This window comes from Erpetoichthys calabaricus, chromosome 1 (genome assembly GCF_900747795.2).
Source record: "Erpetoichthys calabaricus chromosome 1, fErpCal1.3, whole genome shotgun sequence".
Taxonomy (NCBI): domain Eukaryota; kingdom Metazoa; phylum Chordata; class Cladistia; order Polypteriformes; family Polypteridae; genus Erpetoichthys; species Erpetoichthys calabaricus.
The window spans coordinates 51,873,111-51,945,199 of NC_041394.2; the positions used below are offsets into that span (position 1 = coordinate 51,873,111).

Here is a 72,089-nt window from a genome sequence, read left to right on the forward strand (position 1 = left end):
GCTGCAGGGTTCCTCCTATCACACGTAGCACAAAGGTTGGAAATAGATTCAGCACTTACCCGTGCAGGCTGTCTTCTGTTTTTCTCACCCCTGTTGTACCTTCTCCCGTTCCATGCCACTCTGGTGCTTCTTCCAAACCCTAGCAATACCTTGCCAGTCAGGCTGACCTCCCTGACTGATATGAAATATATATACTTTATGTATCATTAAATGAAAACCTTCTCAAATGGAAGCCCATCTAGATTCAACTTGCAGGTAGTGTAGCTTGGCAGGTAAGGCACTGTATGATCAGTCTATAGAACAGGTGATGTATATAGCAAACTAGTTTATATCTCTTTGGTAGAGGCACATGAATGCCACACTAGCTATTGTAACAGCATAGTAAAACATCATGACCATTTGGACTGTGAAATGCTGAAAGGCAACGGTTACCTATAGGCACCATCCATGATGCAATATACTGTATATCATAAGGTTGCTACCTTTGACTCACTTTTGTGACATTTGCGCCTTAATTGTAAAAAGAATTTAAACAAAGTCTTTGCACTAGACCTCTACACTTGTAAAACACCTTCCGATTGTGCTCAGTCTAGAAATGTACTAATATAAAATATATTGTTTGTTTCTTTTAACAAGCATGTTCTTACCTGGAAATAGACTGACCTTATGATAATTATCAAACCTGCATCACCTCATTTCATATTAGGTGTAAGTGGCTAAAGCCTCTTTGAAGAGTATCATGTTTTCACTACCTGTTTATACCTTGTGGTTACAAAGGAGTCACATTCAAGATTTTGTTGTAAAACTGAACAAGTGTATATTATAATAAGTAGTTGGGTGCAGCTTCAGACAGGTGGTCAATAAGGGAAGTATAATTCCTTTGCTTTCATTTTTGTTAAGCTTCATTGTGTAACCATCAAACTGAGTCCACCGCAAAAAATGAAATCTAAGCCAAATGAAAAGTATTTAAATTGTGACATTAAGTCTAGTTTTCCATATTGTAAGAATTATTGACTTATCCCAAAATGTATATTCATGATTATTTAGCTTAATTTAAGAAATCTTGTCAAGTAAATTTTGCTTACCCCTTAGGCAGATTATTTTGCTATATACCATTTTTTTTTTGTTTTTTAATATGCATTTTTGCAGTATCCTGTATATATAATAAAATAATCAAGCAAACATATATTAACAGAGCAGCATTTGAATCCTACTAAACATCTCAACCTCATTTTGCATCCCTTTCTGATAGTATTATACTCAACTGTAAATGGATTTTAATGAGGAAAATGGACCATGCTACAAAATCAATAAAATTGTGGAATAACTCAATACAAATTGCAGTGACTTCAACTAAATGGAGTAAACTGATTAGATTTATAACCAAGCTGCTCTGAGAACAAATGGGAGGCAACCTTACTGTAAAGTAGATATACAGCACATGTATATACACTCTGTATTTAGGGTGAAAATACTAGTGATGCTATCAAAGAGCTCTAAGGATTACCATATTTGACTTCAGACACCAAAAATACCCAACTGAAAAAGCTTTGATAATGGCACCCTAACCCAACTCAAAAAAGTACAATTGATACATCTATCCATCCTTCTATTCATTTTTGAATCCATTTAATATCATTTAGGGTCATGTGGTTCAGAACCTATCCTGGCAGCATCACAAAACAATCTTGGATGGGCTACTAATCCATTACATGCCACACTCAGTAAAGCACCCAAATGTCTTTTGGGTGTGATAGGAAATTTTCATACAAAGAGGTACATCCTCTCACAGGCTCAAAGAAAATGTACACACCTCACACAGAGAGTAACTAAGTTACAATTCATTTCCAGTATCTGGTGATGAAAGCAGCAATGCTAACTACGCAGTGACCATGCCACCCAAAGAACACTGACAATCTGCTAATTCTGTACGTATGTATTATAGACATAAGGAGTTCTATATATATGGTAATATATTTCAAGTAACAAGTCATAACTGTGACTAAAGGACTGATTGATAGTGACATTATAAAATGTCTCTGTAATTTATATTACTATGACAGTTTGTGAAAAAGTGACCTGGTTTGACCCAGTATAGGCAGAACTTGAACCTAATTGTTCAGTCTATAATGATATGTTTTATAGGTTATTAATATAGAAATGCATTAACTTTTTAGTAGATGCTTTTATTTCTCTTATAATACTACTTTAATACAATTCTCCATTTACTAACCTCTTCAAGTAACCCTCAATGTCCCCCAAAATACCTACCATTCTATTATTCCTTTTCCCCTGCATTCCCTGTCTATTCTTTTATCCTACCTCTGTGAACTATCACGTTTTTAATTTGTTCTCCATTCATAGACAAAACACAGAGATACAGACACTAGAAATAAACACACTATTATCAACAGAAGAAAAGTACTGAAAAAAACTACAAGTTGAAAATGATATATTTTATTAATGGATTTTCTTGACACTTCATGTTGGGAGTTTATTATGTCTACTATAAAAGTTTGCATTTAAGATCTAATCAGTTAAGTATTGATTGTCAGATTTTTTTAATGTTTCCCATTTTACTCCCTTGCTTCCTTTTATGTCCTTTTATGCCTTTCTTAAAATATCCTTAAATATAGGTTTATAGCAAGGGTGTCAAATTCAAGGACCAAGGGCTGGATTCACAGACTGCTTTGCCAGTACTCAAAACATGTTGCATATGGCCTGTGATGACTTCCGCAAAGACCCTATAATAGTATGTATATAATTTAGGTGGATTACATTTACATCTAGCATTAAAATGCATATCCAGTGTCTGCTCGTGTTTATGTGCACAGTACAGTGAACCCCAGCTATATCCTGTAGTTAGAATGGAAATTAGCAGTTTGTAACAACCTAACAAGAAAGTGTTTTAGTATTATGACAAAGATGTGGCAGTTTTATGAAGGAGATGGTAGCTGGACTTCACCCACTTGAGCTCAACCTTTAAAGCTTCATGGATATCAGGACTGGCCACTCTCCACAGGGTACCTATCTGATGGGACCACACAGCATGATTCTTTGACTTTTTGTGCTGTCTTGATTGTTGTATGTGGATAGAAAATGTATTTGAATTCATTAAAATGTAATTGTAATCAGTTTCTAACCAATTCTGAATGTGGACTATGTGCTCCATCACCAGCGCATTTACAACCATTTTCTGTGTGATCAAGTGTGATCCAATTGTGGTGCATGTAAATTCAGGTGTAAGGCTTGGTACTTTGCCTAATGTGAGTGAAAATATATGATTGTGATAAGAAGAGTGGTCTTGTTCGTAAAGATAATGTGTCAGTATACTACAAAAAATGCATATGCCAAACTAGACAAGAAAACCTTTTTAAATGGGAGTTGTTTTGCTCTTGTTTAGCAAAAATAACTGCCAATGGGGTAAGCAAAACTGCGGTGGGTTGGCACCCTGCCCGGGATTGTTTCCTGCCTTGTGCCCTGTGTTGGCTGGGATTGGCTCCAGCAGACCCCCGTTACCCTGTGTTCGGATTCGGCGGGTTGGAAAATGGATGGATGAATGGATGGGGTAAGCAAAATTTACTTGACAAGACTTCTTAATGTAATATAAAGTTTTTTAATAAGTCAATAATTCTTACAACAAGGAAAACAAGATTTAATGGCATGATATAAATATTTTTCACTTACTAGATATCATTTTTTGCAGTGTAGTGGTTTGTTAACATGTTTGGGCCCACATAAAGTTTATAAAATGTTATTTTTGGCCCTCTGTAAAACTGAGTTTGACACCACTTGTTTATATGGTCATTACTGTCACATGTACAGAGTACAGTGAAATTCTAACTTTTTTTTTTTGTTCTTTATTTTGCCTTATACAATTTTTTGTATTAGGAATTTGTTAGTTTTCGCATACCCCTTGGAGTCAGAGTGCTAGGTCAGCCATTGTACAGCACCCCTGGAGCAATTACAGGTTAAGGGTCTTGCTCAAGGGCCCAGCAGAGTAGGATCTCTTTTGGAAGAGACAGGGTTTCGAACTGGCAACCTTCTGGATAACAGCACAGATCCTTAGCCGTAGAGCCACCACTCCGCCCTAAACTTACTCAGCATGCAACATAGTTCCATTCCCCGGCTTCATGATTAGTGAGTATTTATTAACATGTAATATTTTTATTTTTTATAGTTCTATTTCCATTATAATATGCTCTGTAAGAAGTTTCAGAAGGTAACCAAAGAGGCCCACTGATGAAGAGATGTAATGCAGCTCAAAAAACAGGCTCATCTTATTAATAACATTTTGCTGGAAACTGTGGACAGTTGAGCATTACCAGAAGTCATAGCAATAAGAGGCAGGAGTATCCACTCTACAATGTATATATTTGTCTGTTTATGTGAAAGCCATATTTTAAGTAATCAATTTTAGTTGAAAATATTAAGATACGGTATATTACTGTCCAAATAATGCATTTAATTTTGTTTGATAATTCATTTTAATTGGGTTGTCAAATTATATTGTTAAAAAATACGGAACCTCTAATCCTTCTTTTTGTCTTGCTGTTTTGCAATAAAGCTAATTTAATCCTCTGTGTGTGTGTGTTTTCTCCAACAGATGTTAATTGTTATTGAATCTAATAAATGAAATCAGTTAAAATGAGACTCGGGATCATTGTGAAATAATAATTAACTTTAGGTATGACTGACATTTTAAAAGGACATATTCAACAAAATCGGCAACAATTCACTTCAATTTAATTGTCTCAAGAGGGAAGTTTGGTTTGTCAGCATGATTTACAAAGAAACCACAATATAACATTAAAAACACATCAACGAAGAATACAAGCATCAAAGCATAAACTACAACAATGATCATAATCCTTTCAATAAAACATTAGATCAAACAGACATAGAAAATTAAATAAAAATTTAGACTTGACTACAGATCCATGCAAATGCCAACTGTTCATTCTGTGATTTAAGCCTGAGGATGTTTATTAAAATTGAACTTACTTAGAAATATTGAAATAAAAGAGTATTTGAACTGGTTGCTTTTAATCCTCAGAACGTTCAACTGGTAACTGGATGGCAACAACTGAAATTGAGAATGTAGTAGGTTAATCCTGTCTGACAAAATACATTCTGATTTCCATTATACTTGCTTATTAAATAGATCTATAGGATTGGACAGCTGAGACAATTTTTTTTTTGCTCCATTTTACAATTGGTTTATTCTTTTTTTTATTGCTGACATTGAGATTTCCAAATCTTCCACACCAAGCCAGCATAACATAAGAAAAAATTAATCCAACGTTGTAAATCATTCTCTTTTGTTTATATTAAGGGGTGAAATTTAACTGAAGCAAAGTCTAACGTTCTAGCCAAAATCTAAATTACTACGTATTTATTTTTATAAATGAAAAGGAAAATTTGTTTTAAAATTAGATGTTTTAACTTAATTTACCTCCGTCTGGTGGTCAAACTATAGATTCCTTTTAGTTTACTGAGTAATTAAATACCTTAGAAAATAGATTAAAAACTCACAACTCAAAAAAATTCAGTTTACTGCTACTTCAAAACTACCGCAAGTGTGCAGAAAAATGCCCAGTCTCACAAATATGCTCCTCCTTCTTCCATATATTATTTGAAAACCCCTGACCTTACATGTACTGCACTGCTTGTTGCTTTTCACTATCCTAGAACTCAGTGCTTAGTATTACCAAAGATGACACTAAACAGTATTTCCATGCATTTACAAAGATTACTGTATCTATCACAATATTTTCATCAAACGTGAGGAAGAAAAAACGCAGGTGAAGATAGACGTTGAATAGAACAGGAAATTTAAATTCTCTGATACGAAATCGTCACCTTGTTCGGATTACAATAGACTCCTAACAGAAGACTTTCATGTGTTCTTTTAAACGTATCAATTGCACAGAAATTTGTAACCGCTAATGACATGCGGTTAGAGCTTGCATGCGAAAGTTCTACCACGCGCTTTTAGATTTCTTATTTCGCAGAGCGCGGTCAACGTGGTGAATACTACAACACCCAGAATACATTGCGTTCCTGGAAGGCGGGCAGTTAAACAGCCTCATCTGGTCGAAGACTCAGCATATGCAGAACTGCTACTACTGAACGGGCGGCAAGCTTACAGTTTGCAGCCCTAGTAAGCTTTAATGGACTAAGTGAATTCAAAAGACAAAAACTATTACCGAAGAAAACATTTTTATCTAGCAAAACCACTTCAAAATGGGTAAGTTTTTATCATATTTTGTCAAATTGTTTTAATAACGTTTTGTTATCGGTTGATTAGACTCCCGGTTATTAATGTTATTCCTAAAACTGTACTTGAAAATAACTATGAATTTCTGCAAGTGACATGAATGTTAGTTTAGCTCGGTCAGCTTCTTTAGTTATCTGTTCGAGTTTATGTCACATATTATTAAATAATTTTAAAATAAGAGTATTTTGTGTCAAATGTTTTACTCCGCTCTGATTGTAGACTCCAAACAGATTTATTCATAATTCTTTTATACGTTAGCATTTTGTCTTTTAAGTATTTAATGTTTTTATCTAAAACAGTAAAGCCGTAATTTTTCTTTATTGACAAAAAAAGACATTTTTGCACACATCTGTACTATGAGTTGATTGTCAGTTTATGGGGACAGTTGCTCAAACAACTGAGTTTATAAACCAGCACGTGTGCAATGCGAAATCCAGTCAATATATTCACTTAACTGTGCGAGACTTTCATATACATAAAGAAAATATGGTGGCCTTTATATTTAAATAATCACCGAATCATTGGTTTATGTAGCACTTACCTGTATCAAAATAGATGCGTATAGAAAGTTTGAACACAAATGTGCTTTAATCTATTGCTTTATTGTGCGTGTTCATAAAGGGAATTAGGTATACCCCATTTTGGGACACTTTCCTGCTAAATGAGTAATAAAATATTTCAGGAGCAGTTACCCTGTGCTTTAAGTAAATCTTAGCGAAAAGGGAATATCTTTTGAACTAATCAAGTGTGCCACAGTCTCTAGTGATCTTGTCGTTCAAATAAACGATGAACGGAAGCGACAACATTGTGAATTATAACAATATCGTGGTCGCAAAAACCACGCTGTATCATCTATTTTTAAGCAGAAGTCTTTAGTTACCGCTCAGAGTGGAGAACTTCCTTATACAGCGGTTTTAGCTAGAAATGAGGATGTGGTATGTCAAGTACAGTACTTGTTACTGGGTCAGATATTAAAGGGGAAATGCTCTTGTGAGAATATGATTTGTTGTCAGCTTACTGGCCAAAACAAGAGTTTTCTTAGTGCAATATTTACTTCTCTTAGTGTTGTAGATTTGTTTTAGCTGTTTGTGTAACCGTGACTATTTAGTGTTTGTGTTTTGCTTACAAGAGCATGCTCGTTTGATATGTGTTAACTCCATCACTTTGTGACAAAATAGCTTTGTGGGTTATGTGTGTTTATTTACAGATTTAACTGTATAAGAATAATGTGTAAGCGACTGGTGATAGTGCTTATTGTGCAAACTACATATACAAATCAAGAATGAATACTGTCGCTTTGTCCATGTTCCTGTGTTTGCCTATGTGCATATCATTCCCTATTAAGAAAGCAATATTTCTGTCTTTCTTTGAACCTTAATGTTTGAGTATTTTGGATCCTAAAAATTTTACATATACATTTGTTGCAGTTATATGTGACTAAATGTACAATAAATGCACTAGCATATGCAGACATGTCTTACTTGTGTGACCTGATGTGTTAACAAACTTTTCTGTATATCGTATTTATTTTATATGTGCGTATACGTATGTGTATATATGTTACGTTAGAATGTATCATAATAGTATTTTTTTAAAGATTTCACTTCCAGATGCTATTTCATTAATTTAATATCTTGACTTTTTATCCAGAATGTGGTAGAGTGTGTGGAATTCATGATTGTCGTCAGTAATTGTGATTGTGACACACAACTAAACTTATGTATATATCAAACTTTTCTACTCCTTGTCATACATACATAATTTTTTAAATTAAAATTGCTGTGAAGGTGTTATAAGCCAAAAATAATATGATAAGCAGGTAGATTAACACTAGATTAATAAAGTTGTGACAGGAAGAGAACAATCATATACTGTATGTTAAAGTAACTGACAACCCAGAAAGAACAAAGGAGGTAGAGTGCACAGAGAATGCAATAAACATTAGTTTCAGTTGTGGTCTTGTCACATAATACTCGTATATATACAGTACAGTGAAATTTTTAAATTAAAAATATAAATGATGAGATAGTGACATTATGAACAGGCTCAGGGTTAATCCACAATGCCAGTTTTTCCAAACCCTTATCACTAACAAATATGTTTGGACTATTGGGTTTCCAGTAAAGTTTGGTATGAATGATGTTGTGTAAGGGATAAATAGGTCAATGACAGGCAGTAAAAAAGATTACTATAGTGTATTTCAGCAATTATAGATAAATGGGGTACACAATATTTTAAAAAGTCTAACAGATTATTGAAGAGATCAAACAAGTGTCAGGTTTAGGGCGATAGAAAATAATTTATTTTCCAGGGCAGTTTTGCCATTTGTAAGAGAGTGAAACAAAGCACACATTTTTCCACCCTTTAAAATTCATTAGCAGAGGATGTCCTCTCCAGTGCACTCATAGGAGGGGGCACATGCATGCAGCTGCTCACACTGAACATTCCCATCTCACCACATAAAAAAACATGGGGGGGGGGGGGGGGCGGTGAAAGAAGAAAAACAAAAATTATTCTGAGTGTTAAAACCTGAGGGGAAGAGAAACCAAAAAACAAAAAATTAAAACTTGCAAAGAGATTTCACATCTCTGAAACAACACAGGAAATGTGTGATTTCGAAAGAGGAAACGTTTATCAAATTATTTCACTGTAGTAGTGCCTGTTATTGTACACAGGGCTTGAAAAATGCAGTTTAATGGTCAGTAATTTGTAAACAAGTCAGCAGCAAACAAAAGACTCTTGTGATATTGAGATCAAAATGCAAACTAGTTTGAGCTTTCTAAACCTATGTATTTGCTTAACAATATTTCATCCAACCGCATTTTATTTATTTTTGGTAGATGCATTGGATAGCTGTAAAATTAATTACTGCCAAGCACAAACCTAAAACTCAATCACCAATAAATTAAGTTATAGCATTATCATAAGTACAGTATACCACCAAAATGACACTACCGCATATTTTTGTAATAATCATGAATGTCTGTAAAATATAGAAGTTTTTCAGCTTGAAAACGTAATCATTCAAAAAAATAAAAAAAAAACGCAATAGGCAAGAAACAGTTCCTTATTAAAAGGGAGACATTACATAATATAGCTTTAAGGAATGGGGTGAAAATCCATTTCAGTTAGACTACATGGACAACAGGATCTTTTTTCAATAATCTTTTTATATTTCAAGACTAGCAGTTGGCTTAAGGTTGTTCCCTAGTCTGCACTATCTAAATTTGTTAAACCACAAAATTAAATGCCTCCATACATGTTGCATATTGCATGCAGTTCTGAATTTTACGTAGATCTGTAACAGACCTCATTATCTTAAAATGGATAACAGGTTTGAAAATTAATGGATAAACATCTAGAAGTTATTTTTTTAAGTATGACAGAAACAATGTGTCTTGCTGGTCTTAATTTTGTGGGTTATTGATCTCTTTAACATAGGTATCATTTGATGGCAAAGAATTCTGGTGAATATAAAGCATTGGGATTTATGTATGAAAATATTTGCGTCTGTAAATACTAGATAGCTAGAAATGTCCAAAAAGCACAGACTCACAAGGAAAGATGAAGGAGATGATGCTATAAATACTTCAGTGTTTCAGGTATTCTTGCAGGCAATTATAATTTAGTAAAGCATTTCTAGCCTCTGTTTTTAGTTCCTTAAAAAGCAAATGATTACAGTAAAGCTTGTACTATTCATATGACTGAATGACACTATTTAGTAGTACACATCTGAGTCAGGAAGTGGTCATGTTGTAAGCCTGCGGTCTGTTAGGACATCATATTCTTAACAGGGAAGAGGCAAATTCTTAGAAAAATGTAATGCGTTATTATTTTAAGCAGAAGCATTTTTTTTTCTGTAATACTGAATAGTTTCTTTTTTTGGTTTTCAAATTTTTTTGTGTTTTCAGTTCTCATCAAGCACTCTAAATAGATATTTCTGAAATGAAATGAGAAGTACAGTAGCAAATGATAGTAGCTAATGCCAAGTTTTTTTTAATCACCAAAGATTTGCATTGTTTTTAGTTGATCTTTGCTGTTAATGGAGAGAAGGAGTTCTTCTTAAAAAGGACATACAGTATCATTTATTTTCTGTATGCCTGTGTGGTTTCACAATGGATGCAGTTCTGTAATAGTTGTGCTACCTTTGCACGATCCAAAATAATTCCCCCCAAATAAACTTTAAAGGAGGAGACTACTCCCCAGAGAAACTATAGATTGTAGAGTATCTAATTGTATTAATTAAACAATATCCATCCATCCATTATCCAACCCGCTATATCCTAACTACAGGGTCACGTGGGTCTGCTGGAGCCAATCCCAGCCAACACAGGGCGCAAGGCAGGAAACAAACCCCGGGGAGGGCGCCAGCCCATCGCAGGGCACACACACACCCACACACCAAGCACAATTTAGAATCGCCAATGCACCTAACCTGCATGTCTTTGGACTGTGGGAGGAAACCGGAACACCTGGAGGAAACTCCATGCAGGGAGGACCACAGGAAGCGAACCTGGGTCTCCTAACTGCGAGGCAGCAGCGCTACCACTGTGCCACCGTGCTGCCCCTAATTAAACAACATCCATCTCATAATTCTCTGAAATGCCAAGTACTTTCACAAAAATCTTTTGTATTTATTGGATATTCTATTGTGGAGATAGAATGGCACATTTACTGTTGAAAAATGTAGGTATAAAAAGTTTTTTCTGTAAGCGATTATGTGTGCACTGTGTTTCACAAAGAATTGCTTCTTCCACATGTTAACAAGCAGTACTATATATGAACATCTTATTGGTTTTTAAGCAGGTGTGTAATCTAAAAACTTTATTGGAAAGCATAATGTAATATAACTTTATTTTCTTGCAATAACAATGACAAGTGCTTAGAATGAAATTTGAAGGAGATCATGCAATAAATACATAGGTCTACATCATTAATCATTATTTCCCAATAATCCACAAAAAATCTGATAGTGTAGAATATCAACTCTACATGTCTTGAAAGATTTATGTTATATTCCATGCAGCAAATACTACCCTGTGTTGCACACGTCTTGGGGTTCACATAGTACAATGCCCTTTAAAAATGTGCAGATCTAAAACTTTAAATCACTCAGCTACTCATGAGGGTGTAATGGAACTCTTTTATGCTCCCTATCTTTCTTTCTAAGAATTTTCAAGAGTTAATAATTCCCTATTTTAAGAGTTTTTATAAATGTCACTAATCAGTATTAGAAAGGTCACAAAAATGATCACTAAAAATTAAAGTGATTGAAATATGCCCTTGTAATTTGATACATAGAACAATTGTTTATTCAAAATGTTTGTAAATTGTTTAATTTAATTCTGCACCAAAGTGGATTGTGGGTATCTTTGTGTATTGGAAGGTGATGTTTCATTATATTTTGTTTATTTAATTGTTCTTTAAAAGTGTAGGCTATGTATGTTTATTCAAACAGAAAGGAAGATTTTATTTATCTCTATGGAGTAACAGTCTTAATATTATGGCATGAATGCTTCTTATCATTTTGATCCCTGATTAAATAACCAATTTTTAATAATATGGGGTATCAGTATTAGAATATGATAATGAAAAATAATATTAGCAATCGAAATGATAATAATTGTATTCTTAAACATCTTTCATGCCTTATAATGCTTTCAACAAGCCATACATTCTGTCTTATGCACCCTCACTCTACTGTCGAAGAGAGACCTGCCTAGTCTAATACAGAACCACAGGGTTGGCCATAACTTATTGGACAAAGCAAGGAATCTGTTCTTCATGGGACACAAGTCCATCACAGAACTTGCATGTACTGCAGCAGTTAACTTAACAAGTTCATTCTGAGAGATAATTCACTGGAAGTATGTTCAATATTTATATGGATAGTATTCCCATTAGAAATCAAACTAGACTACATAGTGTTGACTTGTCTGAAAAATATTATTCAGAGAAGTTAGTAGTAAATTTATCAGCTTTTAGGCCTAGGCACAGAGCAACCTGAATAGTCAAAACACAAATATCCCTGTTTCCCTAGGCAGGTTAAGAAAGTGGATAGGTGGATTGCTAAAAACAAATGACTGATTCTTATGCAGTTTCAAAAAACAAACAACCCAAGGGCCCAGGTGGAACTGGTGGTGAAAAGAGCACCATATTTTTGTGAATTATGTACCTTATTTTTTGTTTGCAGTTTTGTTACTGAGATTCATAATTCAGAATTCCAGTGTGCTAACACAGTTTGTAGCAGTGTAGCAACACACAAGTCACAGTCTCTTTGCATATTCTCCCTAAAGCCAAATGAGCTTGAAAAACTCAGGTTCTTACCATATCTCAAACATATGCATGTTAGGTCAATTGGTGAATCTGCTAAATGTTAGATTTATAGCATGATGTTAGGATCTGCTTGAGATCCTAAACTCAATGGCCTGCCTGGAGTATGAACTTGGTATCAAGGGAAAGAGAATGACAAATTCTCAAAAAGGGTTTATTCAGTTGAGGAGCTGTTTGGAGTAATCCTGTACCAAAAAAAATGGAGATAAGAAGATGCAACAGTGGAGGTTGAAAAATGTATAGCTAAGAACCTATGGTTAAATCAATTTTCAAATGTAATTTTGCATAGATTTTGAAATCTACACATTAACAGAAGTGCACATTTTGACAAGGAAATATGACAAGAATAGTTTGTTGTAGGAAATAATTTTGAAAGTTCAGTTGCATAAAAAAGAGAAACTGTGGTAAGAGAAAAAATATTTAAAAAAATGTGTCTGTTGTGTTTGGATTAAGCAAAGCAAGCAAAATATGCCTGTACATTGCTTACCCCAAATGTTATCAACATTAACCTGGGAGATGACCTGTGTTTTAGACCAGCAATTCACTGAATTGTGTATTAAACCATGGACATAGAAACAAATTATTGATCTCAAGGCACTGATCAAATAAAACACTTCTAGTAAAATTTTATTTTATCCTTGGCCTATCTAGCTGGCCTAAATTTCCAACAGATCCAGAAATGTAGTTAATTCTTTCTTATGAAGAATGGCTGTCACATAGATAGTGTTCTTTATTGTTAAGAGGTATGTTATGTACAACGTTTCTTTGTATGTGATAGGCTCTGCCCCCTGCAATTCTGAATTTTATTAAGAGTGTCTAATTATGTTGTCATTTTTTTTACATAATGTGATTTGTGGTATTACGTTAATGCTATATAGAGTTTAAAGACTGTTTTCATCTGTATTCAAATGGGTATTAGTGCATTCAATTGCTTCTGCTGCTGAGGACCCTTAACCTCACAAACCACCCCAGCAAGCCATATCCTGTATTTGGAGTGGATGAATAAACATCTTGCTTTCTGCACTCAATCTGCATTTTCTGAGCCACCATCTATGGCCCCATGACAACTATAATATTTTCAATGTACTAATTTTACTGACATTTGTTAAACTTAGTATTTAATCATAACTTCTCTTCTGATATTCTGCAAGAAGGTGACATTTAAAGGAAATTAGTGCATCTTAGTGCATCTTACAGCATTGTAGGCTAAATTTATAAGTTAAATATTTGACCCTGTGTTTGGATTCAGCAGGTTGAAAAATGGATGGATGGATGGATGTTTTTCATCTATTTTTTTTTTTAGAATATCTCAAATCACAATTGCATTCATTCTTTTCCAAATGTTTCTGTTGCAGATTTGTTGGGAGCTCAATCAAATCTATATTTATTTTTCAATAGTGGTGCTTTGAATATACAAAGTTTAATATCTGTATTAAATATGTATCAGTATTTTTTAAAGTACTGTATGCAATATGAACATCAAAACTAAATCTATCATGTTTTATTAGCATCACAGCGTACATTTTGTTAATTTCGATTTTAATAATAATAATTTCAAGAACAACTTTATAGCTTCTAAGTCTATGACCATACTTATTAAAAACTGTGTCAGGAATTTTGAAATTGGTTAAAGGACCCTTCATTTGGGCAGCCAAAATACAGTAGGCAAAGTAAATATTAATTGTTATCAAGTAAACAGACAAGCATCCTAGTTCGCTTTTCAAAAATTACAGGAAATTGCCACCTCCTTTAGTAGACTTATATTAAGTGAAGTACAAGTCAACTAAGCTGTGGAAGTCAGGTAATCTGTGAAACAGCATTGGTATTGTTCTAGTAATAATAGAAGAAATGTAAAGCAGTAAGAATTACACAGTCAATCAAGTGCATTCTTCTGATAGCTAAAAAAATTTTTTTTACAACAACTGGTACCAGGTTGGTTTATCAGTCTCAGCTTTATGGGAGATTGGCAAATAGAAAGCCACTGTTAAAAAAAATATGACATTTTGGCTACAGTTTTCCACAAGGCACATGGGAGATTCTGAAGTCAGCTTGAAGAAGGTTCTATGGTCTGATGAGAACACAATGGAGCTTTTTGGACATCAAGCTAAAAGCCATTTAAGCCAAACACTGCAAATTTTATAAAAACATAGACCCTATTGTAGTGAATAGTGGTGGGATGTTTTGCTTCTCTGCAGCAGGCCCCAGAGGGTAAAATGAATGCAGCAGAATACAGGGAGATTGTACAGGAAAATGTGATGCAGTCTGCAAGCAACCAACTCCTTGGGAGAAAATTTGTTTTTCTGCAGGACAAAGACCTAAATCATAAAACTAAGGCTAAACATGGCTTAAAAACAACAATATTAATGTCCTGAAATGTCTGAATCAGAATCCAGATCTCAATCCAATTGTGGTTGGACTTGAATAAGGTTCTTCAGTCATAACCCCTATGCAATCTGAGAGAGTTTAAGGAGGTTTGGGGAAGAATGGGGAAAAATTGGAGAATCCAAATGTGAAAAGCTGACAGAAAGCTGTGCAAACAGACTCAAGGGTGTCAGTGGTTTCTAATGGTGGTTCTAAATGGTTCACTAAATTCGAACAGTGGGAGCCCATGTTTTGTGTGTAAAAAAATGTCATTTAAGTCATTTAATTAGTCTTAAATCCTTCACAGAAAACCAAAACACATAAGAGCTCACCACTGCCAAGAAAGTGCAATACAGCTAACCTGACCAAACAAAAATGAATTAAAAAATGCCTGCAATAAATATTCAATGCAAGCTCTATTTTGTCCAGATCTCTGATTCCCTTATGCTCCAAAAGAAATGTTTTTATTGTTTTTGTTGTTCCATTTTTGGCAAAGCAGAGTGCTGTAGATTCATCGCAGATTTATAGTTTTGGTGTCTGTGATGTACTAGGAATGATGTGGTCACAGGTCAACCTATACATGTGAACGGAGTGTTGATAATGTCATAAACTTGTTGCATGAAACATTGTAAATGCTAATAAACGACACATAAAAAAGCTGCAGTGAAGGGAACAATTATAAATTCCTGGCCATAGATGAGCATAGGCTTGAGTCCTAGATGGAAGTGACCTATAATGTGTTTTTCACATATTTATTAGAAAATTAATCTTCTTTTCTTTATGTTGGCTTGATAATATTGTGTATTCCCGTTTTAATTTCAGCAGAGATTTGGTCATACATCAATGAATTATGTCATAAATTAACTCAGGGTACACAGGATGGCATCTGATTAGATACAAGGGTAAATCAAAAACTAAAGGCAATACGAAAATTATGCAGTAACCCCAATGAATACAAGCTGACACAATACAACACAATCATGCTGACTTATGGGTAGTTGGAACTCACACAGCGAATCACTCTGCCATTAGTCTATTTGAAGCCAAGGTCAAATGAACATGGACTCTCAGCTGCAGGATTGCACCATTGCTGAACAATGTGGCCTAATAAGTTCAATAGGCAGAGGCAGATAAACCTGCTGAAATATACCCTTGTATATTTCACTCAATGTTCTGATGCAGATTGTGTTTCAAGGATTATAGGAAAAATCTTCAAAGGTCATACTCTTGTTATCATGAAAGCCACAACTTGAAAAGGATTTCTTGCATTAGTATTGCTGGATACACTAGCTGATTATGTGAGGAAGTAACTCTTTTTTGTCAATTGTACTTCATAATAAAACAAGGAACACATGTTAGATACTGTATTATTATTAGTTTTTTCTCCACACTATACAAAAAATAAAGAAAATCAACAGAAACACAAACAGGGCTTGCCTCCCTCTTGGAGATCTTTCTTCATTCACTCTGTGACTATCAGGTTATTGTTTCTTTAACTGGCTTTTGGTAGGCCCTCATTCTATTCCATGTTATCCTAGTTTGATCTTCACCACATTTCCTCACTACCCAAAAACCCATTGATATTATTAAAATAAATACAGTATAACCATAAAACGTGAAAACATTATTATAAAATCTATTAATGTGTACATATCTTCTGTCCCATTATTTTTATTTATCTTTAGTTAAGTGAACATTCAAATAGTGTACCCCTTTAATGGACGATATTATTTCAACAGTTGGTTTCTTTCTTTGTGCTACTTACTGCATGGGATTTGGTTCTCCATAATGTTGTAATACAAATAAATTGAGATTCAGAAATGGCTAGATGCACACATAAAGGTGCTATTAAAATATCATATACCTTCTATATGTTTTATAGTATGTTACACTGAAATTCTGTAGCATAGTTTAGTTTTATTTTGATTAATTTCACCCATTTTTTTCATTACATACCAGAGATAGGATCTGTTACCCGGTGGCCCTATAAAAAAAAAAAAAAGGTTCAGAAAATGCACAAATGAATAGATGATGGGTCATTGATTTTACTTTTCATAAAGTAACTTCTCCAGCAAAATAGCAGACTTCGTTAAACTGTCACTAGAAGCTCTTCTGTAAAATAACACAATTATTATATGATGCTAAACTGGTTATAAAAATGTACACATTTTAATACTACAAACTGAAATTTTCATATAAATCCCTAGTAAATGAGCTTTAAATGCCGCAGAAAAATAGGGAACACTAAATTGTGCTTTTTAGTTGTAGATCACATTTACAAGTATTTCAGATGTTACAGTCAGTTTTAAATTAAATATTTGAGATTAATATAGTAATTTATTAACAGTAACACTGAATGTATATGACTTACCACAATGAAAAGGGCTCTTACAATTTTATAACAAATACAGTCACTAAATCATTTAATTTTTTTTATTCTTCATTCATAGATTATGTAGTAAGATTAGACTGTTTATATGCAAACACAGAAGATTCTATAAATCAATGGATAATAAATGCAATTATTTATATACAGTATATATAGTATAATGCAAAATTGAGTGACACATTTACTCACTTACTCTTTACCCAAAATACTTATTTCTGTTTAGTTACTAAGCTAGGGCAGTAAGCATCCACTGAGAAAGGAAATTTTAGTATATCAATAATTTGGGGTAACCATCTGAAAACAGTTTGCCTCCCCCCACCAATCATAACCACTTATTATGGGAGTACCATTGAATGTCTACTGTCTATGGGAACTGTCATGTATCGGACTGCAACACACTACAGTGGATAATGAAAGCACTTGAGGAGGTTATTAGTGCGCCTTTATCTCCCCTGAAAGACATTTACCAAACCTGCTGCTATAACAGCCAGTAACATTATGAAAGATCACTCCCACCCATTACATGGACAGTACTCTCTTCTACTGTCTTGAAATGGTATCAATGTTTCCACTCTGTTGCTGTAAGACTGAGTAACAGTTTCACACCACAGGCCATCAGAATTCTGAATACACAAAAATGTCTAGTGTCATTCCAGTATATTACCTCATTTTATGCTTTATATACTTACCATATTACACTTTGGACTTTTTCAACAACACCTGCACTTTATCTTCTGTTTACTGTTACAACAGGCACACTTATGTCCTGTTATGTGCTTTGATAACCTTATACTTATCAGTCTCTGAATGTGGCTTAATGCTGCAAATTGCCTCTGTATAATATCTTACTTATAGTACAATATTACATTATTCTGGAATGTATAAATCCCTTTCATACTATACTTAATACCCCAAAATATCTTGTCTGATTTAATTGAAATTTGGTAAGATTATAGAAAAAAGAAAGTTATGCAATATGTGTTTTTTTTATTTGTCATAAATTTTTATTTGTTGATATTTATTAATATCATGCTAACTTACATGCTCTCTGCAGCACTGAAACCATGATTTATGCAAATGAAGGATGCAGCAGAAATGATTCAGGGGCCATGAGAACAGCCAACCAATAGGTTGGACAGGAAAAAAGTGACATGATCACATTGTAAAATGGCAACATAAAGTTCAGCAAGGTTCAAGGAAGAAGCAAAGCTCAATGGTTAGCAAGCACTGTTTTTTTGCTGTTGACTGCTGGCACTCTTAGAAGAGTACCAGCTCTCATCTTGGTTATCTGTTTTCAACCAGCCCCCCAAATGCAGCACTGAAAACCGACACCCCCTCCCACCTCTACTCTTCAATCGCGGCTCTTAAAACATTAAAGGAGATCTGCATTAGATAGTGGTGCTTAAATGTTTAATGGGGAAGCCACAGAATTTCTGTTGCGACATTCAAAGCCTAGGCTGTTTGCACCTCACTCTTTACATTAACACATACAATACAATTTATTTTTGTATAGCCCAAAATCACACAAGAAGTGCTGCAATGGGCTCTGCCTCTTGACAGCCCCCCAGCCTTGACTCTCTAAGAAGACAAGGAAAAACTTCCAAAAAAACCCTTGTAGGGAAAAAATGGAAGAAACCTTGGGAAAGGCAGTTCAAAAAGAGACCCCTTTCCAGGTAGGTTGGGCGTGCAGTGGGTGTCAAAAGGAAGGGGGTCAATACATACACAGAACAGAACAAATCCTCAATACAGTATAAAAATAAAAATGTTACAAGTATGGACCAGAATTTAACAGTAGATGATATCACATAATATGATTTGGATTTGTTTAGAGTCCTGGAGATCTCAGCCATCAAGCTGCCTCTCCCATTTGGCCATTCCATAGCTGAAACAGCGCTGGGCCAGCCAATCCGATGAAACGACCCCTCTACCCCACGATTCCTGTGATCCTCCATCAGGGATGACTTTACCTTAGGCAGGAAAAACAACTTGGCAGGTGGGCCGTAGCACCAAGTGCCACATTTGAGTACCAAGAAGAGAAACAGAATAACTGATGGTTAGTAATAAATTATAACTATCATGTTACTTATGTTTTAGCGTTAATGACTAACAACAGAGATGCAGTCTGCACAGTTAATCAGCAGCTCTAGTCAGGATATGCTAAACTGAAGTAGTGAGTTTTCAGCCTGGATTTAAAAGCTGAGACCGAAGGGGCATCTCTTATAGAAGTAGGCAGGCCATTCCACAGTTTAGGGTCCCAGTAAGTAAAAGCTCGACCTCCCACTGTTATTTTATTAATCCTTGGAATCATAAGCAGACTGGCATCTTGAGATCTTAATGTGTGTTCTGGTTTGTAAGTCATGATAAGTTCAGACAAGTAAGCCGGACCTTGGCCATTTAATGCTTTAAATGTTAAAAGGAGGATTTTGAAATCTGCCCTAAACTTAACCGGGAGCCAGTGTAAGGATTTAAGAACTGGAATTATGTTTCCGTATTTTCGTGTTCTTGTAATAATTCTTGCAGCAGCATTTTGGATTAACTGGAGACTGTATAAAGAACAGTTTGAACATCCAGTGAACACTGCATTGCAGTAGTCAATCCTACTAGAAATAAATGCATGAATTAATTTCTCAGAATCCTGTTTTTTAGAAAGCACCTTAATTTCCCAACATTTTTAAGATGGAAGAAACATGATTTGGACAACTTTGTAATATGTGCCTTAAATGACATACTAGAGTCAAAGATAACTCCTAGATTAGGCTGATTCAATAAAATTAATGGTGATTCCAACTGAGTTAAACGATGACAAAATATTGTTGTGATCAGCGTCATTCCCTCCAACAAGTAACATCTCTGTTTAAAGACAAGTAGTTCTCATCCATCCACTCATTTAATTAATTAATACAACTAATTAAAGACAACATCGGAGAAACTTCATTTGATCTAAATGAAAGGTATAACTGGGTGTCATCTGCATACAAGTGAAAATTAACATTATGTTTCCTAATGATCAGTGTAACACATAGGGTTCTGGCATTTATATACAGCATATCCACTTCAAGCACTGTTTTGCATAAGCATTCAAATCTGCAGACCTTATAGGGGAACTACATACAGGTGACAAAATACATGAAAAGAAATATTACTGTACTTAACTGAACCGCATGAACAAATCATAAACATTTAATGATGATAATAATATATACCGTACTCAAATTTCACATAATTCCTACTGATTACAACTTCAATTCAAATGAGTATACTTTCCTGTAAAACTATGTTTTGCATTGACCATCAACAGAAGCCAAGTCACGAGGAAAAGTGGAAAAAAGCAGAAAATGATCTAATGAAGGAGTGTTTTATTCATTAACAATTGTGTATATATTCAAGAGTAAGCAGTCACAATGACCTAATAATATTATTACTTATTACTTTATCCAAGGCAGCTTCACAACATTTGAGATGCAATTGGTGAAATTTCTTTTTTTTTAACATTGGAGCAAAGGCAGGTTAAGTGTCTTGCTCATGATCCTCATCCTCAGGGTTTGAAGTCCTAGGTTTAAAACCTTAACCACTACAACATACTGCCTGCCAATAATATTAGCCTGTGGTTTAAAAAAAAACACAAAGTACTTGTGATACACCTGATTAACTGATGGCACTACAACTGACACCGACTGTCAAAAAATTTCCCAGGTGAAGCTTATCAACTAAGATTAAAATGCACACCTTTCTTATTTGGAAAAACACAGAGAGGAGAACAACATAAATTGATAGAGAAACATATTCAGAGCATTCAATGCCAGAAAGAAATTCATGTAAAGACTAGTGTACATATTTTTATATTATTTCTTTTTTTGGCATACATGTTTAACTAAGGCACAGTGAGTAAAATACAGGGATTGAACCATTAATCTTATGATTTACATTTCAAATGCTATATCAAGCACACTACACTACCTTCCTTTCATTACACATGGTATTCTAAAGTGTTTTGAGAGACAGTAAGACCCACATTTATTTCTTAATAGTGAAGAAGCCTGTAGTTTTGTACCTGTACTCACCTTTTTTAAATAGTCTCTCTGTAATATTTGTCTTTTCAGTAGCAGTTTTAGTGATAGCTCTAGTATTGGTATTATTCATAAAATATTTCAAGGTTACAAGGTCACAGTAAAGATTAAGCACATAGCAATAAGATTGTGTTGTTCATTTCAGCCTCATAATTATGGCAAACAATTGCAATTAAAGTAAAGGAGTCCATTGTGGCTGGCTCTATAGTATGCTTGCAACTGTCCCTATGGTCTTATAATTCTGTTACTGAGGAAAGATATTTTGTGTAAGATATATCTTCAGCCAGTTGACTTTCTGGTGATATATTCTTCTTAAATCCAGTTTTCAAAGTTAGCAATTGATATTACTGTAATTGCAGAGTGGTACATTACTTAGCACTGCCACTAGAGCTCAAAAGTACTAGGCTCAAATTCCCACACAGGCACTGGATGTTCTGCTTGTGTTGATGTAGGTTTTGTTTTTATTCTGATCTCTTCACACATCCTAGTTAGGTGGATGTTCAACTCTAAATAAACTGGAATTTGTTTAGATTGGATAAACCCAGTATTATAATAATCAGTTTTGAAAAATGTATGATTCTGTTTATTATATTTGTTATTCATATTGATGTGTACAGTAATGTACTGATTCTTTTTCATAATTTACACCTTCATTTCCTTTACCCTTTGCTGTCTTTGGAAACAGCATCCATTCAAAGTTGTCGGTCACGAAGAAAGCCAAGCCAGACAGATTCTAGTGAAGGAGATAGTGCGGCAGAAAATGATGAGACATTACTTCAGGTAAGAAAAATTGCACTTCCACATTATTTTCTGTTTCTGCAATGTTTTCAGGTGCATGATACTTTTTTCTGAGTGTCCTTTTCAAGTCTGCTTGATATGAAAAATCTACTTGTAAATTCAGTGACAGAGACATTAATTTTTAACTTTTGGATTCCCCACAGAATATTTTAACTCAAGATTATCTCTGAATTGCTGATGAAGTAAATAATATATGACCTGATCCCATTCCTCGTACTGTTATATCCACAATGGTTCAGAGTGTAGTCTTGTCTTGATGGTGTAAATCTTACACATCTTACACTTACACATCTTATGTATCTGGTTAGCGTGTTAATGCCTGAAAACAGAATTCAAATCTACCAGTTAAATATAGGGCAGTGCAGCAGTTAGCACTGCCAAGCTTACAATTTGATTCTGCTCACTACCTGTGTATAGTTGCATCTTCTCATTATCCTATACTTGTAGGTTTTGTTTTTTTTTCCACTCAATCTCTGGTATTCCAATTTCAAATTTTCTACCATGTCCAGTGTTAGGTTAGCGCCGAAAAGGATCAATATGAACAATACTTTATGTGTTTGTTTTTCCTGGAATTGAATAGAATATATCCTGCCTTGCACTTCTATAATGTGTGGTCCTGTAATGAAAAAAATATTTTTGGGATATAATTGAATAGATATTTAGTAGGTGCTTTTAACTAAAATAATTTACCAAACATGCAGACTTCACAGCACCATTTCACCCTGCTGTTTAGTCTTAAGTGTTAATTCTATTTTATTTATACTTCAATTGTTATTTTAAAGAGACAACATAGTGGACCATGGTGTATTTTCCTACTTTGGAGTTTGTCTGTGTTTCCAAGTTGGCTTGAGTTTTTTTTCCCATGATGCCTATTTCTAGCTATAGTGCAGATAAATGAAGTTAAGATGATTGGTAAATATAAAATGGTCCAGAATAACTTGACTTCCCATCTAGTGCAATTTCTTCCGATGAGCCTAATGCTGCTTTGGCATCTGTTTCCTATATGGATGTGCTTGGATTACAATGTAAATATTCTTTCATTGGGTTAACAGACTGATAATCTGTGTATCCCAAAAGCATTTACAGCATGTAGCACTTTTTCAGAAAACACCCCCAACACTTTCCGTAGGTATTTTATCACAGACAAGAAATGATGGTATTGTGTTTTCCTCACAGTCCCACTGAAAACCAGGGGAGGCATTTGAACCTGCATCCTTTAAAGTAAATTAGCTAGCCACAAGACTTCATTGCTATACATACACATTTACACCCACACATATAGATAGAGAGATAACTAAAGGATAAAACATTATTTTTGAAAATATTTTTAGAAAGTTGATTCTATATGATTAGTAAAAGGGTTAACGTATGTAAAAAAGAAAAAATACCCGTCTTACATCAAGTCAAAATGTGATGTGGACAATAAGGTGAATTCATTTTCATTTGCAATGTGGCAGCTAAAGGAAAATTAGTGAAATAAGCAGAAAGTGACAGGGGCCCAGTTACAGCTGACTCCTAGCTGAAGAGACTTCTCGTAACTCAAGCTGAGAAAAAAAAATTGATCTGCTAAATTTCCAAGCTCAGGTTGCAAGATGAGAACCTTGTGGTTTCCGTGGTTCAGCTGCCCCACTGATAACATCTACCAAAGGGGCCACTAACAATCATAGCAAAGACACTTATCACTGTTTTGACATCAGCAGAGCCCACGCAGTTTTCCGAATTTTGACTGCCGTGGAAATTAAAATAGGGTGTTTGCTGACAGCTTTTGAAAACAATTACTATTCGTTATTTTGTTGCTGAAAAGCCAAATTACGTAAAGCTGTTCTATTATAACCAGCAGGAAAGAGATTACATCAAACTTCCTAATTATGTGTGCTGATTAGACCAATGTGAATAATCCAGTATTAGGACACTTTTCTTTGTAAGCCAGTATCCTTCTAACCTCAGATAATCTGTTGTAAATGTTCTGTGCATGCCCTACAATTAAAATAATTTATTCATGTATTATGCCCTGTCTCTGTTGGGACTAGCTCTGCTGCCCCATGGACTGAATTATTTGATATATTTACTGGAGGGAGATTGTTGCATGAGCTATTTACATTTGCTAAAGAGGTGTGCCTTGTAGGGGCCAAGGTGATTGAAACTTTTCAATTTTCTCCCAGCAAGAACACTGTTATAGAGCAACATTCTTCACTCAGCTTTTCTTACTGGATTTATGAGGGTAAGCAATAGCAGCCTACATTTCTGTATAAATTATTGCAGGATCACGTATTACTCTATTATCTTTCTTTAGTGATCCAAGTAACTGCTACATGTGAGCAGCTTGAAAAATGTGTCACTGTGTTCTCCTGCCCAGTTATGATAATAAAAATCCTTTTACTTTATATTCAATACCCAGCAGAGTACAATTTAGATCACTGTGAAGGGCATCTAAACAGTTGGCTCATGAGCCATTATTTTATCAAGATTCTTTACATAAGCATTCTCATCTGTTGTCTTTAAAAGGGAACCACATACAAATGCATTCAAACACTAAAAGAAATACTCGAGGAAAAGACAAATTGAAAATCGTAAACATCTAATAATTATAATAATATATACTCACATTTCACTTTTCCTACTGATTATAATTTGAATTCAAAAGAATACACTTTCCTGTAAAGTTGTGTTTTGCAATGACTATCAACAAAAGCCAAATCATTAGGAAAAGATGGAATTGATCTAAGGCAGGAATGTTTTTCACATGGACAATTGTATATAGGATGTTCAGGAGTAAACAGCTCCAGCGCCCTAATAATATTGTTACTACTTATTATTTGATTGACATCTTTATCCAAGGTGACCTACAATATTTGAGGTACAATTGGATGCATTTCTTTTGTTTTTCCAGTTGGAGTACGGGCAGGTGAAGTGACCTTGCTCATTGTCACATGGTGTCAGTACCAGGATTTAAACCCACAACCCCAGCTGTTGAAATCCTAGGGCCACTGCCTGCCAATAATATTAGCACTTAGTAAAAAAAATACAAATATTGTATACAGAAAAGTACTTAGTTGCATAGTACTTTTGATACATTGGATTAACTGACAGCACTGTAACTGAGGACCAATGTCTTACAAAATTTCTAGGGCAAAGCCGGGTGATAAAGCCTGTTTATTTATAAATATTTCTCCATAAAAATATTATGCTTGCAATGCAGAGAGCAGAATCCTTTTAAACAAACTAGAGTATTTTAAAAAACCTGGTGACATTACCTTATGCTTTTATTAAGATGTAGTCAAGTACACTAGAAGTTTTTTTTTCCAAGTAATCTTTAAACTTGTCTGAACCTGGATCCATTCCCACATAGAAGAAAGAGTGTCATGGCAGTGCAATCAGAATGTTACAATGTTCTGTATGTCAACATCAGTTGCAAATAACTCATGGTGCAATTGTTTTTTAAAAGGACCAAAAAAATGAAAGAGACTTAGTGTGAGGTCTGGCCTGTGGTATGGATTAGAGTATAACAACAGCTAATATGTAAAGCACTTTTGTAGGATTTGCAGAGGTGTTTTTGTGACTTGACAGCTGGATAGAGGTGATGAACTCAGCGGGTTTGGGGCCAGAAATTCTTTCACATTATGTACCTCTGTTTTTGACCATATTTTGACACATTCTGCAGTAGATGTTCAGTCATAGTCTGAAACATAACCATACAATTTATATTTTCAACTATGCTTATTCAGACATTTCTTACAAAGATTATGTTTGAAATGAGCTGACTGAAGAGCTTGTGTATGAAAAGTTGCTAATAGCTACAAGGAGGTAATGTCATTGTTTCAGATTTTAATTTTATAATTTTTTAGAGATTTTCTGCCATTCAAAGATTCTCATTTAACTCAACAAGACATTAGTGATTAAGAATTTGTATTTCTTTGTTACATTTAAACACATTAGGATGTCAGTTTTAATGTCAAATGGGGATTTTGTAATAAGATTCATCAGTATGAGTTACGCTGTATTTTGGTCAGTTTCACAGAGTTAAGGATTAGCTTATTTCCTGTTTGCTTACTGCTAAAAAAAATTTAAGACCACAAATGCCCTATTCTCTTTCATTACTGACTAGACTAACAAAGCTGAAAATCTGTAAAGTTCACGTGAGCCATGTTTCACTGATCACAAAATTGTATAATTAATTGAATAACTATAATACTACTGTTTTTCTTTTTAAATTACAAATTTAATTATCTCTGTTAAAGCATATTTTGATAGTGTATATTATATAAAAAATTATGCATGTGTGTATACAGTACAGTATGGTGGTGCAGTACATGGAATTTCTATCTTATGGAATCTGTGCTGTGGACTGGTTCCTGACTGCACAGCTTTCTGCATGCAACTTGAGTATTTTCTAGTATTTTTGTATTCTTTCTCACCTGCTGTCTATGATTTTGTAATGTAGTAGACTAGCCACATTGATTTACCTCTTGAAAAAGGAAATGAATACTGTCATGTACTATAAAAGTTGAAATTCATAGAATGATAGCTTTCATATTGAAAAAGGTTCAGGCACCACATTTAGATATCATTTGATGGTATGAATGTAATATGAATGTAATATAGATACTGAATAATACAAAATAGCATTCAGTAAAATCCGCAAAAAAACATGTACAGTAAGCATACATATATCTACAGATTTTATAAATAAATTTCTAAAACCTTCTGATTGTAACAGTACAGGATAAGTAAGTAGAAATAATAGGTGAAGGTCATTTCCACACTGAAAAGATTAGAAAAGAAAGCAAGAGAAACATCATTTTGGCTGTTTAGCCTTCATCAGTATTGTGTGTGAAAGATGTGAAGGATAAACAGCTAAGTTGTTGTATCTTTAACCTTTTCTAATTTTTGAGCGTAGAAATTTGTTCAGATGCTAGATCTGTCCTTCATTGTTATTACTTCTCCTAAACATACTGAGGTTACTAATAATAATACTTTTTTGAAAACTATGAATGTTACATTAATATTTAAAATGAGAAAAGCACCAAGGGCCTTGTTAGCTTGTTTTTATATTGTTCTCCTGACATGTAAAATGGATAAATAAAACTTGATTCCATGACAGTTGTAGTACTAAATCTATTCCCACCCATCACTTTTAACATGTAAGGCAGGAACTAATCCCTTGACCCTGAACCCCCAAGTTGCACAATGACCCTCCATCCAAAAGTCTTCCAAAGAGTATACTTTGACAATGTATTTCTATGTTCTATAACAGTATATTCGTGTTGTATAAGGAAAATACTGTTTTCAAAACCTACTGTATGTAATATACACCACAATATGCATACTCCACACAGAACTCAGAAACTCAAGAAATGTGTAAATGAAGTGAAAGGTGAAAGGGCCTCTGTGCCACCACCAAAATGCTTTATCCAAGCAAAAAAGGCCATGATTTTTTAGCACTGGCTGCAACATGAATGTGATACATTTTAGTTTTTGTATGGATTGTTTTATGGGTGTATTAGACATGACCAAGTAAACAAGAGATACAATGAATGCACAATTTGCAGCAAAAGGGTGGCCAGTCATGCAGCCTGTCTCTGTCACTGTGACCTCTTACTTAATTTGACAAAGTAGGGTTTACAAGCAACATTGTCTACTACACTTCTTTTTATAAGACAATTGATGAATCACCTAGGATAGGTTAGTTTATAGCTAGTTTAACCTTGGCTTCACTGGTGTTTTATCAGCTTTATGTACAATTTTACCAAAACATTGCAGAAAAATATGGCACATGTTTAAACAAGGCTAGCTTCTTGTCTAGTGTGGCTTCCTCCTCTTGTCCCGATTGTTCAAGGTTTGGGCTACAGGTACAACAAAAAAGATAAGTGAGTTGGAAAATGCATGCATCAGTATTTACAGAAAGTATATAGCAAATAGTAAGTACTGTAAGTAATAAACAATATTAGTGCAGTCAGTATGGCCAGTGACCATAAAGTTGTTGGTTCAGTATTCTATTATGTCTGCCTGAGAAATCCTTCAGCCTCTAAGTGTTCAAGTAAACATAAGTTCTAGACACTGCAGTAAAACAGCAATAAAAAATACAAATTATTACATGCATTTACAGATTGGTTAGAAATTGATTTTTCTGCACGTGGCAAGACACAGCAGTTCAGTGATTAGTGCAGCTGTCTTCCCGCTCCAATAAATATGGTCTTTTTGCTATCTGAACGAAGTTTGCACATTTTCCTGGTGTCTGTTTGGGTCTTTCCTGGACACCACATCCCAAAAATATATCAGGTTAAATAGTAATTTCACTGGGATGTGTGAGTGTGTAAATAATGTCCCTGGATTGGTTTTTCCCTTCTGCCAAATTCTGACAGGATAGACTGCGATTCCCTGCAACTTTAAAACTGGATAAATCGGTACCAGTAAATAATGCATGTGGAAATTTATTTTTGTCCTTCTGACATTTTTCTGTTATACAAACAGAAATACAGTATTTCTAGCGTACAGTAAACTGTTCTAGATGGAGATACAGGCCATTATATTCAAATATTGCATTACAGTAACATCATCACATACAAATCAGCACTGAAAAACAAAAAGAGTACAATGGTAAAAGGGCTGCACAGGAAATGGTTGAAATTTACATGCTGTGCCTGTCTCACTTTGTGGGTAAAACACCATTCGAAAATAGAAAAAAAAAGTTGAAATATGTAGCAGCTGCTATGTTCTGTGGTGACTCACACATGAATCTCTTGAGACCAGCAATGAAATATTCGAGATGATTCATAGAGATGTTCTTCTCGTAACTCATCAAAGAGAGTCTCAGAGGCAGAAGAACACAGAGAGACTGATTCAGTGTGAAACTAGGCTTCTGTGTTGTAGCCCCCTTGCCCACCAAGCCTTTCTGCTAAATTACTGGACAGCTGTCTGCTGTTAACATTTTTCTTATTGGCAGTTATGTTGAAATTGATGTGGAGTACCATATCCAAGTTCTTTTCAGTATGAATAACCACATAATAACAGTTTGCTGTTTTAACTGCATGCATAATACTCACTTCCCTGAGCAATTCTACGCAGTTTTACCACCAAAACACCTGCTAACTCACCTGACAGATGTGAGCTTAAGACTAACATGATGAAAACTGAATACACTGTTAAATTACTACCAATATAGAAATAATGAAAAAATAAATGGTATGTTGAAGTGGGCCTTCAGTATAAAGGATGAAAAAATATTTATTATTAACGGACACCCCCTTTTTCTGTCCATTTTGTGAAGCATAAAGAAAAGCTTTACATAACTCATCTGTTATGTAAATATATAACAATTTAAACAGTTCTGAAAAATAACAACAGCAGGATTGATAGTTTTACAAAAAATACACTGGTCAATCATTAATTAAATAGATGTAACTCAAAGGGCTGTTTAGAAAGTAAAAATTTCAGGTCTTCCTTAGATATACAGCCTGCCAAACAGAGAGTATTAAAGGCACAAAAAAATATTTCAGAATTTTTAAAAGAAGTGAAAAACATTATTTAATCCAGTAAATTCATTTATTTTTAATACTCTATGCTGTATATCTTTAAGCTTATTTTATTTCCAAGATATTAGTTTCACTGCTGGTCAAAGGTAAAAAATGTCTTCTAAGATGGCAGCATGAGTATGATGGTCAAATGCTCTGCTTTCTAGTGCTCATGGGTCTTCTTAGAAGTCACTGTACTGTGCAAGTAAGATTCAGCTTCTTTGTATTATGTAAACTAAGATGGATTAAGGTAATGGGTCACTGAACAGCTCTTGCTGAAATTTTGACACATCATTTACCAGAGTGTGATTTAATAAAGAGCATCATATTGCACTTAATTTAACTCATGAAAAGTTGTTCTTAGTTCTACTGCAAAGAAAATACACTATAGCAATGCTATCACTTCTTGTATTAATAATGAACTCTTTTGGCACTGATATCCTTACCTGTACAGTTTCTTGATTTATATTTCTTACTCTAAATTTTTAGAAACCTAACTAGTTAAATGTAGGTGTCAAAAATGAGTAACATGCTTCTACTGGGTCTCATTTTATTCACACACACAGCTGAACTATTTCCACTCTCTATGCAGCTCTTATAAGTAGAACATATCTGGTAAGACTTAGACATTTAAATCGCACATACTGTACATATCTACAACCCCCTCCCACATATTGACTAAACATCAGGATTTTCCTAGTTTATATTGTTCACGAATAATATTTAACCTATTTGTATTTTAGATTAATTCTAAGAAGCGCAAACCATATTTTCTAATTTGACATGCACTCCAAAATTTTACAGAAGTTCCTGCTACAATGTGCCTCAGGGTTTACATTTTGAACTACTCCCATATCATTACTGTGAAATAGTTTGATATTTTAGTCGCTGTTTTAGCTATAAATTCAGTTATTTTGTTGAGACCTCTTATTTATAGACACATCACCCACTTGCTTTTTTTTTGGTGCACACATATACCCTAGGTTCTTGTCTATAAGCCGGACTCGTGTATAAGCCGGAGACCAAAAATCATACGAATTTTTAAAATAAAATCTTATCATAGATAAGCCGGACTCATGGATAAGCCGAACGTACTATAAACTATAACTAATAGAAGGGAGGGAGGTCAGTGGTCTCACTCGCACCCATTTAATTTCTTTAAGGGGGAAGAGAGTGTGAGATATTGGAGTCTCACTCACTCCCCGCATGGCGCGGTTAGAGCGGCCGGAGCGCGTTCTTTCTGCTCTGGGCGTCGCCGAGTCAACACGCGCGCGTAGCGGTCATTTAAATTGTGATTTTATATGTAAGCATATTTAAATATATATCGCGGATTTTTTGCTGGTTCGCGGATTTCTGCGGACAATGGGTCATTTAATTTCTGGTACATGCTTCCTCAGTTGGTTTGCCCAGTTGATTTCATACAAGGGACGCTATTGGCAGATGGCTGAGAAGCTAGATTGCTTACTTTTCTCTCTCTCTTGCGCTGACTATCTGTGATCCTGACGTATGGGGATTGAGCAGGGGGGCTGTTCGCACACCTAGACGATACGGACGCTCGTCTAAAAATGCTGAAAGATTATCTTCACGTTGCTATCTTTTCTGCAGCTGCTTCCTGAAACGACATGCTGCACAGTGCTTCGCATACTTAAAAGCTCGAAGGGCACGAATTGATTTTTGACTGAAAAACAAACTCTGTCTCTGTCTCTCTCTCTCTCCCTGCTCCTGACGGAGGGGGTGTGAGCTGCCGCCTTCAACAGCTTTGTGCCGCGGTGCTTCGCATACTTAAAAGCCAAACAGCATCATTGATTTGTTTGCTAGAGATTGTTTTCTCTATCTATGTGACATTCTGTGCTCCTGACAGGCACTCCTTTGAAGAGGAAGATATGTTTGCATTATTTTAATTGTGAGACAGAACTGTCATCTCTGTCTTGTCTTGTCTTGTCATGGAGCACAGTTTAAACTTTTGAAAAAGAGACAAATGTTTGTTTGCAGTGTTTGAATAACGTTCCTGTCTCTCTACAACCTCCTGTGTTTCTGCGCAAATCTGTGACCCAAGCATGACAATATAAAAATAACCATATAAACATATGGTTTCTACTTCATGGATTTTCTTATTTCGCGGGTGGCTCTGGAACGCAACCCCCGCGATGGAGGAGGGATTACTGTATAAGCCGGACTTATGTATAAGCCGATATTCTATTTTTTCATTTTCACAACTTTTTTCCTTAGATAAGCCGCGGCTTATAGACAAGAACTTAGGGTACTAGTGAGGTGTGGTACCCGGCTGGGGTTCATGCCCGGCCGGGATGCCCAGGAGGACCAAGCCCTCCTCCAGAACACGAGGGGGCACCCGCCCTGGTTGCTTTGGGGGCCACGGGTACAGAGCTTGGAAGCTCAACCCTGTAGGGGCCCGTGGTCACCGCCAGGGGGCGCCTCGATGCCTTGGGAGCCCTGGACCTCAGCAATTCCGCCACACCCGGAAGTTGGGGACACCCGGAGGACTTCCGGATACCCCGCCAGAGCTTCCGCCACACAGGGGTGTGGCTACAGAAGCTCCTCAGGATGCACCTGGAGTCCATCCGGGGTGTATAAAAGGGGCCACCTCCCTCCAGTCATTGGCAAGAGTCGGGTGGAAGTGGACAAAGCTTGGTGGAGAGGAGTGGAGGCGGAGCAGAGACTGTGAGAAGGCATTGTGTTGTGGCCAAGGACTTGAGGGGTGATTGGTGCTGCGGCACTGGGTATATTGTGCACTTGGATGGATGTAAATATTGTAAATAAATGTGTGTTGGGTGAAATCAACATGTCTACCTGTCTGTGTCCGGGCTGTTCCCCACAGAGGGTAAGTTTGCATTTTAGAAACTTATACCTTCTGTATAAGTGAGGGTACTTTTGTCAAGGTGTTGAGCATATTCAGTATTGGCAAAGACACAGAAAGAAAGAGGTTATTATTATTATATTGTGCATTTTTCAGAGTGTGTTCGGATGCGAAACTACTTTCAACAGTTTCGATGACAAATTTCAGTAGGTCTTGTTTTCATTTTTGCTGATAGTAGTATTGATAGTGTGAGTGACTCTGCCCCATGTTTTGTTGCCTTCCAAGGGAACGCATTCATGCAAATGTAGTATTGGAGTCACTTGTTAAAATATAAGTGGCATAGTTTAGTTACTAAAACTTTGGACTTTAAAGAACAGGAGTACATTACAAAGCCATTAAAGCATCATGTGAGACGCAAAACAAGTTTACAAAGCATAAGCAACATTTCAAAGTCCTTGCTAATGAGAAGTGTTTTGTTGTTGATTATATATATAAACTTTTCAAAAAAATAAAGGAATACTTTGAAAACACATCAATGGAAAGAAATCATGCTGGATATCTATACTGATATGGACTGGGTAATGTGTTAGGAATAAAAGGATGCCACATCATTTGATGGAAATGAAAATTATCAAACTACAGTGGGCTGAATTCAAAGACACCCTGAAACTCAAAGTAAAAAAATGATGCGACAGGCTAGTCATTTTGCCGAAATTTCATTGCAACAACTCAAAATTGTACTCAGTAGTTTGTATGGCCCCCATGTGTTTATATGCATGCCTGACAACGTCTAGCCATGCTCCTAATGAGACAACGGATGGTGTCCTGAGGGATCTCCTCCCAGATCTGGACTAGGACATCACTGAGCTCCTGGACAGTCTGAGGTGCAACCTGGCAGTGTCATATGGACCGAAACATAATGTCTCAGAGGTGTTCTATTGGATTTAGGTCAGGCAAGCGTGGGGGCCAGTCAATGGCATCAATTCCTTCATCCTCCAGGAACTGCCTACATACTCGTGCCACATGAGGCCGGCATTGTCGTGCACCAGGAGGAACCCAGGACCCACTGCACCAGCATAGGGTCTGACAATGGGTCCAAGGATTTCATCCCGATACCTAATGGCAGTCAAGGTGCCATTGTCTAGCCTGTAGAGGTCTGTGCGTCCCTCCATGAATATGCCTCCCCAGACCATCACTGACCCACCACCAAACTGGTCATACTGAACGAAGTTACAGGCAGCATAACGTTCTCCACAGCTTCTCCAGACCCTTTCTCGTTTGTGACATGTGCTCTGAGTGAACCTGTTCTCATCTGTAAAAAGCACATGGTGCCAGTGGTGGACCTGCCAATTCTGGTATTCTAAGGCAAATGCCAATCGAGCTCCACAGTTCCGAGCAGTGAGCACATGGCCCACTAGAGGACGTCGGGCCCTCAGGCCGCCCTCATGAAGTCTGTTTCTGATTGTTTAGTCAGAGACATTCACACCAGTGGCCTTCTGGAGGTCATTTTGTAGGGCTCTTGCAGTGCTCATCCTGTTCCTAATTGCCCAAAGGAGCAGATCCCGGTCCTGCTGATGGGTTAAGGACCTTCCATGGCCAAGTCCAGCTTTCCTAGAGTAACTGCCTCCATGCCCTTGAGATGTTCTGGGAGACACAGCAAACTTTCTGTCAATGGCACGTATTGTGCCATCCTGGAGAAGTTGGACTACCTGTGCAACCTCTGTAGGGTCCAGGTATCACCTCATGCTACAAGTAGTGACGCTGACTGTAGCCAAATGCAAAACTAGTGAAAAAACAGTCAGAAAAGATGAGGAGGGAAAAATGTCAGTGCCCTCCACCTGTTAAGCCATTCTTGTTTTGGGGACCACCTCATTGTTGCCCTTCTTGTGCACCTAAAGCAATTAACAACCTCCTCTGCTATTTAACTGACCAGATCAATATCCCAGAAGTTTAATTGACTTGATGCTATACTCTAATTAAAAAGTGTTCCTTTAATTTTTTTGATCAGTGTATATAGTCAGCAGGGAGAGAGACAGACAGACATGACCATGACAGTAGGAGCTTTTGACATTTTATGTAAATACACCTAAAAACATTAAATCTCAAGTGCAAAAACTAAGAAATGGAAAATACTCTAAACAACAAGAATGTCACTGCTAAACCTGGACACTATATCTTATGCGTAAGCTATGCCTGAGCACTGCATAGCTATAGCTACAGTCTTTTATTGATCTACACATTGCAAAGGTACTTGAACAATAATTAGTGCAGACACATGACTCTGGATGGGAAACAGGAAAGCACAATCATGGAAAGTTAACCAAGACTGAAATATTTCAAAAAAGCCTAATCTACTCAAAATAATAAGCAGCACTCTATCAAAGCTCCTTTTTCTGTGAGGAAGGATTAAAGAAATAAGGCCAAAATGTGGGTGCATGGGTGGAGTTCAGGCTAGATCAAGGCAGTGATTGTTTCATGCTGAATGAGCAGGAGAAGTTTACTGAATTTAGGATTTTGAGCAGAGAGAGCAAGAGCCCATTAAAAATCAAGTTCCTTTCTACCTGCTATTGCACATAGTGTACACAACAGTCATCTGAAGGGGTTGTCATAATTTGCATGGATTAAGCATGTAAAATCAAAGAAATTGTGTGTTGTTTGTTCCAAGTACCATGTGAATCTCTGTTTCATGTGGTATTTGAATTTTTGATGGTTATATTTAGTGTTATTGACAGACAGGTTTATTAATTATATACAGTCCTGTGAAAAAGTATCTGCCCCCTTCCTGATTTATTATTTTTTTTGCATGTTTGTCACACTTAAATGTTTCAGATCATCAAACAAATTTAAATATTTGACAAAGATAACCCACGTAAACACAAAATGCAGTTTTTAAGTGATAATTTTATTTATTAAAGGAAAAAAAACATCCAAACCTACATGGCCCTATGTGAAAAGGGAATTGCCCCCCCACCAAACTGTGGTTAATCACATTTTTTGGAAAGCTGAGTTTCAATTTCACTAGCCACACCCAGGCCTGATTATTGCCAGACCTGTTGAATCAAGAGATCACTTAAATAGAACCTGTCAGACAAAGTGAAGTAGGCCAAAAGATCCCAAAAAGGAAGACATCATGCCGCGATCTAAAGAAATTCAGGAAAACAAAGTAATTGACATCTGTCAGTCTGGAAAAGGTTACAAAGCCAAGGGTGGCACAATTAGTTATTAGGTTTAGGGGGCAATTACGTTTTCACATAGGGCCATGTAGGTTTGGATAGTTTTTTTTCTTTAATAAGTAAAATCATCACTTAAAAACTGTATTTTGTTTTTACTTGGGTTATCTTTGTCTAATATTTAAATTTGATTGATGATCTGAAACATATATATATATAGGTGGCACCCAGCCGGGAGGCCCAGGAAGACAGGAGGAGGGCTCATGCCTCCTCCAGACCATGAGGGGGCGACCGCCCTGGTTCCTTTGGGGGCCAGGGGTACAGAGCTGGGAAGCTCAACCCTGTAGTGGCTCGTGGTCACTTCCAAGGGGCGCCCCCATGCCTGGAGAACCCTGGACCCCAGCGCTTCCGCCACACCCAGGAGTGCTGGGGGGAAGATGAGTGGGGACACATGGAGTGCTTCCGGGTACGCAGCCGGCACTTCTGCCACACTGGGGCGTGTCGGTGGGAGATTGCCGGAACACACCTGGAGCATATCCGGGCGCTTATAAAAGGGGCCACCTCCCTTCACAGAGAGGCTGGAGTCGGGTGGAAGACGGACGAGGTCAGTGAAGAGAGAGAAGGAGGTGGTCCGAAGAAGGCATAGTGTGGTTGGCCTGGACTTTGGGGAAGTTTGGGGTTTGTGGTGCACTGAACATTGTATATATTAAAACATGTCTGCCTGTCTGTGTCCAGGGCTTGTTCCACAATATATATATATATATATATATATATATATATATATATATATATATATATATATATGTACAGTTAATATACAGTACATAGGTCGAGTTTCCCTAATCTGAAAACTTTTGAGCACCAAGGTGACATCACCTATTTTCCCTGTAATTTTTTTTTTCTGCTGAGTGGATGTGAACAACAAATGTGCAGATTTTGAACAGATTTATTCACTCTGAAATGGAAGGAGTGGCTTGTCCTCTGTGAAGCGCCACAAAGCTAGGACACACAGTTAATGATCAGTGTTGGGGTACCCCTTGAAGCAGTGAGCATCACGAAGCACCATCACTTGATTGACTATTGTGGAGTCCCCTGTGAAGTGCCATGATGCTGATTAGTTGCCGCGCAGGGGGATTTCAGAGCTATGTGTTATTAAAATGTCACTGTTTGCAATTAACAAAAGCAGCTTCATTCTCTCTAGTTGCCCTTATTGGAATATGAGTTCAGTCAACTGCCCGATTACTTTAGGAAAAACGGACACTTCTGTAAATTGCCTTTTTATATTAGCATTTTTTTATGTATGCAAAAACATATTATGTTTTATGTATATATACTGACACCATGTGAAAACTGAATGTAGGGTCGGTCAGTTAATGGCTTCTAACACAGCAGGCATGATGGAGTGAAGACTGACCGAGATACTTCTGACCTGCTTGCCAGTTCAAGATATAGTCTGTACATCTTATTCATCACTTTTGAGGTTTAATATGTTTATAATATCAAGACAAATTCTAATAGTAGCTCACTGATATGAATTATTATATGCATGAGTCATCATTTAGCAGGTTTGACTGTATTTCCCTACTTGATCAAGGGTGTCTCCAAGATATCTCATTATGTATATGCAAAATTCCAATCTCAATTCCAGTTCCATTATGTATATTCCAAAATCCAAAAATATCTGAAGCCCAAAATACTTCTGGTTCCAGTCATTTTGGAATAGGAATACTTAACCTGTGTGTGTATATATACAGTATAAATAAATAAATAAATAAATATATATATATATATATATATATATATATATATATATATATATATATATATATATATATACACAGTAATATGAAAACATTTGGGAACCCCTCTCAGCCTGCATAATAATTTACTCTACTTTCAACAAAAAAGATAACAGAGGTATGTCTTTCATTTCCTAGGAACATCTGAGTACTCGGATATTTTCTGAACAAAGATTTTTAGTGAAGCAGTATTTAGTTGTATGAAATTAAATCAAATGTGAAAAACTGGCTGTGCAAAAATGTGGGTCCCCTTGTAATTTTTCTGATTTGAATGCCTGTCACTGCTCAGTACTGATTACATGCAACACCAAATTGGTTGGATTAGCTCGTTAAGCCCTGAACTTCATAGACAGGTGTGTCCAATCATGAGAAAAGATATTTAAGGTGGTCAATTGCAAGTTGTGCTTCCCTTTGACTCTCCTCTGAAGAGTGACAGTATGGGATCCTCAAAGCAACTCTCAAAAGATCTGAAAACAAAGATTGTTCAGTATCATGGTTTAGGGGAAGGCTACAAAAAGCTATCTCAGAGGTTTCAACTGTAAGGAATGTAATCAGGAAATGGAAGGCCACAGGCACAATTGCTGTTAAACCCATCAGGTCTGGCAGGCCAAGAAAAATACAGGAGCGGCATATAAGCAGGATTGTGAGAATGGTTCCAGACAACCCACCGATCATCTCCAAAGACCTGCAAGAACATCTTGCTGCAGATGGTGTATCTGTACATCGCACTGTATAAATGTAATGAATTATTATTATTATTATTATTATTGCATCGTTCTACAATTCAGTGCAATTTAGACGAAGAACTTCTATATGCGAGGGTGATGAGAAAGAAGCCCTTTCTGCACTCACGCCACAAACAGAGTCACTTGTTGTATGCAAATGCTCATTTAGGCAAGCCAGATTCATTTTGGAACAAAGTGCTTTGGACTGATGAGACAAAAATTGAGTTATTTGGTCATAACAAAAAGTGCTTTGCATGACGGAAGAAGAACACCGTATTCCAAGAAAAACACCTGCTACCTATAGTCAAATTTGGTGGAGGTTCCATCATGCTGTGGGGATGTGTGGCTAGTTCAGGGACTGGGGCCCTTGTTAAAGTCGAGGGTTGCATGAATTCAACCCAATATCAACAGATTCTTAAAGATAATGTTCAAGCATCAGTCACAAAGTTGAAGTTATGCAGTGATTGGATAGTCCAACAAGACAATGACCCAAAACACAGTTCGAAATCTACAAAGGCATTCATGCAGAGGGAGAAGTACAATGTTCTGGAATGGCCGTCACAGTCCCCTGACTTGAATATCATCGAAAATCTATGGGATGATTTGAAACAGGCTGTCCATGCTTGACAGCCATCAAATTTAACTGAACTGGAGAGATTTTGTACGGAAAATGGTCAAAAATACCTCCATCCAGAATCCAGACACTCATCAAAGGCTATAGGAGGCGTCTAGAGGCTGTTATATTTGCAAAAGGAGGCTCAACTAAGTATTGATGTAATATCTCTGTTGGGGTACATAAAATTTATGCAACTGTCTAATTTTGTTATGATGCATATTGCATATTTTCAGTTAATCCAATAAACTTAATGTCACTGCTGAAATACTACTGTTTCCATAAGGCATGTCATACTGTATATTAAAAGGAAGTTGCTACTTTAAAAGCTCAGCCAATGATAAACAAAAATTAAAAAAATTAAGAGGTTCCCAAACTTTTCATATGACTATATATATATATATATATATATACACACACACACACACACACACACACACCACAAGGGGCGTTGAAAAAGTTTCCACACTTTTTTTTAACTCTATTTATTAATAATTTAAAAAAAAATTGCATCACTTCTCTACATAGTCACCTCTGTTTGCATATATATATATATATACAGTATACACACTGTAGTCATATTCTCTTTTAGTATTATGTTTTAATTTTGTCTCCTAATTAAAATCATACACTCTTTAATGTTGTTATGTCAAATATAAAATTAATGTTGAATTGGAGTTCAACTTACTCAGCTGAATTAGACAATTGCATAAAATATTATAATATTTCATTTCCTATAAAATATTTATAATTATAATAGATACATTTAAGGGTCAATTGTTGCACATTTCAGCTCATATCATTGGCAGAGTATGGTAAAAAATTAATAAACTTTATTTGTATAGTGTCTTTTTCTCATAGCAAACTAGCATATTAACTATTTGCCCATGTTCAATTGATAATAGTGTGCTGTCATTTTTTTCTCATTCAGGGAAATTCAGAGGCTGAATTTTCAGACCAAGCAGAAGGTACTGATGTGAAAAAGGTAGCAGGGCAGTCAGAGATGAAGGACCAGGAGGAGAAAACCTTTATGGCTAACCTCTACACGTTCATGAAGGAGAGAAGTACACCTATAGAAAGGATCCCTCACCTGGGCTTTAAACAAAGTAATTGTACACATCTTTCAAACATCAATAATATTTCGTTTAAATGTTTTTAAGTGCTTGTTTGAAGTAAATATGGTAATTAATATGTTCAAAGAAAATGTGTGCCCAATTAATTTTCAGATTTTCCATACCTCTTATAATATTTCAAAACACCTGAAAAATACTGAATACATGCAACAGGATACATAGTAAGGAAAACTGCTTTACCTTAAACTATTCTCTGGTCAGAATCCATGCTTTTAAAGTGTTGAAGGCAGCAAAATCAAATTTTGTATTAATTTCCAAGAAGGGCAGTGATAAACTGGGTGGTGCTATAGCACCATTGTTAGAGCTGTTGCTTTACTGCACCAATAACCTTAATTTGAATCACAAGCCATCCACTGTTTGTGTGGAATTGCGATTACTGCGATGACATTATGCTCGTGCCATGAAGCTGTAAGGTACAGAATTCGCACTGAAAGAAAATCATACATATATATTGTTAATGCTGTATCATGAAATGGAAATAGGAAGTACCATTTCATGCACTTACAGTTAAGTAAGTAATAAATACAGTATAAATTGGTGGTACTAAGTGATCAAAGCTTAGAAAATTTTAATATTTTATAAAAGTTAATTTAGATAGTCATTGTAACCCTAAAATTGGATTTAACAGTAAAGAAAATGGATGGCTGGATTAAGTAAGTAGTTTCATTGTTCCCAATAACATGGGAATTTTCAGTTTATATTTATTAAAACATACTGCCAGAAAGATTTGGAAAACAGATTATTATAAAGCAGTCTACTTTTTTTTTAGTAGATGTTTATCTAAATGCTTATTCAAGAGAAATGTGGATTTGTTGCCATTTGAACAGGAATATGTAATCTATTTTTCCACTTCATTATAAAGTATCATACCCTGTATTTGATTTTCTTGGAATATTTTCAAAGAGGGGTGACAAAGAAGCACAGTGATTATTATAGCTCACTTTTTCCACAATTTATTTCACAAGTACTCTGATTTTAACTCTCAGTCTAAAGATGTACACATTAAGTTGACTGATAAATATGTGATAAAAATTGTGAATTTCCCATTGGGATTAATAAAGTATCTATCTATCTATCTATCTATCTATCTATCTATCTATCTATCTATCTATCTATCTATCTATCTATCTATCTAAATATAAACTAGGTAGCTATGAGTATACAGTATGTGACTGACCAGTCTAAGTTGTGTAAGTGAAATCTTTGATGGATTGTCATCCCTTCTAATACTGGTTTCTGCAAGTTCACAAAAGAGATTGATTTATAGTATATTTCCAGCCTTTCAACAATATGTCGTTCTTTACATTTTCAATTACAGTACACATAACAAGAATGCAATATTTCTGGTAGATGACACTGAATGCCATGGGCTTATCATGTCAAACGGTGTAAAAATAAATGTATCATCTGATGGTTTTGGAGTCCTAACTGGGTATATTTTGTGTCTTGCAGTCAACCTCTGGAGTATATACAAGGCAGTAGAGAAGATGGGCGGCTACGACTCAGTAAGTACTATTTAAAAGCACTCAAACTATACTGTATAAGTGGCACTGCTAAATACAGTACTGTATATACACTTCTATTATTTTTTTTCTTTTTATTAATGTTACAAAATCAATGTGTCCTATGGTTAGTGTTCAGCATGGCCTCAGTTTTTATTCCATGTAACTGAGAGCTCAAAGCTCAAAATATGAATTTTTTTACTGTACTGTATAACAAAGCAGAAATACTTAAAGCAACACAGGTGAATATCCAGTATGCCAAAAGAAGACAAAGAGAAAATATTTGCATGCTAATTTGCAGTTCTTTGAAAAGACCTAGATAGGCCTCCTGTGGAAAGCTGAAACTGAAATACTTTTTTACTCTTAAACCCAAAGTAGCATTTAGCATTCATGCTTATCCTTTATTTGCCATCTGGGACATATTCACTTGCAGAGACAGAGGTGAGCACATGACCATAAGGCTCAAGATCATGGAGACTGCCGAGTGTACAAATAAAAAGACTTGCTACACCAACTCATTCGTCATCGTCTGACTCAAATGCTTCTTACAGCATTTTCTCTCAGTCCTAACATCTGCTTCATAAGAAATATCGGGATGCTAGGCTTAAGGTTGCCCATGTCCTACGCAATGGTTGGTTAGCACTAAGTGCCCACTTGGGTCTTTTGAAGAAGACAAATGACAAATGTTTGTGAACGATTTTTCATTAAATTAATAACAAATATTGTCAGGGTTATGTCTTCAAACCTGAACTATCACCTAGAAGTTCAATTTTGTACGTGATTGGCTCAAGAATAACCAATATATGCACAAGACTGAAAATTTACATCATTTTGCACTTCTAACTTACCCCACCAGAGGTGGAATTTCCAGACATAATTTCACAAGACAGATAATTTATTACATTATGTGTCCAAGACATATTCTTATTAAGAACAGTCATTTTCCATATCCTATACCCCAAGCAATGACTTATCACCATAGTTTATGTACCCCAGATAGAATCTTGTCAAGATAGGCATTTACTAAATACTGTAATATTTTCCTGACATAGTTATGTTAGATTCTGTTCTGTAAACTTGGAAAATAAAACCAAACCTTTGCATTATAAAACATTTTAAACTGAGAATTGTTAGCATAGATTGTTCAGATGCAAGAATCTGAACCAGCATACACTGAGAACAGTTATCACTTCTTCATCATCTTTTCTTTTCAAATGGGGTTTACAATAATTTAAAATGAAACATGGTCATCAAGTTGCTTATTATCACAGAGTGTGTTTGAAGCACAGCCGTCTGAACTGGAAGTTATGAGTGTAATGCTGCCATTATTGTGTAATACTTTAGTCATTCAGAAACATGCTGTGGCATTTTCATTTTTTTTATGTCTTGACTAGTTCTATGTTCCTTGAACTTGTTTATGTTGTGTTTTTTATGGAATTTATGCTTTATGTTTCTAAATATGTTTTTGTTTTCTTCCTTTATGTTAGTGTCTTCTGGATTATAAATCACTGTGCTTCTTTTAGTTGTCTCATGTTATTCATGATGTTGGATGTTAATGGAGAAGTATAGAGAAGTCCAGAAGAAGTTGCATTGTGTCTTTGTGGACCTGGAGAAAGCATATGACAGGGTACCTTGAGAGGAGCTGTGGTATTGTATGAAGAAGTCGGGAGTGGCAGAGAAGTACGTTAGAGTTGTACAGGATATGTATGAGGGAACTGTGACCGTGCTGAGATCTGCGGTAGGAGTGATGGATTCATTCAAGGTGGAGGTGGAATTACATTGGCTCTGAGCCCTTTCTTATTTGCAATGGTTATGGACAGGGTGACAGACAAAATTAGACAGGAGTCCCCGTGGACTGTGATGTTTGCTGATGACATTGTGACTTGTAGCGATAGTAAGGAGCAGGTTGAGGAGGTGCTATAGAAAGGGGAGGAATGAAGGTCAGTAGGAACAAGACAAAATACATGTGTGTAAATGAGAGGGAGGTCAGTGGAATGGTGAAGATGCAAGGAGTAGAGTTGGCGAAGGTGGATGAGTTTAAATACTTGGGATCAACAGCACAGAGTAATGGGGATTGTGGAAGAGAGGTGAAAAAAAAGAGTACAGGCAAGGTGGAATGGGTGGAGTGGCAGGAGTGATTTGTGACAGATGGGTATCAGCAAGAGTGAAAGGAAAGGTCTAACGACGGTAGTGAGACCAGCTATGTTATATGGGTTGGAGACGGTGGCACTGAACAGAAAGCAGGAGACAGAGCTGGAGGTAGCAGAGTTAAAGGTGCTAAGATTTGCACTGGGTGTGACGAGGATGGATAGGATTAGAAATGAGGACATTAGAGGGTCAGCTCAAGTTGGACGGTTGGGAGACAAAGTCAGAGGGGCGAGATTGTGTTGGTTTGGACATGTGCAGAGGAGAGATGCTGAGTATATTGGGAGGAGGATGCTAAGGATAGAGCTGCCAGGTAAGACGAAAAGAGGAAGGCCTAAGAGAAGGTTTATGGATGTGGTGAGAGATGACATGCAGGTGACGGGTGTGACAGAGCAAGATGCAGAGGAGAGAAAGATGTGGAACAAGATGATCCGTTGTGGCAACCCCTAACGAGAGCAGCCGAAAAAAGAAGTTGTTATTCATTATGCTTGTTGTGTTTTATGTACAGTACTGTATATTGAGCCCATGTGAGGAGGACTCCTGACACTGCAACTAATATAAAGCCAAATATGCCCCAGAGTTGGACTATATTTTTGGATTTAGATTTTTGGTTTAGCAGATTAGGTTTTGATAGCTTTGGATTGCCTTTCTTTTGTACTTTGTTGCATAATTTTTTAAGTATTTTTTAATTTGTAGCCTATTTGGAGATTTTGGTTTGTTTTTGGGATATTTTCTTTATTAAATTATATTTATAAATAAATATTGTTTCATTGTTTAATAGACTTGCTCTTTTTAACGCATTCAGGCCTTGTTGTAGTTTAAAGGCCTAGTTCTAGTAGGTAAACCTCAAATAAAATTAAAAGGGCACAGACTTCAGAACACATTTTTCTTAAGTAGTAATATGTAGCCAGTTTGTCTCTGAGGTTAGCTGTTTCATTTCACCAACATAATTACAGCACCAGTATGTCTTAGCTGACTTTCATACAAGCCTTGCTTTCCTAGTTATGTGGGCTGTGGTCAGCAAGAATTAAACATCTGACCTTTACCCATTTTTACATGCTCCACATAGTCTTTACCCTGCCACTCCATGGCCTCTCTGTGTGCTCAGAACTGATCTAGTTTTGAAGATGCATTTTGAAAAGAGGGACGATGTCATATTCATCTTCTAGCAGCCTCTACAGTAAGTTAAGTGTTGTCATCTTTCACCTAGTATCTGTAGACCTTCACCATATAAAAACAATTTAGACTCAGAAAAAAAACTTCTTTATTTCCTCTTCACTCTTTTCATATTTTTTTTACTAATTTTACCCATTCAATAGAGCTGCCATCAGAACACTTATCATCCACCCTTTTGGGATCACATTTGCAGTTTTTTTATTTAGAGTTACTTTAAAAAGAGTTTACTGGCCTCTTGGGAAAGCTTCCAGTTCAGCCACGTTTCACTGCAGCCAGAATTATGCATCCAGAAAGCAGAATTAGCTCAGGTACCAGGTGTGCAGCTTTGGGTTGGACTAGAAGACTAATTATACCTGGGTCTCAGCAAATGGGAATCTGCTGAGGGTGGCAGAACTAGAACTGAGTAGTCCGTTTATCTTTGTCTTCAGTATTCTGTTCCACAGGGATCTGTGTTCTGCTATGCCAGCGTGTGATGTTCAGCATCAGCTTTGGAAGCTTAGTGCAGAACTCACTCTGTAATGCTAATGTCAGAGACGTTTTCAGAACTGAGACAGCTTTTCCTTAAAAGCAAGATTGGGGAACTGAGGTATATCTGGGAATTAAATCAGAAGGATGACATAATGAGCCTAATAATTTATTTTCCATTCCAAATGTAATGTAAATTCCTTGATGTGCAGAACTCTAGTAATTATTTTTCTGAACTGTTTACTCACCTTTGCTTGTCATTACCCACAGGTAACTGCCCGTCGCTTGTGGAAGAATGTGTATGATGAGCTAGGAGGAAGTCCGGGAAGTACCAGTGCAGCGACATGCACACGCCGCCACTATGAAAAGTAAGAACTGAGGCTTATCCCACTCTTGGACAACAGTTGTACATAAAAACTGTTCAACAACGTATACAATAGTTCCATGTAGACTGCTTACTTATGTAATTAATTGAAGACCGACCAACAGGTAAGACAGCTGTTTAAGGGTAGACTGAACAACAACTGTGTCATTTGTTAAGCTGGTGTGAAGTCTGGTATTTATTGGAAGACTGAAACATGGCTAGACATGTTTTAATTGAAACACTGACCAGCTCCTCCGCCAGCTATTTAACATTTGAACCAGCAGCTCGATCAGTTAAGCAAAACACTAAGAGCAGCTGATTTGGATATTTAATGGTATACTGACAAACAGTTGGGCAAGTTGCTTGCTGGGAATAACCCCTTCAGCAGATTGAATGACATCATCAGTTTGGTCACCTCTGTGATTTATTCGACCTCCAATTACTGTATCAATGTAATTCAGAGAAAAGTGGACCAGCTGTTAAGCTTGCTGATTTTTGGAAAGCTGTTCATGATTTGATTATTGCATTTTTTTTAGTGGTAGACTGAGTATCTGATGCTACTTGACTCTTCTTTTTCTGAAGGCTGGTTTTGCCATATGAACGCTGGCTGAGGGGTGAAGAGGACAAACCTCTGCCTCCCACTAAACCCCGCAAGTACCAGACCACACCCAAAGAGGTAAAGGGTATGAAGACAGAGGTGAAAAAGAAGAAGGACCAGCAAGAGAAGAATTACAAAGCCAGTGATGGTGATAAGGTACATTTCCTTTCTTAAATACTGGATGTTTCTCTTCTAAGATCTGAATATCTGTTATACAAACATATATCTTATGAACAATTGGACAAGAAATTGTGAAATCTGTATGCAATCTAATATCTACATGATGTTTATTTGATTGGTTCCTAGATGCAAGAGATAAAGGAAGATCACCCAAGGTGTGAATATAGGATATGCTTGCATAGTTCCCATGGGTCAGCTCAGCTGAAAACACAGGATAGTCTTGGTTCTAATGGATCACACAACCAGAAAGAGATGGAGGATGCAACAAATGTGAGACTTCATGATGAATGTGAAAGTTCACTCAAGAATAAACATACAGGCATTTGTCCACTTCCTGCAGGCTCTCAGGATTGCCTGTCAGGCATTTCCTACCCAAGCTCACAGCCAATCAAAAGTTTAGTGTCCAGCTTCCAATCTAAATCCAGCCATGGAGCAGGAATTTCACCTCTTGTGAAGAAGAAGCTTGCAGCCCAAGCAAGTAGTGCCAGCACCTTTAATTCCCTGCAGGAGGAAGCTGTGGAAAAGGGGGCTGACAGCCAGCGATTGTGTTCTAGCCCAGAGGATGACTCTGGGAGGCCATCTGTTATTCACCACACTCAACTTCCAGAGCATCCCAGGCCAACTGACTCCAGCCGGACCTCAGAAGATGGATCGCCGATACCTGCTTCCTCACCAAGTTTGTCATCGTGTTCTACCTCGGAGGATTCCTTTTCTCAGCCAGAGGATAACAAGATAACACCAGAAAGATCTCGCCCGTCAGCATACATTGGTAGTTTTACATCAGTGCCATTTGCTAATGGTGTGTACAAACCCCTAAGTCATTATCCGAGTAAAGAACATCCCAGCTACCTACAGCTCCCAAAGACCTATCTGGATGATACATCTTACAAGACTGCAGGTAGCAGGACCTGTGCACAGTCAGACTCAGGTTCTCTTATCTCACGAGAGCAAGCAACAGACATGTCCTTGCCCCGAAATGCCTGGAGTAGAGGCGGGAAAGAGCAACACAGGATACCCTCACCCAAATGTAACCATCATGCAGCTTCTTCTTCAACTTGTAGTCCTAAAGCTTGCTGGGTACCTCCAATGCCTCTGTCCAGTTTCACCAAGGTGAAACCAAAAGCTGGTGAAGCCACTGCCTATAGCTTTCTGTCAGGAGGTGCAATATCTCATCAGGGCTTCAAACTACATGAAATGCAGAAACGAGCTTTGGAGGATCCAGACCCTGCCGCAACATATACAAAAAAGTTTAAAGTAGTGCCTCCTTTGCCGAAAAACTCTGTAAACATGAAGGACAAATTAGAACCTGGAATTGTTAAGCCATTTGCCACTCACAAACTGGTGCAGCCGCAGGCCAGCCTTGCCCTTCCAGCTCTGCTTCCTTGCTATGACCAGGCTAGACCCATGGCCTCAACTTACTCACTGGAGCAACTGAAAAACTTCTCTTTGCTGTCTCCTCCTCCCAACCCTTATGTGTACCCTTCACTGCCAGCCCATCTGGCCCTACCTGCTTCTGCATCTCAGCTCCCAGAGTCAGTCTACCACTACATTGGAGCCACTCCATTCGTCCCCCAGTATGAAGCCAGCCGCCGTTCCCGTCTCTACTCCATCCCCCTTTGCTTTTCTCAAGCAGGTTATGCTTTACCTAGTTTGCACCAGATGTACCCAAACACTAAACTATCCTAAGCCTGCCTGCTATACTTCAGATGAGCAGCTGTAACTGTGTAACCAAGCAGGTCCACAAAAGGCCAAAAAACTGGAGGGATCTCCTCTCTCCAAGACAATGGTGCTGCTATTTTGTTGTTAATTTTTATTTTCCATTTATTTTTCTGAATAGAGTTACTGTTACTGATTGCAGGAAACATTGAAACCAATCAGACTGAGTATAAAAGAAAGCCTTCGGTTAGACTAAAGTCTTTACTATGCAGACTGCATACTGTTCTTGTTACTGTATTTGGGTTTCTTTGCTTTTACAAGAAAAGCATTCCTCACAAATTTCCGTATCGCCTCGTCGGCCCACTTCAGGAGGATCTGTCCCCCACGCTGTCACCTGGAGCACTTCATTCTCTCGGCTAAATGCGATGCCACAGGCAGAAAACTGCCATTTCCAAGTGAGCAGTGATGATTCACCAAGAAGGAAAAACAAACTAACTCATTTACATTAAGTGACTTATTCATTCTGGGGGAAATCTTGCTGCACGTTTTATTTATTATAAAATATACTCTTGCATTTCTAATTTAACTATTGAGTCAGTTCCTATTTTGGAAGGAAAAAAAATCAAATGGTTAAAAATAAATTATGGAAAGGATGGATTCTTTGAGTTTCTTTTCTTTGATATACCAGAGGCAGTGGAAAAAAACTTTTAAGAGCCTTTGTCTTTCCCAGTAAGGTGTAATAATTCAACTTGACTTGAAGTTTGGGTGTGCAATGTGTTCAATACAGTATGTGGCTCTTAAAAGAATATATACCTGTACTGTATATTTTATTTTATAGCAATAAAGTGAATCTGACTTTTATATTTTAATGTTAATAATGTATCATCTATTCTGTTTCATAAAAAAATGCCGGCATTGATTTTGTAACTGCTATAAGATACTATGTATATTTGAAAGGGAAAAGTGAGGAGGTTTTACCAGTTATATATTTTTCATATAAGATTAAAAAAAACTAAGTTTTGTATGTATTTGCTATGATTTGTCTTAAAAATGTTAAATTAGGTCTGTAAAAATGAGTTTACACATAGGTATCATTTTAGGCAGCTTTTTCTTCATTTGACAGTGTATTTCAGATTATTTCATATTCTTTCAGCATTTATATATTCAATGCAGAGTCGCAATGAAGCAGAGTATGAAAAAACTAAACAAAAAAGACTGTCCACGAATGACCTCTAGTGGACAGTATTGGCAATACCTCAAAGTTTCTGTGAGATACTTGGTAATCCTAAAGAATTTAAGGTGCCATGTACTGCAAGTCCTGGACCCCTTGTTATACTGCATTTTTTGGTACATTTTTAGTTAACAATTTCAAGAACGACTGCTACCTGGCACTTACATTACGCTGCATGTGGCTGGTAGTGACACATTGAGGTACCAGGGTGCCACAATCCAGGTTGTTGAGTCCGTCATCCTGTAACCTTTATTTTACTGATCCCTACTGTGTATATTTTTTTCAAAGAAACTTACTGAGTTATAATGCCACGCCAACTACTGGCATCACACGCAGACATACAGTAGCTGTCTGATGTGCTCTACATGTTCTGCTTCAAGCCCATCTCCTCCTAGGCTGCCGAGTCTTTCCTTCCAATAACTTTAATAAAGTTGAACTCTGGATCATTAAAAGCAGTATGTGTTACAAAATGGGCACTGTAAGCATTATTAGTTCCTTCTGAAACAAAACATGGAATAAAGTGCAACATAATTGTAATATATGTAAAATATTAAAAGGCAATGAATGAACTGTCCATTTCCATTTTGGACATGCTTTGCGCTACCAGGTCAGTTTTAGTCTGAGCTTTATCTGGAAGAATTGGGCACAAAGCAGGACATAATCCTGAAGTGGGCACCAGTTTATCACAGGACATGTATACACACACCCCAACACTCACTCATACTGGGCCAGTTTAGAGCAGCCATTCAATCCAAAATGCATGTCAGAAGGAGACAGGTGTATCTGGAGAAAAGCCAACGCAGGCATGAATAGAACATGAAGCCTCCACACTGATAGTAGCCATGCTGGGATAGGAACAAAGAGCCCAGAGCCGTCTAGTCATTTAGTTTGGAGAAAACAGTCAATACTGTGGATTCAGAAACCATTTGGACCCCTTCACTTCCTGCACACTTTGATTGTGGGTGTCTACGGAGAGTTCTTTGGACTTCATAGCTTGGTTTTTGTCCTGATGTGCGGTGTGAATTGTGGGACTTTATATACATAGGTATGTGTCTTTCTAAACGATATTCAGTCAGTTCAGTTTGCCCCAGGTGGACTCCAGTGAAGATCTAGACACATCTCAAAGAGAATTAAAGGAAACAGGATGCACTTGACCACAATCTGGAGCACCACAGCAAAGGGTCTGGACTCTTCTTGACAGGAGAGACTTTCATGGGTTACTGAGTGTAGAGACTGATTGGAATAAATGGCAAATGTATCCATTGAAAACTAAATCTACAACACAATAAATTGTGGTGAGGAATAAATCGGGGCAAGGGGATCAAAACATTTCTAAAGGTTTGAGTGTTTCCAGGACCACACAGCCTCAAAAATTGTGAAATGGAAAAAGTTGGGAACACTGGAACCCTTTCTGGAGCTGGCCACAAAATGCCTCGGCCTGAGACGTAACCAAGACCATGTCTGACGTGTATTGTCAGGTATGAAGTGGAAACAACAAAGTTCAGTGAAGCTCAAGGAAGACTCTAAGCTCAATCATTAGCAAATGTGCTACAAACCTCAAGCACTGTCGCTAGAAGCAAGAAGGAGCAGAGGCAGAAGAGGTGGATCTGAGACAAGGAGGACTGATGGTGGCAGTTTACACTGAACAGGTTCACCCAGAGATACTCCATTGTAATATACATTCACATCTACGGACCCCCCTCCTTGCCCTTGAAAATCGTTTACATTTACAAGTGTACATACTTTGAAAGGGGATGCCACACCACACCAAAACTTTAAAGGAAGACCACATCTACAAATGAAACTCAAACATCTAATAATGATAATATACACTCAGATTTTCACTCAAATGTTTTACTGTTTGAATTCAAGAGTACACTATCCTGTAAAATTGTGTTCTGCTATGGCCATCAACAAAAACCAAGTCACTAGGAAAAGCTGGAATCGATCTAATGCAGGAACGTTTTACTCATGAGCGACTGAGTAAGCAGTCCCAGAGGCCTACTATCATTATTTGACTGGCAACGTTTGAGGTATAATCGGTTACATTTCTTTTTGGTTTTCAAATGAGAACACAGGCAGGTGAAGTGACTTGCTCAGGGTCACACAGTGTCAGAAAGGGGATTTAGACCCACAGCCTTAGGGATTCAAATCCTAAGCCTTAACCACTACACAACACATCCCTTTGTTTAAAAAAAACAGAAGCATTGTGTACGGAGAAGTAGTTAGTTAGTTACATAGTATACTTTGATGCATCTGAATAACCAACAGCACTACAACCGAGGAAATTTACCAGGCCAAGCTGGGTAACTCAGCAAGTCGTAAAATAAAATGTTTACTTGCAGAACAGTAGCGCTTGAAGTGGGAAATCTTGAAGAGGTCGTTTCACATTTGTAATTGTGCCCATGATTAATAATTTATATTTAAGGAAAGCGTCAACTAAACATAATAGAAAAAGCAAACCCATAAATCAGGCTGCCAACACATTCCACCCGCCACAAACCAGCAATTCCATTTTATTCTTTTGCTGGATGATTTACAAAACTCAAAAAGCATAAGGTTTGAATTCTGGCTTGGTTGTCACCCACATGGAGTTTGCAAGTTCTCCCTTTGCATCTGTAGGTTTTCTTTCTATATTCCAAAGACATCCATCTGTAAATTGACTTAAGGAGTGTGTGTTTGTGCCCCCAAAAAACTGGAGCCTTCTCCAACGTTAGTTACTGCTTTTTGTTTGATGTTGTCGGGATAGACTATGGACCACACAACCCTAATTTGAGTAAACAGGAACATACAATGGACAGCCCAAAAAAAAAAAACAATGGAGGCAGTCAAAAGAACAGAAAGACAAAAGTCAAAAAGATTCTGAGATAGTTAACGTCATGGTCTTACTGTCAAATGAAGGACGGGTATTGTTTGGAAACCACAAACATTTAACAGGTACCATGAGTCAGCTGACTTGGGCATTGAAATTACAGAAATTTGAAACAAGCACTGAGACTCTGATGGTACCACGAGACGCAGTCTTGGAAAAGCTTGGCTACTCAAACAGTTGGTGGACTGAGTGGCCTCCACATTGATCTGGAAAATACTCCATTTTTATTGCAATGTAGTAATCAATGGAATTAAAAAAGGGCAAGGAATAACTAGAAAATGTCACAATAGAGGACCACCACGGCCCTGGACACACAGGTTAGATGCTGCCCACTTCTGGGCTCCAGTCATGTGATGTTGCTGGCACTGCACATCTCCAAAGGCCTTCCTCTTCTGCCCAAGACTTCACTTCACACTAACCGACTGATCACTCCGTTGCCTACATGGGCTGCTTTTGTTTTTTTACTTTGGGTTTGTAATTGTTGCCTTTAAAGTTAATATGTAATATTGTTTGAAAGAATGACTTGAACAGTTGAAGTAATGGAAGAATGTATTAGCATTGAATGATTATTCTCCAGCAGACCCCCGTGACCCTGTTAGGATAAGGCGGGTTGAAAAATGACTGTTTTATAAAGTTTTATAAAGCAGAAGCCGTTTTTGCTTTAATCACACACCTCAGTGGGCCCAATGCAGAATGCTGGTGTTGACACAAGAAAATGTAAATTACCAAATTATGAAGAAACTTTACGGAGTGGGTGTAATGGGTGTCTCTAAACGACGAGCCATGAAGTGGATGGCCATTTGTCAGGTCTCCAATGCCCATGTACGGGTGAAGAGCGCCATACAGAAGTGAACCAGGCTGTCTAGACATCGCTGCTGTTCAGGTGTGTGTGTGTGTGTGTGTGTGTGCATTCACAAATGTGTCCTTAATCATCCACATAATATTTACAATTGCCAAGCAGCTTAACACCCGTTTATCAGATGCAGGAGTTGTGATACATGGCTGCTGTAAATTGAAGTAACACAATGGAGTCACTAACATCTTGCCGAGCTCACACCCCGACGATTTTATAGCATTCTGGGAAAGACTGATCCTTAAGGAGGTGCATACCCCTCAAGTAATGTCTCAGTACCTTAAAATCTTCTTATACCCTTTTAAAAGACTAGAGGGCTCCCCTCAAACGTACCCCAAGGAGTTTGTGATCGCTCCTCCGACACCCCACTTACATGGTGAAAGAATGGGAAACAGTTGTTTTTTTTACCTCCTCTGTGCTCTATCAGCTGCTGGCTTGCTGCGGTTGCCGTGCCGTGTGATCTGCATTTCACGTGGCGTACTTCGAATATATGCACCTAGGTGATATGACAGATCTCTTTTCACTTTTCCTCAATATAGCATTGAATTTTGATTCCTTGTTTGGAATTACATCGTGACAATGCAACGTCTAACTGCCCGTGAGTGAATATCATTTCTTTCTCTCTACATGAAATGCGTCTGACGTAACCACGCAGGACTTTTCCAAATCTCTTTGCATAAACTCTTGCCTTGTGGTTACATCACTGGGCACGAAGACTCGACTCACAGGACGTGAAAGTGTCTCTGAGACAATCACGTCTCGTCTCCTTCCAAATTTTTATTTTTCTTTATAATAGAGAGAAACCCTTAACCTAAGGATCAATTACTTCAAATATCTGAAGTACAAGAATACACACAAACAAGAAAAGAGGTTAAGAATTATAATGCAGGAACGCTCAACTCAAATAAAGGTCATGCCTGCCTCAACTGTAAGCAGAGTGGAACACGTTAGAAGTAGTCAACAGAATTCACAAGCAGAGCTCACGACTGAACGACCGATGAGAACAGACCATTCAGCCCAACAAAGCTTTCGCCAGTTGTGTCCTCCTAATTTCTCCAGTACAACAAGTCGAGTTTTAAAGGTCCCCAGAGTCCTCCTCTCTAACTACTACTAATTTATTCCAATGTTTTTATGGTTCTTTATGTGCAAAAAACACTTTTCCATTTGTGTGAAATTCACCCCCAACTTCCCACTGTATTCAACTGCTTTTAGTAAAGATCTCAATTTAAAGCAACGGTCTTTACTGTTATAACTCAGCCCTTCACTCATGGCACCTGTTTCTCTCTATTTGTTTAAACACTTGGGTTCAGAACTCAAATCCGGAAAGTTTTTTATCTGAAAATTAATTGGTTAGATGTGTGGGAATTAAGACTGCAGCTTATGCTTTACCTCTGTAATAATTGTTATGCTTGTACTTTTTCACTCGTGTTCTTTCCTTGCGGGGTCTACCATTTTCTTTTAGTTGTTTACCATCTTCATCTTCTCGTCTCTACTCAGTTCCAGGATAAAAAACAAAAGCAAAAACAGCATGTTTAAGAGTACTAAAATGCCATCACTTTATTTCGATCAGAGACAGCACAACATACAGTACTTAAGAGTGCAGTAAACAGCTAAATGGAATTGCAGAAGTATTTTTCGTCCCACATCCATGAACAACTTTACTTTTAATTAAAATGAAATCCTTCTGGAGTAATTTAACAGCTTTGAATAAAAAGTGTGTTCCCTTCACAAGAAGTTCAAGACTAATGGGGTAAGGAATGTGGGACGAGTTTGTAATGTGCACCACAGGAGGGACAGCGCTGAGGGTCTCCTTGGTGTAACCAGAACCATATTATGGCTGTATTGTCCTCCTCACCTGCAAAATGAAAAAAATCAAAAGATTGAGATGAGAAATTTTGTGTACATATGTATTGCATGTCAAAGCTAAAAACAAACACCCAGAATCATACAAAAGTACCAATCTGAAAATGTTTGGGGTTTCATTACATCAATAGTTTGTGCAAATGACTGGGGAGGGGAAAAAAAATCCAGTAATTCAGGGTAAGCGTTGCCTTTTGCAATTCAGCCTAAGATTGTCCAGTGGCAGTGAACTGATAAATCTCTTCATATAAAACTTGATGATGAATATTTTCAGCAGGCCATATAGTTTGATTTGAATGATGCCAGCTACGTGCCTGGCAGCAAGTATTAATTAAGGCAACACCTTTTGACATGCAGATAATATATCAAACAAAGCTTCATGGGTAAGAAAATGTGACAAGTGAGCCAACCTGGAAAGTAAGGAGAAAGCTGGGAAAACTCCATGTTAACAAGACTGCAGGTTCCAAAAGGTTTTCAAACAAATAACACTTGGACCTATTTTTAAAGGTTTTACTGAAAATAAAAAACCCTTCAGAACAGGAGATATTGGGGTTTGAAGTTTGTACGGAAAGAGATGCAGGAGCAGAGCAGACGAGTAAAAGTACTCATAAGAAAAACATGGAGGACAAGCTGCGACAGAGATGTATGGACTTACATGAGTAAAATAACTCCCTATAAACAGAGAATCCCCAACAAAAGGAAAAACCAGGACAGAGCTGAAGAGTTATGGTTATCTTCCTTCTCTCCGTCAAAAAGACTTCTTTACACCTTTCCATCACTCTTCAAACCATACTTCCTGAAAGCCATCATTACCATCTCAGAGTTTAACGTAAATGTCCTCTCCTTATTACTGCATCCATCCAAACCAAAATGCTGCCCAAGTGATGCCGCACTCCTTACCCTCACATAGGAATGTCCACTCCCCACAGCCTGTCAAAAACTACTGACTGAGTGAAAGGACAGCTATGAAGGTTCTATACTAGCAAGACTAAAGATGCTGATATTGCTCAAGACATGCACCAGCCAATGAGGATACTCAGTCTAATTCTCAGCCTACACAAGACCTATTCCCATCTTGGTAGGTCAGGTAGCCATGTATAAATCATTCTTTCCCTTCTTTGGTGTCTTTAAGACAGCTGATAGAAGAAAAGCTATGCTCAATGAATGTAAAACTGGCCCTCAGGTCACCCTGCAAAGATCAGAATTTAAATACAATACAGAGACATGCCACCTGCAGAAGTTCTTAGGTGATTCTGTATTCATGGTTTGTACAGGTGAAGGACAAGGGGAATTGGACAAGGCCTGGCAGATAAATCAATTGTGCAGGCTAAGTTATCTGCGTCTAAACACAAACAAAATGTTCCAGTGGTTAACGTAAACATATACCTGGGGAAACATCTGGACAGAAATCTGGATTGTGCTGCAAATGTACATAGATACATTCTCAAAAGCACTTAATCCAGTTCAGTGGATTCCATAGCCTATCCTGGCAGCACTGGTTATAGGGCCAGGAAGAACCCTACATAAGGCAGCAGTTCAAAATAAGATGGACAAACACACCCATCCTCACACCTGGGACAATTTAGAGCCATCAATCATCTGGCTTATGTGGGAAAACTAGAGTAACCTGGGGGTAACCACAATGTATGGAGGGAATGCACACTCCATTTAGCCAAAAACCAGGAGAGGTATTCATACTCTGGTCTGTGTATTCACGAGAAATGAGCATCAACCACTGCATCATAATGCTACCCAGGGTTGTACATACTTGAGCAATATTTTTAAATGGTCAACACCTGGTGAATTTATGGAGGTGGGTATAGTTCTTTTGCTTATGAGAAACATTTCTACATATGTTCCGTCTGTGACTGCCAATTTTACTTTTTATACAATGACACGAGAATAGGGATGCCAAAAAAAACTTCATACGGTAATCAGGAAAGTCGTCTCTGTTCAGGGAATTAACATGGACTCTCTGAAAGCAGAAGCAGAAAGAAGGATGTCGGGTATCCCATGTCCTAGCATGAACAATGCCTTATATTTTCTGCAAAATAACTGTTTAACCAGTTCAGCACATTCACCACAAAGCCAATTCTACCAAAGTGCTCTAGGAAGCATTATCACAGGTATTTTTTGCCCAGATGCTATTACATAAAAAAAAAAAACAATCTCTGGCTACTCCATTTAACTTCATATCAATGTGGATTATGGATACAATTGATATTTTGTTTACCTTGATATATCATCCTCAATGTAGTCTATGTTGTGTTCTGTCTGCTGTAACACTTAAAATTTTCTTTGAAATCAGTATTCATCTACAGAAGCTAAACTTGTTTACAAATAATTGAAAGTGCTGTTGAATTATTTAAAGGAAATGCTAAAAGTGAGATGCAGGCTAACTCAATCACGCTTAACTGATGCTAAACATGGAACTCTCCTAAGGGTCAGTTATACTATTATCCCTTAGTTTTTCAGAAATGTGAACCTTCAGAACTTTGAATTACCTGACACTGACAAGTTTTGTGAGTGACCTGTCTGCATGCCAATATACCTTATACAGGAGAATCATGCTATCAATTACATTGTAAGCTTCTAAACCCACAATAATTCTTAAATACTGGTGGGTACAGTAAAATGGCCACCACAAATTCAATTAGTCAAAATTAGGGTCAAGAAGCTGCATGGGGTTTATACTCCATTAGTTAAACATATTCTGTTAACTTCAAGTTAAATCAGTCTAGTTTATATATATATATAAAAAAAAAATCATTCTGACTGCGGTTTACTTATCTGCAAAAAAAACGTTCTGTATGTTTATGATGCCAAAGTTAAAATAAACAAACCTACTGTACAGCACCATCACAAAATTAAATCATTATGCTGTACAGTATCTTATACGAAAATGTGTACAGTCTTGGTTGAGGTTCAAGTTCAGACTAAACAGAAATCATATCTTTATGATGTTGGAAATTCAGCCTTAATATTTAATAATTTGCAACTGTAGAAATATGGTAAACCTCCACTGAAGACTGCTACTACATTTCTGGCTAATATTTTAGCATTATTTGAAAAGCTAAACAAAATAAGTACACCTAAAAATAAAACAGATGTATAAAGCAGAACTCCAATATTCAATAATAATATAAAAAAAATATAAATATAAGAAACACTAAAAACATTTACACTTGTTACTCATTGTTTGGGATCTGCAGTACTTATTTGCAACCCTACACCCAAACAGCCTTCCATTTCCAAGAAAAATGACCTTCTATTAAACAGACCTGCTCACTTTAATTTTGAACATATACACTATGAATCAAAAGATTTACAACACCTCATTTTTTCCAGCTTTCCTTCAAATTTTATCAGTTGAAATGCAATGAATGACCTAAAATGGTGAAAAGGTTAGCAGTAAACTGCCTAACGTTTATATTTAAAGTTTAGGTTAGCAAAAACTGAAAAAGGAAATTTCAGAATATTACAAATGGGCCTTCTTCAGGGAACAACTAATAGGTTACAACCTACAGATGTTCTGCAGCAATTAAAGTAAATTAAGCAGTGCTGCGGAATACTTAAAAACCTTCTGTCTCTCTTAAAGCAGAGCTGGTAGAGACTGTGTTAATACACCCTAGAAAGTTATAAACTCTAGCAATAATGGCAAGAAAATGGCAATTAACAAATGTGAAAGAGTATATTTACCCTTAGAAGTGTAGGACTTTCATTTAGAGAAATTACAAAAAAAAAAAAAAATTCAAGTGTCAGTGAGTACAGTGGTGTCCTACACAATCTAAAGGCAAATGCAAACTGGAAGAAACTCTGATATGAAGAGATATGGCAGACCCAAGTGACAACCCAACTGGAAGACAACTTTTCGAGGGTCACCTGCTTGCATGTAGGCACCTCATAGTACAATGTCTAAAAATGTGAGTTTATCACTACATATTTATATGTGCTTGACAAGAGATTGCCATTACAGTAGGCAGTATATATTATGGCTGGGATCCACTCGTAAATCGGTGTCAAAAACAGTTGATACTTGATCAAGTAAAAAAAATTTACTACACTGTAAATTTCTTAAAATAAAAACTTACAAATACAGCCAACAATCCTTTTATCTGTTACTGATGGAACAAGGTGTGGGTCTTCTTTGGTCCCTGCATAATGCTTGGGCTTAAACATGCTGTAAGGATCCTAAAAAAGAGAAGCAAAAGAATTAAGATCTCTCTCACTTAGCAAGTTACTATTGTGACTTCCACCAAAAAAGGTGAGGTGTAAACAGGAAAGCAGTCTTTAGCTGCATATTACAATATCTACGCATTGAACACTGATAGAAATTGGTACAAACATCTCTGATTTACCTCTCTACATTAAGGCCATTACCAACTTACTTTTCCATCTTTGGAGGCTATCAAGATTTTCTTCTCCAGACCTGTAGCCTGTTCTTCATCTGTTGGGATTCCTGTTAATTTTAAAAATGTAGGCAATCAATTGAAAAGCACAATTCAAGGAATACTACACACAAAAATAATCATTTTTATGTTACTTCCCCAATGTAGTTTGTAGTGGTGGCCAAAAAAAATAAAAAATTTAATCTCACATTTTCATGGAGAAAAACAAGACAAAGATTCTGATTAAACAGGACCCAATGGTAACCAATGCTGGACAATGGCAAACAATGAAAAAAACATCCATCCATTATCCAACCCACTGTATCCTAACTACAGGGTCACGAGGGTCTGCTGGAGCCAATCCCAGCCAACACAGGGCGCAAGGCAGGAAACAAACCCCGGGCAGGGCGCCAGCCCACCGCAGGGTGCACACACACCCACACACTAGGGACAATTTAGGATCGCCAATGCACCTAACCTGCATGTCTTTGGACTGTGGGAGGAAACCCTCGCAGACACGGGGAGAACATGCAAACTCCACGCAGGGAGGACATTCATAAGAAAAGAAAAAAAAACACATTCTAATCACACTTGTGTTCCATAATCCACATGTCCGTTACTCATTTGTATGCTCAAAGGTGCATAATGCAAGTTATTTTGCTAAAAAAAATTAATACTTCCTGAAAACTCACCATACAAGACAAACAAAAAGATGCTTTCAAATATACAGAGCTTTTAAACATGAAGACTGGATTCTTGCAAATGAGGGGGGCAGATGACCAATTCAGATGCACAGTACTATGGGAAAGAGTCTTTTCTATTAATCTTGAACCCCGAGTTTGAAAAGTATTAATAAAATTATAGCAGAACATGAATGTATTCTGCAAATTTTGAGTATACGACAGGACAAGTGGGTTATGTGACACAAGTTACATTAGCATTTTTCTTCCCAACCTGGATGTTTTTCACATCGTTTCATCGTTTAATATTGTCCAGCATTGGTCATCACTGGTTCCTGTTCAACCAGAATCTTTATAATGTACTCTCACCATGAAAACATGAGATTTAAAAATTTTTTCTCAGCCACCACTATAAACTACACTGGGTAAGTAACAAAATAAAAATATACATATAATTTTTGGGGGGTGTACTCCTTTTAGTATAATGTTTGCTTTAATATAGGGCAGTCACATGCACATTCAAATGTATCTAATATTCGAATTTGAACTATACAGTAAATATTCCACTTTTAAAACATAAATTTCAACCCCCCCCCACCAAGCCATGCATAACCTCCAGGGACAGTTACCTTAACAACGTAGATTTTACAAGATGACATCTTGGTTGTACTTGTGAATCTCTTAAGATGTATTTAACACATATTCAAAAACACTGGAAATAATATGTACTGGTAATGTTCAGTGCACAAGTCACACTTTTTGATTCTCATGACAGCACTTACCATTGAAACATGATCAAATGAATAATCCACAATATCAACGTTTCTTACCTCATCAGTGTATAACAACTACACTAGAATGCCCGCAATGGCCGAAGTAAATGTCCCTGGAATATACCGAAATATTTCTCTTTCAAAACCCACAACACAATTCACGTGTAATGGTTCTTTTACCCAACACGATATTTAATGTGATCTTTCTTTTACAAAAGAAACAGGATTACTAACACGTTATAAGAACCGGAGCTGCAAATTACATTCTGATAATGATTTTGACCTCCGTGAATATTAACCTGGGCTTGTATTTATGTACATGTCTTATGTAAATATTGATATATTAATCAAAAGCTCCTTAGTCAAATCTTCTTCCCGACACTGAATGCATTTCACAAAAAAATCACATTTAAAAAATATTCGCTTTAATTTCAGTTCGCTTCGTCTTGGCCCGCTCTAATGTCATTGCCCAGGCCGCAACTCGCCCTCTCCAATCCGCCGGTAACCCCTTTCCTCTCCGCAAATATCAAAGTCAGCTCCCTCACTCATGCCTTCTTACCTCCAGCTGCCATGCCGCGGGTGAAGACTTGGCCCCGAGCTGAGGCAACCCGACATGCCGCAACGCGGGCAGCAGAGCTCAGCAATAACCTTGCAGCCATATCCAAGAAGCCGGAAAAGACGAATGTGCAAGGAAATACGCATGCGTAGTACGATGGTGTCTGATGACGTCTGAAGCTGCAGCTACCGATCACGTGACCGTGACTTGGCAGTGGTACTGGATCAAAAGTGTTGCCGCAATAGGGACAGGGCAGGTTTGAGAAAATCACTACTACGACTTTAGGGGAGTGTTTTATTATCGAGGGCAAAAATATTGGGGGATATCTTTAAAAGAAGGGGGATTTTTTTCATGTAAATTACCTTCCTGAGGAAATAGGCTCCCATAACTTCTACATCTTCCACTCCAGTAAATGTTTGATGAAAGCATCATCCAGCAATAGGCAACACATAACACGTTGTAACAACCACCTGTCATTGCTTCGTCCACTCATCTCAAAGTTCATGTACAATTGGTTAGAGGTCTGAGAGAGATTTGGTATTGATGAGCCACCTAACAGCTGTACACTTGCCCTGCCCCAGCCTGTACTCTCTCTGTTAATTTATCGAACCTTATTAAATAGTAAACGCAAAGGCAAGTCCAGTGGTGCTATTAGCTTGCTGTGTTCCGTGAAGACGTTGGCTTAGCTTAACTAGATTAGAATCAGATCTTTTGATTACATTTCAGTATAATAATCATCAGGTGCAATGACAACTCCCAAAACATCAAACTACAAGTACAGATTCAGCAGTCAATGGAGTACAAAACTAAGTTTATAGGTAATATTGTTATTATTAAAATGGTAACTTTGATTTTCTGAAAGTTTTGTTTACTTAAAATATTGTATTTTGGGATAAGCACTATCTTGGGTTATTGTGTTTTAAAATGAATTTATCAGAGCACAGGACACTGCATTTACAATGTTTACAATGGTGTTTCCAGAGATGTATGTACAGTAGGTTCATTAAATTTTAATATCACTGAGTTATTTTCACTAGCATGGCTGTTTATTAAGTCAAATATTTTAACCTATTTTCGATAACAAAAGGTGCCAGTTATTTGTGAATATCCTCCTAGTATTGCAGCTGGTATAAAAATATTTTAATACATTGTTAACTAACTAGATTAGGCTAGATCAGGGGTTCTCAATCACAGTCCTGGAGGGCCGCAGTGGCTGCAAGTTTTTGTTCTAACCCGGTTGCTTAATTAGAAAGCAATTCTTGCCAATAATTTAATTTCATGGCTTTAACTCTGCTATTTCAAGTAATTCTCATATCTTAGATTTTCTTTCCCTTTCTAAGGATATCATCTAAATGATTTGAAGGCTAAAATGGATGAGAAATTCTCAGTCCTTCACTTTTTTCTCTTCCAAGTATTTAATTAAAACCAATAGTGCATGATAAATTCACAGAGGTGTAAATGGTAACAAGCTAAATGGAGAAATGCTGGTCTCTTGTCATTTGCATGTTATTGCTAATTAGGAGCAATTAACAACCAAGAATACAGCTGTTTAAGACTAAAATAAGTAATAAGGGTTTAAAATCTTAAGAGCAAGACAACTAAAGTGAAGCAGAAGTGTTACTTGAGCAATAAGTGCTACCTATTAAGAAACTGGGTTGGAACAAAAACCTGCAGCCACTGCAGCCCTGCAGGACTGTGATTGAGGACCCCTGCGCTAGATTAATTACACATTGTCACGAGCGTGCACATAGAGGACAGCTTAAGGGCTCTGGTGGTTGTAACTACCTGCTGCTCCAGGGATTGGCACTGTATTCTAATGCTTGTTCTCTTCCTTCCTCTGCAGACCAGATGATTGACAGCGGTAACATCTTTGATGTCACTTCCAAAGCCCATCCGCCTGGACAATCCTCTTCCTGCCGGAAGGACATAAGACCGGAAGTTGAGCCATTTTGAGTTCAGTTCTCTCTGTGGAACTCCCATCTGTAGAGATGTTATTTGCAAGTATTGCTTGTTTTTCTGCTTTTCAGTTATACACTGTCACTGGGTGGTGCCCCAACTCTTGATTGTAGTCTGTGTAATCTCTTACAGCATACAAGTCACAAACCCTTTCTTTATAATAGAACAGCTTTTATTAAATGTGTAAATTAGTAAACAAAACATACAGGATTTTGTTTTTGAGAATGGAGAAAAATTTTCTGCGTTGGCTTGCTGATGGCTTGGCTTGGCTTGGCTTACAGAATTTTGACTGTACTACCTGGCAACCCTGGTCAGGGAGAAAAAGGTGCTCAGCTGGTCATCTATAAGAGCTATAAGCCTGCCTTTGAAAGATTTCATAAGAATATGCTTCTGAGGAGTATGCACGAGTGACAGTTTGAAGACAGCTTTATTACAGTCTTTCATAAGCTATTGACATCAACCTGACTTCTTTCTGTTGTTATGCAGTGGTTGGTGGTAGGTAAGGCTGAACATATCTAATATGACAAAAAATAAAGTGTGTTTGCAGAAACAAAGTTAATGTCTGTTCCACTGTATTGCATGATAAGCAATACAATAGAGCACAGTAAGATAAAATGAATATTCTTTTAGATCATTTGCCTAACTACTGTTAGCTGCCTGCCACATACACCGCACATTCCAATTCGAAACCCACTAAAAGGCCTTTACAAACAGTAACTGTAGTATTTGTTAGCATCGTATAAGCAATTTATTTTTATATAACAAGGCTGTCCTCATTCATGGAGGTTACAAATGATCTGGTTACTATTTCAGTCATCCACAACAGGCAGGTGCAAATGTTGTGGGACAATTGGGGTCTCAAATGCTTCAACAATAGTCAGAGGAGCATATCTTCATCTGGATGATAAGTCAACTATAAAAATAAATCCCATCCAAGTCAGAAAACATTTCTTATACACCTACTAGTTCAGCAGCTGGTGAATTTGCTGTCATTAGTCTTTTGTTACTTGCTACTGTTTAATGGATAATATAACTATGGGATGTTTTATTGTTGGCACCCAGTAAATGCTGAAGATATGTTTAAGCATTTATCTAATATCGTTTTCAAATATTAACATAAATGAGGCAAGACCTATATGTTCAATCAATCAGGATTAATTCTCAAACATCTTCAACTACGTTTCCTGATTTCACCACCACCTAAATTCAGTCATCTTTCCCAGTTTTTGTTGCTGCTAAAAGCATGCTAAAATTGCCATTGAACCTCCTGCTTTTGTTTGTGCCGCTGTGATGAAATATCTACTTTCTCCTACATCTATAGTCTATTCGTGTGAACTTCCACCACCATTTTCTGCCTTTCCTGGTTTCATTCAAACATCAACATCCATTGCTGCTCCAGTTTGTTTTGTTTCCAACTCCAACCATGTTTGCTGTTTCTGTGGAATATCTGCTTTCAGTATTGCCATTCCTGGCTGTTCCTGAAACAATCAGGCCTACAATGGCCTTGCTGCCTGGGCTCTCGAGTTTTAATTTCTGTCACCCACCCTGTCTCTCTGAAGATTATATTTCTTTTGGTCTATTTGGGCCTACTGTTGTTGCTTCCTGTGTTTGGACTGATGCATTTCTAGAAGGAGGTGCTTCTGAGCTGTTGGCTGCTTCACCCCCAGAGTGTTGCCAAGAGGTCATCAGCTACCCTGCTGCCTTCCAGTTGTCCTCGTCAGGAGATGTTCTGCCTGCTGCTGCTCTGTTGCGCTCACTAGGAGGTGTCTTGCCTGCTGCTGTTTAGCTGCTCTTGCCAGGGGGTGTCCTACCTGCTGCTGTCCTGCCACCCTTGCCGGGCCAAAGTCTTCTCACCTCATCACCACGGCTTAAAAACGAATGTTTGTGCTTGTGTTTTTTTTTAATTTTATTTATTTTTTTTGTGGGTGGTTTGTTTGGGGGAAATATCTTGAGTCCAATACTTAGGATTAGAGTTATGTCCCGTGTTGAGTTGAGATTATGTGTATTTTATGTTTATTATTGTTTTTATTTTAATTATTATTTTCATGTCTTTATGCTATTTATGATAAAGTATTGGTGTACTATCTCTTTAATTGGTGAGTATGCTCCTTGTTCTTTCTGGGTGGAACCCCAAGAGGTGCAGCCACCTCTCCATCTCTGTTCCAGAACTGCCCCCAGACCTATAAAGACAGTGGAGTCAGGCAGATAAGTTTGAAATTTTAGAGTCAAAACAGGCATAAGTGGGAGAATCTGAATTGGCCATTTCACTCTCACACCACTTTGAAGGTGCACCCACTTTTCTGAAGTAAGTGGACTGCCTTAAACACAAGTAGAAGATGCTCAGTGGGAATCAATCGATATTGTGAAGTTGTTTGGTGTATTATTGTTTGAGTGGTTTTTTATTTCTTTTTCTGATTACTGGATTGGTTTTTTTGGGACTTGTTCACTGAAAACATATTTAAAGTTTGTGTTTGCTCTGTGGAACCTTTGTTACATTCTTTTGGTATTTTTCAAATAAATCTTCCTTTTTATAAAGATTATTTTGTTCGTCCATCTTTGCACCAGCCGAGTTTTACAGTTACCCAGTTCTGGGGAGGTTTTTTTGTGATATTAGAAGAAATTTTAATGATATTTTTGGGCTATGTCCCTTTTAGACCTGCAAAGCCTAAGGGAAGTCATTTGAGTAGGAATTAAGCCCACTGAAGTGAGGCCTATTCCAGGCATTCTAAAGAAGCCTGGTCCGGCCATTGGAGTCTTTGTGAGTCATCATTGAGGCCTCCCACCTTTTTGCTTTCATGGGGCTCTAAATCTTCACATTGCTTTTTGCTTGCCATTTCCTGACAACAACAATTACTTGTGAATTAACTCGGCCTGTTGGAACTTGCTAGACTGATTATTTAAACAGGTTCATAATAGTCAAGGTAGTTTCAAGGGCCAGGATTTCTTCTTCTTCTTCTTGTTTAATTTCCTTCATATTTGGGACCTGTTACTTTCATACAGTGACCTTTCACTTTTCCCTTTATTAATGTTTTCTTTTTTTTTAATCTTCATCCTTGTGTTACCTACATAGTTATTATTTTCGCCCAGTTAGTTCACTCACCTTCATATTTTACACTCGCTCTAACCCTGCTCCCTCTAGCTGTAAATTTAGCAAAGATTAATGTTTCTTTAATAAAATACTAGATGCTTAAATCCATCTTTGTTGCCAAACATTGTCATGAATATTTGCTCATATGAGGACTGCACACAAGCTGCTGATATATGTATTTGTGATGGGAAGACAAACCACCTTACAGTAAGGCTGAGATTTTGTAACAGAAACTCCCTGCCTTGATGTTAATGGAATGGACCAAAGCACTTACAATTTGTTAATTTTCAGCCTATTCAAATGGTAGTGTAAAGTTAGGTTGTTCCTATTTGAATAGGGTATGGTGAAAAATAGGCCAGGAATACCTACCTGTCATCTTTACCAGTAGATGAATGTGTTGAGGAGCACAAATCAGCAGCACACATATCAAGTACTTCATTAATAAATAACATTACATCTCCTAAAATAAGCAACCAGCAGTCTGAAACTTGAAAGTATACCTTATGAGAAGGACTTACAGTAGGAGTCATAGGAAGCTCATTACTATTTACGTCAAGACACTGTACAGAAGTGAACAAGAAAGCTAGCAGGGAGTTACATTGTCTATCAAAATGTGTAGAGTACAAGTCAAGGGAGGTTATGCTTTAGATTTTATAATACAATTGTGAGGCCTCACCTGGAGTACTGTGTACAGTTTTGGTTTCCATATTACACAAGAAAGATGTTACACAACTAGAAAAAGTCTAAAAGAAAGTGACTAGACAGATTCCAAGACCTAGAGGTATGAACAAGCTGTGAGGAGAGATTGAAAGAGTTAAACCTTTTCAGTTTAAACAAACGAAGATTATGAAGAGACATGAGTTAAAGAGTTTAAATTTATAAAAAGGAATTAGTTAGGTAGATCCCAGTTGTCACTTTAAAATAAATTCTGCAACAAGAACCATGGGGGTACAGTTGGAAACATCTTAAGGGTTTGCACAAATGATAGAATGTTTTACTTAATACAAAGAACCATAGACACATGGAATACAGTAAATTAACAAATAGTAACAGGACTTTAGGAATCTTCAAATCTCAACTTGATGTTATTTTGGACAAGCCAGAGGAATAGGATGGATAAGCTTATTGGGGTGAATGGTCTGCTCTCATCACTATTCTTCTAATGTTGTAAAAGCCTGTATTTTCTGTCCTCACAAGGGTGTTACAAGCTAAGGTAAAGGGAGAACTACATAAAGGTGCCAGGAAAGTTTATTTTTCTGCAAGGGTTGGGTGAAGTAATTATATGTTTTTGCTGATCAATCAGTCTATTATAATAATTTATTTTATAGTGAACTATTCACCACACAAAACAGTAATATAAGATGAAATCATATGTACAGTAGGTGCAGGTAAAATCGACTTTAAAGGTCTAAGGTAAAGGCAGAAAGTCTAGCATCCCTGATTAAATATCAGAATGCCATTATCACAACACAACCTTATGTCACATTTGTCTATTGTCCATTAATCTTTTTTTTTTCTATAATCCATAGATGACAAAGCACTTTAACACATTTTCAGCTTATGAGTTCAATTTTTTTCATTACCCCACTATAACCTTCATAACAGAGTAATCTCACCAGTCCAAACTGTGAAAATTAGATTTGCTGATAAAGTGCGTAACAAAGCCACACAAATACTGTCAGTGTGCTGGCATGAATGGCCCACCATTGTTATTTGGCAGAATGTTGAGTGGCTGTTATGATTTGGAAGGGGAGCACAAATGTCAAAATCAGCAAAGGTCCAGGGCCTGTTCCCCCAGATCTACATTTGGTAGTCCCAGGTAGCCTTGCATGCTTGAGCCCCAACTTCTAATTAAAGAGCCAGGCACCTCTATTATATACAAGTTATCTGTTTTGTATAATGTGTAAAAGGGCCCCACATTGTCTCTGAGGATTTGGGAGAATTCTTCTTGCTTTCTGCCAGTCTCCTATGACCCCTTCTTCCCTTCAGTTCCCCCAGAGTAATAATGTCCAGGGCACAAATGTGATATTCCAGCTGTGGTTCTGCATGCTCTATTTACCAATGATTGTTCCAGACATTGCCGAATCCTTTATCTGTCTTGAGCCAACTTGCAGAGAAATGCACATTTTAAAAATACAGAGGTAAATGTGTGTGACAGGAGGACTACCTGCTTATACAGATATATTTTAAACAGCCAAAAAATAGAATTTGAGCAAAAAATCAGAACTGAGTCACTTTTACGTACAGTCTGAAGGTAGTTTTAGTAGTGGACTCAGATGGTGCTAGTGTGGACTTTTCAAAAGTATCCCTTTTTCAAGCATTGTTCTAAAACTGGCAAGGGGGCTTCCCTTAATCCCCAAGTCAATGAGCATTTGATGACTTTGACCCATAATCATTTGTCTTGACTCGGTGACAGCAGACTTGTTGGCTGCTCGTGCCTGTACAGTAGTGCGAAAAGCCCAATAATGTCTAAACATTAGCGAATCTTATTGTAAAGACAGGTTCCAGTTTAGCAGAGGGTCTACATGTAAAGAAGACCCACACCAGGGAAAGCTGGGATTTACTAGTGTAAACTCGGCATATTTCAATGATTTAAAGTAATGGTATAATCTCTCAAATTAAGGCACAAGATAGTCCTCTGCAGGTTTTTTTTCCTGCTGAAACGGACTTTGCTTCCCACCAGGTAGCAAACACCAGGGCTTTCTCTTGCACAGTTTGTGGACAGGATGGGTCAGGCTTGTTTCAGGATTAGACATTTTGGTCAGGCCAGAAGAGCCTATAAATTTTGGGTTTAGATGTCAGACTGTTTAGTGAATATTAGGACAATAGTTTACATCGGTCAATGACTACTGTTAACATTATAGACTTTTATTACAGTGAGCCTGCACCGTTGCGAGTTTACATGATCAGGCTGTAACTTCACTTAATATCACGGGAAATGACTTGCAGCTCACTACAGTTTCAATCTCAAAAGCTATCTTTTGCTCATACCTCCTCTTTATATTTTATGAAATGCTTTTGTTTACTTTTTCATGATATTACTTTCAGTTTTTTCAGTTTTTCAGGTTCACATTGAATGCTTTAATAGAATTTATTGATACATTCCATTATGGAATATGAAAATGACTGTTGTTCTTCAAACTATTTTAAATTCTGTAAATGTTTTAGGCTGTGGAGCAATAAAACACTTACACCTTTCATCTAAAAACTGGGTTTGCTCCAATCAATATGTGACCTGCAGCAGAACTTCAGAAATGGGCAAAGCTTTTCAGAGATAGCAGTAGTTCCACAAGGTGGAGTGTTTGTATAAGTTTATGAATCTGAGAAAATGCACATACAGTGTTTTGAATCCTAACTGAATCTTGCAGCAATTCACATAATGAAGGATTTCAGTGCAGCATTTGCCTTGCTTTGTGAATCTCTACATTATTTTTAAGAATCTATATAGATATCCTGTCGGCTTTTGTTATGATTTTTAGGGATCTTGGAACAGTAAGGCCTATTACATTACTATTTTAAAAACATTTTTTATCTAATTAATCATTAACGTTGTGTAACTTAATGGATTAGTGCATCTCACAGTTTCTTAAAATTATTAAAATTATCTTTACTTAATGTGTGGCAAGATGATACAATGGTTTTCTATGCATCAGGTTTGTTTCTTAACCCAGAGACATACTGTACATATTGAATCCACAGGCCATCTTAAATGAACCACCAGCGGGTGCATGTCGAGTGTGTCTCGCTGTGACAGACAAGGACATCCCTTGAGGTTTGTTCCAGCGTTGTGTGCCATACTATAGTTTCTAGCTCCCTGTGACTTTGTAATCAAAAAAGTCATTAGAAAAAAATGGCTTGATTGTATTCAATTGCATGCTTTCAATTTCCAAGCACCTTCTCCAAGTGTTTGCAACAATACGTTGCCAATTATTCTAACTTGACAGCAATTATTCACAAAATAATTAAGCGTTCAGCTCTCAAAGAAAATGGGGTGCCATTAAAAGCAAACAACTAATGAATACTTTGTTTCACAGGCAGTCTGAGGTTATGTCCACACTACGTTACTTTTGTGTTCATTTTTGCATATCGTCCACACTTTTCTTCAATGGGATTGTGGCTGGGTGATGAAATCACAGGTCGCACAAAAATCAAAGTTGGGATGCCAACCAGGTCATCTTGTTTAATTGACTAAAATATCCAACAAAAGAGGAACATGTCTTTGTGCTGTGTTTCTTGTGTTTAACCTCTGAAAATGGAGACTTTTGGAAATGTACTCCAGAGTTACTGTATACCCTTCTGAAAATTCTAGCTTAGCACTGCACTGCAGTATAGATGAGTGAAAACGGAGAATTTTGAAATTGTAGATCACACTTTGATTGGTTTGTGCTTATTGCATGGCTCTTCCCTGATTCCTTGTAGTGCTGTAATATACCACTGTGCTTGCACTGATATGACCTCCAGTCTGTATTCTCCACCATTTTGCTTGCCTCTGGCATTACTCTCAATAACAATTCCACTTCATAATCAGTCCAAAGAAGACACTTTCCTTTTTGTTTTTCACATTCGTCATTGCTGTAGACATAAGCTGTAAATAAATGTCTGGAATGGACGACGCTTCCTCTTCCTGTTTCCATTGGCGAATGCCAAGTATGGGTGAACATCCACGTCATAAATGATTTCGGTCATTTTAGTGTGGGCATAGATACTTTTGAGAAATGTTTCGCTAGTATGGACGGAGATTGTTTTCATTTAAAAACTCCATCTTTAAGTGAAAACGTAGTGTGGATGTAGCCTCAGGCTGAAGTAAGATAATAATCCCGCTTTTCCATTGTCCAAAACAAATGGGCAAGTCTGACTCTGACACCTTTAGTCTTCAATAAAGGAAACATGGCAGCCAAATCCAGGTCTACAGAATTCTTAAAGAATACTTTTCATTGAAATCCTGAACCTCATCGGTGGTATTTTCAGGCAATTACATTCAACACAGAAACCAACAAACAGTTCTTCACGCAAAAGGTCATGGAAATCTGTAACAAACTCTTCAGTCATACAGTTGAAGTGGAAGCTATGACAGCTTTTAAGAAGTATCTGGATGACGCACTTTAGCTATTTACCAACCAAGCGAGCTTAATGGACTGTTCTGACGTTGTTGGTGGAGGCAGGCCTGCCAGTGTTAGTTCTATTAGAAAAATGTCAAAAGTGAAACTTTGCTGTTCTCTTCATTCTTGTTCAGAATATGGAATGTGTGTTTGACCAGGGAAGTCCTTTAACAAGGTCATGGTCACTCACATGAAAATACAGTTGTCATGTTTAAGATTAAAGGCAAAACATTGTTACCCTGGGTGTCATTTCTAAACTCTTTTAAAAAAGTTTTATTTTATGCAATACTGACTGAAATGTGAATTGTAAAAATACAGAACTTAAATGGGCTGCATGGCACATCTTTAATGTGTGTAACTGTAGTTCTGTTGGCTTATTAGTGGCTTATGTTTAATGGAACAGAAGTACGTGTCTGCACGGTGTGCTCCACTTTTCCTACCAAGTCCCAAAGATTGCATGTTGGGTTAACTGGCTAATCTAAACTTGTCTGAGTGCAGATGTGTGTGTGGACCCCATGAGGAACTGGTGTCCCATCCATGGCTCTTTCCTGATGTGTGTGTGTTCCTGAAGTGATTTATAATATGTTTAAGAAAGGCTGATTTTTGTTCTTATTTTAGATGTAGTTCACAATTCCTAGTGGGTGTACTAGTAG

At 37.1% G+C, this 72,089-nt stretch overlaps 2 protein-coding genes and 1 long non-coding RNA gene across 3 annotated transcripts; 2 read left to right on the forward strand and 1 right to left on the reverse strand.

The window, feature by feature from the left end:
• The first annotated feature begins 6,120 nt into the window (after positions 1–6,120).
• arid5a (AT rich interactive domain 5A (MRF1-like)) lies at positions 6,121–49,083 on the forward strand. Its single transcript, XM_028799369.2, has 7 exons — positions 6,121–6,250; positions 22,116–22,210; positions 39,793–39,967; positions 41,447–41,499; positions 45,553–45,650; positions 46,229–46,400; positions 46,551–49,083. The coding sequence occupies exons 1-7, from the start codon at positions 6,247–6,249 to the stop codon at positions 48,108–48,110; spliced, it is 2,157 nt and encodes a 718-aa protein (XP_028655202.1). The 5' UTR covers positions 6,121–6,246; the 3' UTR covers positions 48,111–49,083.
• LOC127526029 (uncharacterized) lies at positions 8,185–8,790 on the forward strand. The gene is made up of 2 exons (XR_007933659.1): positions 8,185–8,502; positions 8,541–8,790. It is a non-coding gene; the product is annotated as an uncharacterized LOC127526029 (long non-coding RNA).
• A 5,484-nt stretch (positions 49,084–54,567) lies between the features above and the next one.
• On the reverse strand, positions 54,568–61,463 carry LOC114649969 (cytochrome c oxidase subunit 5B, mitochondrial-like). Its single transcript, XM_028799383.2, has 4 exons — positions 61,297–61,463; positions 59,285–59,355; positions 58,988–59,087; positions 54,568–54,891 (listed from the first exon to the last, which is right to left on the reverse strand). The coding sequence occupies exons 1-4, from the start codon at positions 61,394–61,396 to the stop codon at positions 54,779–54,781; spliced, it is 384 nt and encodes a 127-aa protein (XP_028655216.1). The 5' UTR covers positions 61,397–61,463; the 3' UTR covers positions 54,568–54,778.
• Positions 61,464–72,089: the final 10,626 nt, after the last annotated feature.

Bases quoted from the DNA above. Each gene is read 5' to 3' on its own strand.
- arid5a (XM_028799369.2), top strand. The intron at 22,211-39,792 runs GTAAGAAAAATT...TTTCTCATTCAG, and splicing joins ATGATGAGACATTACTTCAG to GGAAATTCAGAGGCTGAATT. The intron at 39,968-41,446 runs GTAATTGTACAC...TGTGTCTTGCAG, and splicing joins TCACCTGGGCTTTAAACAAA to TCAACCTCTGGAGTATATAC.
- LOC114649969 (XM_028799383.2), bottom strand. From the start codon at position 61,396: ATGGCTGCAAGGTTATTGCTGAGCTCTGCTGCCCGCGTTGCGGCATGT. The intron at 59,356-61,296 runs GTAAGAAGGCAT...TAAAATTAACAG, and splicing joins CCGCGGCATGGCAGCTGGAG to GAATCCCAACAGATGAAGAA. The intron at 54,892-58,987 runs GTAAGTTTTTAT...TTCATTTTGCAG, and splicing joins AAGGATTGTTGGCTGTATTT to GTGAGGAGGACAATACAGCC.